Below are 69,358 nucleotides of genomic sequence, written 5' to 3' on the forward strand. Positions count from 1 at the left end.
CACTTGAAAGGTTGTTAAAGTTTTGAGCTACCGAATTCTTATTCCTGATTTTGAAGATCGACTCGTAACGACATATTTTGATCGACAACTCAGACAACTCAAATAATCTAATTTGTGAGATCTGTGACGACATTAGCGATGCTAGGGTCAACCTCATGAATCAACCCGTTTATATATAATTTGGTCATGGTTTTTGGGGGTTTGTTGTAGCATCATTTGACATCAGAAAATATTTGTAGGAAATGAAGCAAGCAAAGACAAAGGTGATGGTAATAGTGCCCCTCAAGGGTCTTTATATGTGCACAGAGAGAGGCCTGGAATGTGGGGAGTCGAGAATTAACTGATCAATTGGGAAAGCCACCACCACCAGGAATTATTTTTCACTGCTTTCCCAGTTTCCACTTTGCTTGGGGAAGCGTAACCAAGCTGCCAAAAGTAGTGGGTTTGTGGGCTTTCTCATCGAAGCCCACGCCTCACATGCATGCCCACTTGTCCACATCTCACATGCTTTCAGCTTTCTTTCTCTCTCTCTCTCCCCTCTAAGCATTGCTGTTAATTATTATTAGTGTTATTAATTGTAGCTTTGGGAGCCTTAATTTGGATGGAAAACTAGAGTTGGTTTCAGAATTAATATAAAAAATCATATAACATAAACCAGTACACTCCTGAGTCCTGACCTTAAAAATTGGGCCTGGGCCAGGCTCGGAATTTCATAATGTTTTGGGTTTTGGTTGCATGTTGAGAAAGAGTCCGGATCATCTTCCAGTCAGGGAAGTACTCTGTGTCTCTGTGTTCCCTCACGGCTTTACAACCACAAACTACAGTGAAGCCTATTGTTGTAAATATGTTTAAATCTTAATATTATTTTATATAAATATTTGTTTTAATCGTGTCTTTTATCCATGGTTTTATTTAGTCCACATCGGGTTGAGAGGATCTGATTATATGGTTTGTATATAATAAGGGCATATGTATTATTAATTTGTGCAACACAAACCGAACCTGAATCCTGTTGCGACCTTCCCATGATTATATAGATATATATTAATATTAAAAAATCTATATGACTTGGGACGTGGATCGTGGGCCTTGATCTTGAAGACCCATTTTGTCATGGACCCTATTTTGAAAAGCCCACTGCTGGGTGAAAATGTGGAGATATCATTAGAGAGGCACTCTCTTGTAGGGAGGTCAGTTGGATAGGTACCTTCATGAAGGGAGTTGAGTTGAAAGATACCCTCACAAAAAGAGGTGAACATACCCTTTCACCTACAACCTTTGGAGTTCTATCTAAACCTATTTTCGTGTTCATTCTTAACACTGAATTTTCTCATCGTCTTTCTCTCTTTCTCCCTATTGTTCTTCTGTCAAGTAGTGAATATAACATGATTACACCTTAAGTAATCTTTTTGGGGTGGAACCTTAAAGGATTTGATTGACTGATATTAGGGGTAAAGACACCATAGAACCTGTATTGCACAAATCAATGTGTCTAAATATCTTAAAGAAAATACATTTTGTACATTTCAACTCTGAAGAAGTATTATAAGAACAAGCGTTCAAGTGTATTTGCAGATTCCTCAACAACGTTTCAACACCCACAAAATAATAAATAATAAAAAATAAAAATATATTCTAATCATCTAATCTTGTGGGCCTCCTATAGTTTGTGATTGTAAAGCCGTTGGAGAAATGATCCTAACTAGTTGAGAAAGACTAGAAAACTTTTGAGTCTAGATCAGCAATCCTAACGTTGTGTTCTCCGGGCATTTCCCAACTATAGGATATAGGGGGGGCCACAAGATTCCACTGTGGGTCCCGTCTTTCTTAAATTTTTTATTTGTGGACCCTACCTAATTTTGTTGTTAAGAAGCGTAAGCTCCAGAAATAATGATCCGTATTCAAAACTTTCTGCTTTCCTTTTGGCAGTACTTTTACAGTTTTACTTACTTTCCGTCTTCTTTGTCTTTATTTATTTATTTTTTAAGAATCGCTCAGTTTGCATGTCGTTAGCAGCAGAAGTAGCAGAGAGTGTCCATAGATTCTGACTGCATGGACCCAGGTCCAAATAGCTGGTCCAAGCTACCAATGAGAACTGGATTTGGACCAGCCCAGAAGAGGCCCAATAAATTTAAGTTTCTTTGGGCCCTATCCTAGATGGGCTTCGGACATTTTATCTGTCTCTAATGGGCTTTTGCTTGGAAAGGGTACACCGTACACCTGTCCCGTTCATGGAAACAGATATCCGTTAAATGTCAATGCTGGCTTTACCCCTCAAGAAAACCTTATAAGAAGAGGATTTTTTACGTGTTGATTTTTTAGTGGATCACAAATTAATATTGGTCTCTTTAATGCAATATATCACTGTTAATCATCGTTAAATATTTTTTATTATATATTTATATTTATTTATTTTTAACCATATAATAAATGCTTAATGATCAATTATTTTTTTTAAAACATGTATTAACACAATGTATTAAATAATTTAAGGGGCACTTTGGTCATTTTAAGTTTAAAATTTGAATATGCTTAATGACGGTTAATGGTATTAATCTACTTGAAACTAAATGTAATATATTCCATTGAGGGGATCTAACATTAATTTATAGTCTAGTAAAGGGACCTACATGTAATAAATTCTATAAAAAATTTAATAATTGTGTTATAACTTATAATCCCCTCTTATATCTCATTTTAAAATACAATTAATTAATATAAGGATATTCTCAAGAAAGCAACTTGTGGATTTGTCTTCTCCAGATTCCCTCTTGAAATAATTAGATGTAGGTCCCACATTGTGCTTGCTTTTAGCAAAATGTGGTCCCTATTTAACGAAATCACTTCCCATATCGTGATTCGTAAATAAGGGTGTAAACTTTACCCCAAAAAAAAAAAAAAAAAAAACGTAGAAGTCAATATCGATAATTTAGTATAATATAAAAAATTGGTACCTAAAATCGAATATTTTTGAATCCGTATTTGCATATTGATACCATACCATTATAGTTTAATTACGAAAATGATACAGAAATGGTAGGAGTTTGGTATGAAAACTATACATGACACCTAATTCTAAGAGTGTCAATTGGTACGGTACCAACTTTGAATACCGAAAACCAAAACTGTACCGTATCGCACGATAAGATTTTGGTATTTGTAAAAACGGTTTGGAACGATTTCGGTATTGAATTGATACGGAAAATAGTTTAAACATGGTATCTAATACGGTACATTTTTTGTACAAACAAACCCATGCCATTTTTGTTATTAATTCATTAAGATCCTAATGAAATTGTGAGAAAAAAAATCAATAGAATTTTATATTAACAAAGACAAAGCAATTAAATCTAATTAATAAGGAAAGAAAAAAAAAAGTAAATCTAAGAAGAGAAGTGAATGACAAAACAAAAAACTGAAATAGGGAACTATGAATAGGGTAAATGTAAAATGTTTTCATTGTAAAATTACATTTATATCTCTTAATTTGGTATGGTACCAATTCAGTACGGTTTTGGTACATACCGACGGTATGAGTACCTAAAATTGGAACCGTACTAAAGAAATTTGGTTTCGGTACGCACCGTACCGATTTTGAAAGTGTGGTTTTAGACGGCGCGGTTCGGTACAATTAAACGGTTTCAATACGCTATTGACACCCTTACGCCTTACCTGACTCCAATGCCTTACAGTCCTCACCATATTGAAACAGAATTCCCGATAGAATTGCCATTGTCACTACTCTTACTTCTACGTTGATTGTACTTTGGCTGGGGGCGAATCTAATCCAAGAAAAAGTTACCGTATACAGTTCTCAAATCACTCCTCCTCTAACCTCAGGGGCTCGCAGGGCGCGGGGCGCGCCCCCAACGATAAAGATGACAACAACCACTTTTGGCTGCCAAGTTCTTCGTGCTTCTTTTTTGCCGCCTTCTCTTCGCTTCCACCGAAACTATCTTCTATTTCGGGCAATTTTTCTTCTCCGGCAATCATTGCACTTTCCAGGCTATCGATCAAGATTTGCTATTGCAAATGAACCTCGTAAGGGTTTTTTCAGGGGTGTTTCATTGGATTCTTTTTCCGCATGGAGAGGCAACAACCACTTTGGAAATCCATTAGATATCACATGGAGAGATAAAGGAAGGAGTACCAGGAAAGAATTTGGTGATTATGGCAAATATTTTGATTTAAATTTCGACTACTTTCGCTTATATTTCACTAGTTCGCCGCAAAATTGCTTTTTGGCGATATTTAGCAAATATTGTTTTTGCTACCCACCAAACCTAGCAAATTTCATCATTATTTCGAGCGAATTTCTTCGAAATGTTTTACCATGGCTAAAACATGTGGAAAACCCTAATTGGCTGTGTGGTTTCTATATTTTGATAGAAGAATACTTTATAATACCATCCTACCCTTATGAATTTAAAATTTAGACCTGTATCAATGGCTATATGTGTATTCTCAAATAATTTTTTTTGATAAAACTACAAATAATGAAAGTCAAGAAACATTTAAAGGTATTTTTTTTTTAACCTAATGTTATTCAACCCATGATAACTTGGCATGCGGAACATATCTATATTATACATAAGGCAAAAATATCATCTCTTTGAAGTGTGTTTGCTTAGAGACGTACCTATCGGTTAAGTTCTTGTGCACGTTTATGCGTAATTGGAATACGTTCACAAGAATCAGGTTATCAAATGCTTTTTTGTTGAATCTAAGGTTCTTTTTGGCCCCCCCTCACCCCCCCGCAAAAAGATCATCTCTTTGAAGTGTGTTTGCGGCGCCTACGGTTAAGTCTGTGCACGTTTAGCGTGGAATCGTTCACAAGAATCGGTTATCAAATGCTTTTTTGAACTAATGCACCCGAGCTCTTCAAAATGGGAGCTTTTGCCCCTGACCCCAAGTGAATTCTTTCCAATTTTGACCTTCTATATGGAAGCGTTGATCTTTTGCCAATTTGCTTTACTAGATAAGCATGCTCCAACAAGAGGATCTCAATCTCGGACAGGAGTTTAAAGGTGGAACCTGTGTCAAATTTATGATGGGGATTTATCCCCTAGGATATTAGATTTAAACTTGCCTAATGATCTGCAAAAATTATTGAGATTTTATACTATACTTAGACATCAAGATGTTTGGCCAAACACCTAAAAATAGAGTCTAAATCAAATCAAATTCAAATAAAAGCCAAAGCATATTGATTCATTACTATTTTGGAAAAGAGGCTCCAATTTGTTTCTTATCTTGAACCTATTCAACCAAAAAAATAAATAAATAAATAAAACGAATCAATTGATGATCCTAAATTCAAAAGCCTTGTTAATATTCTTAGTTTGTGTTTGGTAATAGTCTCATTGAACATTTTTATCGTCTTTTATTCTTAAAGAACAGAAGAACAAGCAATAGGTATTTGTTAAATTGACTTATTATGTTGTTCTTAAAGAATGGACCGAAAAAAGTGGCCTCAAGAACGAGTTTGAAGATCATATAAGGGGGATAAAAAAACTTGATTCAATGAATCAAAGGTCTCCAGAGACCACCTCCACCTTCACCCCTGCTTGCAAACTCTCTGTCTTTTGCTCTCCCACTTTGCACGATTTCTCAAATAGTAGCCTCGATTTGAAAAAAATAATTAAAATGAGCTTATCGAACGCCCATATTCAATCAAGGGACAATCTCCTAACAAAAAAACTAGTAGTTTTACACAAGAACTAATCTCACAATGAAAAACCTTAGAAAATACTTTTTGTCGGCAGTATGTTAATTTTTGTATCCACTTATTCAACTTATATGCTCTATAATTATGTGGGTGTTCCCTCTATGTCCAGGCAGGGCGTTTGTGCGTCCGACAATCAAATGTCTACTTTTAGTACCCAAGTTGATTGCTTGGTACCACATATAGGGCATCCAATGACCAGATGCACAGATGCATGCACTGCCTAGACATAAAAGATTTGGATCCAAACTAGCAACCCTAACTTCTTTACCTAAAAAGAGAAAAAGTAACCCTAACTTAAAATTTGAATTTTAACTCCTCATCTCCAGGGGCCAGATTTGTGAGGTCTACCACTGAAAAGGCAAAAATGAAAAAGGATATATGGGCAATATAGTAATTCAAAATTCGAGATATTATATTTTCTAAATTATAATTAAGTGATAATTTCTGTTCCTAATTAAAGCAGGTTTAAGTTACTCTCAAGTCTCAAAGCTATTCCAGGGAAACCAACTGCACGCCATCCTCCATGAAGATGTGGTCATGACTCAATTAACACAATTAGCGTCGTTGAATTCGTTTTCCAACCTTCACTGAACACTCTCTCGATCCAATTCAGGTCAGTCCAATCAAAATTTCTCTGGATTTTCATCTTTTTTTGCTCTGGGCACTCAAAAAAAATCCTTTTTTTGTTCCTGTAGATTTTTATTTTTATTTTGTTGGGATTATTCTGTTATGTGTGTTCCTCATAATTTTTTCGTGTGGAATCGTTAATGGATATCTTAATTTTTTTTTCCATGTAAATCTTTCTGTGTAGATGTTTTAATTTGTGAATTTCTTTAAACCGTTTCACGTCATCAGTTTGGTGTTTTCCCCCACCTTGTGAAGATTTTAGTAGCATTCTACTATTCTACTTTAGATTATGGATCATGGGTTTTTGCTAGAATCAGCTACGAGCTCCGTAAGTATCCTTTTGTTGCGCAGTCTCACGCTTTTTCCAAGTTTTGTTTTCGCATTTTTTAGTTACTTTCTCTTTTTTTTTCTTCTCCAGTTTCTTCTTGCTGTAATCAGTAGCCTGTGTTGTCTGTTCGGTTGCTTTTTCATTTTTATTTTTTACAATAAATGGAATTGATACGTGGGTTATTTTAAATCTTTTTAGAATCTTGTGGGTAGTTGGAGTTTTGGTTCATGGCTCCGACTTCAAGACCCTTTTGTTTTTGTCTTTCAATTCGAATTTTGTAATTGCTTTAGTTTGTTTGATCTCTTCGGTGTTGTGATTTCTCTAAACCTAAGGGGAATTTTTTATGCTGTACTGCGTGAACCCTTTTCTGTTTTTAAGTCCTTTTCAGAAGAGTAGTTTGTACAATTTTAATCGGTGAAGAGGATATAGCAGAGGTTCTCCTAAGCCCCAATTGGTTTCAAAGCTTTCTGTACCATTGCTGGTCTGAGATGAAATCCCTATGTCTGGCCATGAACTTAATTGTCTTAGACGGACCTTTTAATTCTGTGTACATTGTTGAATGAGTTTAGTTCTGACATGATGTTTATTCTTTTCTTTTGCTTGGACTGGGTTTGACAGGTGAAGTTTAGAGGTTTTTAGAGTAATGAAGTTCAGGAAAGGAGACACAGTGGAGTTGTTGAGAACAAAACTGGACCCATGTGGTTCTTGGTTTACTGGCAAAATAGTTGAAGTAAATGGAGATTGGTGTACTGTTATGTATGACTTGCTTCCAATTCATGAAGGAGAGCCGCTTGTTGAAATTGTACACAAGGATGATGTTAGGCCTCAACCTCCACATACAAGGAAAGAGAGATGGGTGAATGGTGATATAGCTGAAGTGTTTGACAATCATTCTTGGAGGTTTGGGAAGGTTGCAAAGGTGATGAATAATGATCGGTTTGTCATTAGACTGTTTGGGTCTATCCAGCTTAGAGAGTTTTGCAGGTCTGATCTTAGGGTTCGACAAGTTTGGCACAACAAGAAGTGGGTGAAAATTGGGAAGGTAAAAGATCCAAATTGCCTTTCTTGTTTTAGGAATTTCATTCCAGTACGTTTTTTTTTTGTTTTGTTTTGTTTTGTTTTCTTGAGTTTGTGATCTTTTCTATTAGGTCAAACTGCTTTGTTTTTATGCTATCTCATCTAAAGAAAATGTTATCTTCACAAGCATAAATTTCTCATTATGTGGCATTGGAGGCCAAACTTTACCTTATAAAAGAAAAGATATTGGACAAACATGATAAGAAAACTCCAATTCCTGTTCTTAATAATCTGTATGGTTTTCACCTTTCTTGAAAAAAAGTGAGTCTTCCAAGTAAAGTGTCTTCTTCAAAAGTCTGCTTTCAGATCTTCCAAACTTAACAGTTTGTTGTCAAGCTTTCTACATATCTTTTGGGTTTCTGTGCTTTCAACATAATATTCATAGGGAATCAGTGGATTTTCAGTCCTTATGGGTAAGCATTTTGTATGCGATGTTGTAATAATACATGTATTTGCAGGTTGTTGGAGACAAACAGATCAACAATGATGCTACAAAATATAGTTCGAAATATGCTCAGGGAATTTTAGTTTATGAGGAGCTGCAACAAGGTATCAAGACACTTGCCCCTGTGCAGATTGTAAAGCAAGAGCACAACTTGCATTTTAGATCGTCCCATCAAGGTGTTGTTACTAAAAGAGGTCACAAGAGAGGGAGAGCAACCACAAAAGAGGGAAGGCACGACAGGCTGCCCATGAGAACTGATCCTTTTCTTGAACAGGTAGATGTTTTTTCCCCAGAAGAAAATTTGGGTGAGAAATGCATAAAAAGGTTTTCTGATATGGATGTGCAAAACACAAAAACAAACAATTATTCCCTATGCTTGTCACGCACCCCTGTCCGTGGTGCAGAAGAAAGTAACGAATGCTCGGTTGCTAGTTGTAGTGGTAACAACGCTGGGGATTACAGTGTTCGAAATTCCCAAAAATCACGTAGGATTATTTGTGATAGTTATTTGGATGATGTTGGTTCATCATGTGACTCTAGGACCACAAGAAAATGTTCACCCTCCTGGACTGAAGATGAAGTAGAAGCTGACATCCATGAAATAGAGCTTAATGCATATAAATCAACTTTGCAGGCTTTGTATTCTTCAGGTCCTTTAAGTTGGGAGCAAGAATCACTCTTAACCAATCTTCGTCTCTCCCTTCACATTTCAAATGAGGAACATCTACTTTATCTGAGGCAACTCTTATCTACCCAGTTGCTTTGATCATATTGAATAATTCTATTTTCTGACCGAATCTAGAATTCAATTCATCCTAGAAGCTCACCCTTTTTACTTGGAAATGCTCCTGCTCTAGTTCTTAATTATGTTAAGCTACAGTGTAAAGCAGGATTTGCGTATCAGGCCTTGGTAGATTTCTCTCAATTGATTCTATGCATTAGTGCTTTCGCAGTTTCCTGCTCACCTATCAACATGTAGATTTGTAATTATTGCTCCAGTGACCAAATGTAGTTGTTGAAAAATTTCAGAAACTATTTATTTTGAGATCCATTTCTTATAACAAAGTTTTTAGTCCTATGAAGATAATGCTCCTTCAGTTCTTGAAGTAATTTTCAGGGCAACCTGATTGCCCATTGCTTGTTGCATCTCATTTAAATTTCTTCCATTTTCTTTGTATTATATATGTTTTTCCAATATGCTTGCAGTACTGAGCCTACACTTTCAGAGCCTCTGTTTCCATTGGTTTCTTCTATTCCCACAATAAAAAGTCATGTGCCAGCTTACTGTTTCCTGTTAAATGTAAAACGAATCTCCTTTCTTCTAGATTCTGCTTTCTCAATTTTTGTTGATATAGATGTGCTCAGTATGGTCTGATACTAAAGATCTTGTAGACTTATTGGAAGTTGTAAAGCAAATTGAGTATGGAGCTAGTAATGTGAGGCAGGATCTTTTAGATACATCTTTGGATGCAGCTCTTAAGCTTTGGGATCTGATCAACTCCTCAGATTTCCAGTAAACTTGAGAAGCCATTTTATGTCTATAGTGATGCAAATTCTAGATATTCAATATTTAACTTGCTTACATGGAAATGGGACTTCAACTCATGATGGAAGGGCTGGAAGCATTATGACTATTGATATATGATGGGGGCACTCTTGTTTCCACCCTTAAAAGTAAATTCTTCAACTACAATGACAACAATCAATCAGGATGGTTTGATTCAACCCCAACTCCATCATTTTATATGGTTATACTCAGTTCATGGTCTGTAAATAAGGGAAAATAAATAAACATGACTGCGTGCAGCTTTGAAATTTGATGGATCAACCATCTTCATATGATGTTAAATAAGGTTTATTTCAATGTTGTCCATGGCAATGAATACCAATAACATGAATTACTCCCTGCAGATGAGTATGAGATGAGGAAGTGAGAATGAATATTGTCTCTATATCTCAGAGACTGTGTATTGAGAATATACATATATAATGACAAAGGACATTACATAAGATTACAAGGGTATTCGAGGAATATCTCTAAGATGAGGTACCCATTACAGAAGTTTAGGTAGTATCAGTGGGCCAATGGCTATCACAGTTTTTCAACATTTTGGTGCCATTATTTGCCAATGTTGCCTGCATTAAGAATAATATTGTGTGATTCTGGAGTGTTTAAAATCTATGGAAGAATCAAACACCAAGCACAACAGCTAATGGTATCAGCAGTGCCTTTAGTCAGAGACCCCAATTGCACCCCATTTGCTTTCTGAAATTTGGACTTTGAGAGGTCTCCTGTCTCAGAATCTATCAATCAACCAACAAGAATAGAGCCCTCAGCTGGTTTGTTGCTAATGAAATCTAATTAAAATTATTCACATATACAGAAATAGGAATTACTCAAGCATATCAAAGCTCCTACTCAGTCTCTTTTATGAGATTTCCCCACTAAAATGGTTAATCCACGTTCACCTAATGCAAATTCTTCTAATTCCTCTTCCCTGTGAATAGAAGACCTAAAACCCATAACGTCTTTAAAGAATTCTTATGGGGAATTAACTGGGTTTTTCTGGGTTTCCATCAATTCATCAGAATTTGTAGTGAATTCCTGTTGAACTGTATCCGTTGCTCAGAGCTGGTTCTCAATTAAACTAATGTGGTACAGGTAAAAAGCTTCTATGACGTGGCTCCCACTCAGCAACTGCTTCATATATAGATGCTGCCGTGGCACCCAGTACGATTATTCTGTTCTCGCGTTCTTCGTTTTCATGGTCCTGAAGAATATCCTTCGATATTCGCAGTCGCGTTTACAGGGTTCCTGAAAATTACAGAGTTTATCTGGTTTCGTTTTCTTTGGAAATTATAAAACTGAGATAACCCACAATCTCTTTCGATCGCTCTTCCTGGGATCTCTGCTTTAAGGTGAGATAATGATCGAATCATTTACTCGAGAAGAAAAAAAAAAGAAAAAAAAAAATCATTTACTCTAGTTTGATTAGGTTTCCTAGTTGACTTATAACTTATTAAGTTGGTTCTTCAGTTTCCTAGTTGCTTTAGAACTTTCTTTTTATTGTTATCTAATATATGCTTCGTATTATATCAATAAATCAGAATTGAGAGTTGTTAGATCTGCAACTAGTATTTTGATTCAGATCTGCAAGTTGTGATTGATTTTTCAGATTTCAGGGTTTTCTGCAGCAGATTTAACTTTGGCCTCTAGCTTTGTCCTGAGATGGGTGGCTTCCTATCGAGATTTTGGTTCATGTTGTTTCCGGCGAAGGAATATAAGATAGTGGTTGTTGGATTAGATAACGCAGGAAAGACTACTACCCTTTATAAATTACATCTTGGAGAAGTTGTCACTACACATCCCACTGTTGGGGGTAATGTTGAAGAGCTCGTTTACAAGAACATTCGGTTTGAGGTGAGCTCTTGAATATTTCTTTGCTTGTTAATTCTTCCTTAATGGTTTGGGTATGGTTTTATATATATTTGTGGCTGTTACTGTAAGTGATCATATTATGAGTAGTGTTATGTGTTGCTGCTCTGCTTTCATTCGTTTTCAGCTTTTAAATTGATGTTTCACGATGGATTGAATGGCTCCACTCGTTTGTGTTCTGATGGATTTGAAAACTGTGGATGATTTGTTGTTGATATTTGTATTTACATCTCAATTGCAGAGCACAACCAGTGTGTGTTAGAGTTATCTTTTATCCATAGTTTTTGAATTTTGATTTTTGAAGTTCAACACACATAACAGATCTTATCTGTTAGTTTTCCTGTTTGAAAATCAAATTCAAAACTGATGACAACCTTCCAATTTTTTTGTGAGTTCGAATTGTTCCGAACTCCTATCTTGTAGCTGGTAAAAACATTAAAACATATCAAGAATCTGCATGTAACCCTTGAATCTTATAGAGATGTATAAATAAAACACCTGCCAGTCCAAAACGTGAAGAACTCTCCAAATTGGTAACAACTGTTTCACTGTGAACGGTGAACACCAACTTCTTTGATCATAAATTGCTCTTGGAGTAGGTGACCAGAGAAATACTTGCTCCTCTTGTTTTGCGTCCCAATTTGCCTTTATTGCTGCGTTTGAGGGTTTCACTGTTTGTGGCGTACACAGATCCAGGAACTTACCTGGTTTTGCGAGTTCAAATTTTTGCTATTCCTCATTAAATCTGTCATCGGTGTTCCTACCCAAGATCAGCTTCTTATTTGCGACTCTTTGATTTTATTCAACTTGGCTACTCTTTTGGTTGATCAGGTTTGGGATCTTGGTGGGCAAGAGAGGTTAAGAACATCATGGGCAACCTATTATCGAGGAACTCATGCAGTCATAGCAGTGATAGACAGCACAGACCGTGCAAGGATCAACATTATGAAGGATGAACTCTTTCGATTGCTGCAACATCAGGATCTTGAACATGCAGTCATTCTTGTCTTTGCAAACAAGCAAGATCTCAAGGATGCCATGTCTCCGGCGGAAATCACCGACAACCTTTCACTTCACAGTATCAAGAATCATGACTGGCACATCCAAGCTTCCTGTGCTGTTACAGGAGAAGGGTTATACGATGGTTTGGGATGGATAGCACAGCATGTGACTGGCAAGGATACGAGTTAAGGGCTGTGACTGAAGTACCTCAAAGCTTTTGTTTTGTTTTGTTTAGAACCCAGACGAAAATTTTCATGAATACATCAACAGCATGTAATTTCACTTTGATATCTTTAAAGCAAGTATAGGACTTCCATTTCTGAGACAAGTGTTTTTATCCAACATTTGATGCAGAACAAGAAACTGGTAACAAATGACTACAGAATTCAAAATGAGTATTCAGAGTATCCAGCATCTGCAACCGCAACCTCGCGATTCTTGTGGGCCTTCAAACCATCTATCCCAGGATGGATTGGTGGGGCCAGCAGTTCTGCAGAAAAACAGAATAAAGGAAAGTTCAACATGCAAACCCTGGATAAAAAAAACTTAGGTTAATTAAGCAGAGCATAAGCTGGTGGTTTTATTTACTCTGGCAATAGTGGATCCGGTCTACTTCCTACGTTGAGCAGCAATCTGGTAGAAACAAAATAAAATTCAGAATCCTATAAATGAATGAAGTAATGTTAATATAATTAACCCCAAAGCTATGATGAAGACAAAATAACATCTAGCAGAGTTGGCAATATTGGATTTTCTTATACTTACTCCTCGCATGCAGCTGATACTTTTTCTGTTTTCTCAAGCTCTTCTAGCTCTTGCTGCAAAAGCAATGCATAAAAGGTCACACCAAAAGTCATAATTACTCTTTTCAAAATAGGGCCAAGTAAAAGTAATCTAATGCAGCGCTTCACGAACATGTGGGTTTACAGTGTCTCTCTTTGTGGGAGGCAGCGGCCACGGGGGGGGGGCTATTTCTGGGGGCTACATGCTCAACAAAACAAGTAAATACATCAAGCCCTCACATTTAGATTATCCATAGAACCTACCAATCATTTATGTCTCAGAGAGAAGGGGGGCATCTCTGTTCCTTTGAGAAAAATGGAAATGATGACCTTCAACTTGAATACCATATTATTAGTTGAGGAAAGAATCTACAAATGCTCAACTAATGTATTCACATCAAGTTCATGGTCTAACAAAGATTACCAACAAACCGCTCGATAGAATGCTCATCACATCCACACATAAACAGGCACACACAGATTGATTTTGATGAGAGACAAAAGAGTGAATAAATAATCAGATTCATATACATTACCTACAAGCCCAACAAGCTTTTGCAGATTTTCAGAAAATCATATAGTGGCACTTTTGTCCAGGGAGTGTTTACAACGGGTCTTAAATTTTGGGCATCAGACCAGGACTTCAATATTTTCTAACTTATGTTTCCAGGTTGGCAGGCAACATTGGACTCTATGTTACTTGGTCTCTAATATTAGTTTAATGAGATGGAATTCGAGGGAAGTCCTAGTCTGCATACGGTTTATTGCTAGCTTTGTTTCACATTAATGAAAGAATTTTGCATCTCAAAAGCTTCCAGCCAAGTGGTAAGCATGGGCATGATGGGTGGATGCCAATACATTGGAAGTATAACTTAAGTAGGACTTTGAATTTGGCACGAGACTAACAGAAACAGAAAAGGTCAGAGAGGTCAAAGTCTGCTGTCGAATCACAAAATTTTACCAGACACAAAAAAGAGAGCCTGAGTCTAAAGTTGAATCAACATGTATCCAGGAGCAACAGACTTTATGCGGGAAGAGACTCATCCAAGAACTCTAAAGGAATTCTAGAATATGTAGTTAATAAGCAGCGAGTGAACCTTACATGGTAAACTCAAGCTCAGAAAAGATACGGAAGATAATTAAGTGAGTCCTCCCCTGCTACATAGAAAGCTTTGCAACTTTCTGTTAAGTCATCCCAAAAGACAAATTCATCCTTCTTTTAACCCCCAAAATGCCCCCAATGCTAACCTCGTAGAGGTAGGTGAAGGAATTTCCACTTCGCTTATCTTCTTTCTTTTCCGAAAACAAAACCTGCCTGCCATCTACACCCCGGACCCCCACCCCCTGGTGCCCCCACCCAAAAAAATGGCCAATGCCATCAATGATCAACTCCTGCCCCCTGCCCTCTGACCATTCACACTAAAAACTGAACATTGAAAAAACAGGAGGAAAAAAAAAAGTCTCATTCATCTCTCACCTCCCAAGGATGACGGTTGATGCTGTCCAATGCTGTACCCAAAGGCAAAGAAAAACAAATGCATTGCATATTCCGAAGCAGAGAACCTGGTTGCACAGTTCCCAATTTTACACTACTGCAAATCCCTTACAATTCCTTCATTCTGAGTGAGGGAACTGGTGTCTCTTTCTGAATTGAATACAGGTTAGACATCCCTCAAGCTCTTTCCTTAATCCCCAGTGGATTAGTTGGAAGACTAGGAGCTTAATCCAGGGAACCACTATATTTTTTGCCCCCGGCAACGGAGCTCATCCAAAACGGAGGAGCTGAATATGTTTATATTTTTCTGCATCTTCTCTTACAAAAAATAGAGAGGAATCAGAAAAATACTTTAGGAATAGATGAAGCTGCCTTGGTGGAGAAGGGATTCTCAGGGAAGGGGAGAAACAGAGAAAATGTCGAAAATCAATTAATTTCACACATATAGAGGAAATGGTCGTGCTTCTTAAGTTTTGACAGTGTTTCTTTTATCCGACTCTTTTTGACAAATCGGAAACTTGAAAGCTTTTGTAATCAGGGTCACAATAAAATGTGGTTTCTTGCTTCCGTAAGAAACCAACCAGACACTATAGTACAATTCCATTTTCTACCTGATTTCGACATATTTCAGCTATCATTCAGTAATTTAGCCCGAGCAAAAGATTAACATTCAAATTCAAGAACAAAAACCGGATTTTTGGTTGCAGATGAGAATTTCAACATTCAAATAGTAAAGTCGGGTTATCCTCAAATCTAAAAATTCCATAAACTTTGTGATGATAAAACATGACCAACCAAGAAAAAGAAAATTTTCTATTGTGTTGATATCTGAAAAAACAACCCAGCATTCACTATGCATAAATTGCATGCATGAGCACAAGATGATTTAACCAATGATATAAAAGATGAAGTCCATTGTTGTATGATTTTTGCTGATACTGTCTTAATGGATGAGACAAAAACAAAGACTAACACCAAGTTGGAGTTGCAGATTTTGGAATCAAGAGGTTACAATATAAGTAGAACAAATACAGAATATATGATGGGTATCTTTAATTGCACCACGACATTTAATGAGGTGGTCAATGTTAATGGATTTCACAAAGTGATTATTTTAGTCGAGGCTAAATCATAAATAAGAAGGTGAACGAAGATCATGCTGTAGAAGAAAAAAGTTTTGAGAATCAGTCACCATAGTAACTATAGATTGTCGACGAAAACATGGAGATCTTAATTTATACTTTTTAACATTCTTCATGACAGAACTCATTCTAGTGCCTGATTTTCCATTTCTAACTTCTATCTTCCCCATCATGAGGAAGATCCAACAAAAAGCAGCATTAGACCTGAAATTTTTTATGATTTCTAATCGAAAAACTTGTAAATGTGGTCAAGCTAACTCCATGCGGGATAAGAAAACAATATGTCATAGACATCTAAAGGAATAACCTAGGGTTATCAGATGGAAACACCAAAAAAAGATATAGTCCACCACAAAAAGGGGAATGAGGAGAAAAACACAGAGAGCCAGCACAGCTCCCCAAGCATCTCCGTCTGAAATGAGGAAAGGTAACCCCAATTGCATTAGAACAACGAAGTACTAAAGAAGCCACTTTTCCCTGGCAAGGCAACAGTCAAAACTGAGAAATCAACAATAAGGTCCCTCAAGTGTTTATATAAGCACCATTGCAAATCCCTTTTCCATCACCATCGGGATGAAACCAAGACATCCCAAGGAAATCCACTAGCCCTTCGAATTTGGCGTTAGCACATTACTTCAACTAAAAGGCCACTAGAAATGAAAAAAAAGCCGAAAAGGAGTCAACTCCGGAATTACTAGAAGGGAAAAGAAAGAAAAAAAAAGGTTCTTTTTCAGTACGGAATAAGCTCCATGAAATCGTCCTAAGCTACCTAAAGCTCTGGACGATTCGATCGATTCACCGAATCATCTAGTTCCTACTAGACTTACCAACTCTGAAATAAGTCAAAACCGTAAGCCGTGTAACATAGTTCACAACTTCACATCATCACTCGAAAGATGTAGATGGAATCAAGACAAGTCAATAAAAATTGGAACTTCACATAAACCACTAGGGCATGCACTCAGACATGCAAAATTAGATAATTTAGATTTTCTACAAAAAAACAGAAAGATCATCACAGAAGAAGAGAAATCAGAAAACGAACTCCAAAACTAACCTCCAAAAATCTAGTTTCTTGCTCAAGCCGCTTCAGTTCAGCAAGAATCCGATGCTTTCCTCGAGTATCAACTGCTGGCACTACAGGAACTTGACTATCCACAGACGAACCGGTTTCGGACTCCACCTCCTGCATCTCTACATGCAATTATAAAAACCCTAAAGAATTACAGACGAGAAACTTTATGATCGGGAATCCATTAAAGCCAAAGGAAGCAAAGATAATGAAACACTTGAAAGACGGTCATCGAGACCAGATTCTCTTGAAGGAATCGTACGTTCTGTGAAGCACAGACAGATCAGTAGCAAGAAAAGACAGAAATGGCAGATCAATCAGAAAAAGCTTCTTATTGGAGAGAGAGAGAGAGAGAGAGAGAGTTTGAAGTTTGCGGAGGGAACTGAGAAGTGAGAAAGGGAATAAGTAAAGTTTTTCCAAGAAAGCTGTTTTTCTTTTCCTAATATTCTATTTTTTTGCCCTTTTTGGACTTAAAAGGAAGAAAAAAATGACTTTTCTGAACACTTTCTGGAAGCTGTTTGTGAACTGAACTGTAAGATTTTGAGTTTTTCTAATTTTTTCTTTTCTTTTCTGGCGGCCACTTGGCGTTTCTTCTTTTTATTTACGAATTGTCATTGGATTCTGCATTGTTTCATTTTTTTTATTTTTCACCTTGCCGCTCATGACCTAACGGCATTGTTTAGAGTAAAATAATAGAATCTTTCCCTTTTGAGTTGTTTTTTTATTTTTTTTTATTTTTTTTATTTATTTTTGTGCACTTATCCCTTAAAAATTAATGGCAGATTACCCAATTTTATCAACTAGATCTCGTATAAGGAAAGAATATATCAATGACAACCCTGATACATTTGAATTAAAAAACCAATGCTCCGACTTATTTTTGTTTTTGTCTATTTGCAGTGATTTTTCTGGTAAAGACATTCTTTTATTTTCTTTTTCTTTGTCATCTTCTTCCCTTATGTAGGTGTAATATTGAAAATAGATAAGTACAACCAACTAAGATTATCAATGTTAGTAATAATGATCTGATTGATAAATTGGATAACTCAGAGTGTCACTTTAATATTACAGGGTAACTCAGGATGTGTCACTGAAAATTCTCCCTTTTATTTTTCTTCTCCTCTGTCCGTTCTTACGACTCCTTCCCATTTGATCCTTTCTACCCACCATCGTAGTCATCCCCACCAAAGCTACAAACAAGAAACTTGCATCCCAAAACCTTATGAATGCCAAGTGTTCAAGGTCTTCTAAGAGCTTCATCTCTGCAAGTAGCAATCTCACGCTCATGGACTCTAATCAACATTTTTAACCCCCAGTTCTGTGGAGGTAGACATGTCCAGGGTTTGCAGCCTTGCTTATCCTAAGCTGGAATGTTCAGGGTCTGAGCTGGCCTTTAACTTGAAGAAATCTTAAGGAATTTCCTAAAAGGTGATGTACTAGATATAATATTCCTAATGGAAACTTGTAGGAGAGAAGAAGATGGAAAAAGAGGCAATATCCTTTGTTTGATGGGTCAGCTCCATGTAAATCCCCAAGGCACAAGTAGGGGTATGTCAATTATGTAGAAGGAGCATATCACAGTGCAGATCCTTCATGCTGCTAATAGATTTGTTGTCATCAGTATCTTTGTCTCATATGAAGATCATTTTTTCTGCACTTTTACGTATGATGACCCTCTCAAACATCAAAGTTTTTTTTTTTTTTTTTTACCACTTCTCTTGGATACAATTGGCGATAGATGCAGAGAGGAAAGACCTTTCAGATTTGAGAGTGTTTGGTTCCGGCACCCACAAGGAAAGGATGTAGCAGTTCAAGCATGGCATAGGTCTTGCAGAGGGATTCCCAACTGATAAATTGATGCTGAAAATGGACATTGCACTTATAACTGCTCTAATACAATTCTTTGATTCGTTTTTTAGGTCAAACATACATAATTACTAAAGAACTATGGTCCTAGTCAAATTTAAGGCCCATTGAGGCTGGCCCAAGTGTTCCACAAAGGAGAATTATTATTATTATTAGAGATAATTACTGTTGCCCTATAGTTTGATTTTATTATTAATAAAATTCTGTTCTTTATGAAATTACTACTCCCCCTTCTTATAACAGTATTAAGTAGTCGTTAAGTTTGAATATGTAATGTCTAATTTGCCCTTCATTAAAATTAAGAAATCAAAAGACGATGCTATTCTATTTATAAAAACCACATTAAATGTCAATTTTACCATAAACTTCATTTATTTTGAATTAATGAAATAGGCAAAATCCAAATCCGATTTGATTTCCCACCTTCACTAAACTTCATTTATTTTGAATTAAAAAGAAATGAGCAAAATCCAAACCCAATTTGGTTTCCCACATTCACTAAACTTCATTTATTTTGAAAATATTTTAGGTGACATTCAGTTTTCAATTTAAGTTGAATTCGATTTTCCTTCATTTTCGGTTTCTATTTGAGTTTTATCCAATCATTCTTTATTTAATTGGTGGTTTTTTTTTTTTTTTTTTGAGAATAAAACGGATTATAGTTATTTTTTTCTCCACATTTAATTAAGGTACTACTATAACTTGACAAAAGGGTAAATAAGTAAAGAGATAAGTATAACGGTATTTTGGGATTTTTAAGAAAATATAAAGATGCAACATAATCAATAAACTAACGAAACTTAACGGTAGGGGGCAATAGTAATTATTGACAAAGTTAAAGGTTAGATTAATAATTTTGAAAAGTATATGAGACACAATGATAGTAAAATCAGTAATAGTAATTATCTTATATTATTATTATTTTTGTGGGTAACCAACACAAAGGATAATCAATGTCATTCAAATCAGAGAAGATGTAGACCAAAGTTAATTTAGAATGATTTTGATGGAGCTGAAGAAAGTCAAATTGTCACTCATTTGGTCAAAACAAGTTATTGTTTCATGTTTGAAATTCGACCGTTATGATTCTTTTGTTTGTTTTTCCAATGTGACAAATGGGTCTATAGAAATCATGGGCTCACTATTGCAATATACAAAGTAAGATAATAATAAATTGTGAGGTTTCCTCTTAGGCGCACCTCCAGCCAAAAAATCAACTTTTGCAGAAAGGTTTGTCCGATTGGTTTGTGCTTGATGGTACGGGGGAGAGCTTTTCCTTCTCTTCTTTCTTGTACCCATGGTTTTCTCTCTTCCTTGGGTTCTTTGGTTTTGTTTTTTTTTTTAAATAATTCTGATGACTTTATATATTTCTCTTTGCTGTTTGTGGCCTTGGTTTCTTTTTTTGGTTTTTCTCGCCGGTTGTGTTCGTTTTTTCTTCCTGCTGGTTTGTTCTTTGTCCTTGGTTTTTTGTTTTGGTTGTTGTTCGCTCGCTGGGCCTTTTTGGGGTTGGGGGCTCGGGTTCGGTTGGTTGTTGCTTTTTTCTTTCGTTTTCTTTTGGGTTTGCTTCTTCTTGGCCGCTTCTTTTAATGGTGTGTTCTTCTGTCCCCGGGCCGGCTCCCCGCTAATCTTGACCTTCTGGGTTCCTGTCTTGGCTGGGCTTTTCCTGGTCGCGGGTTCCGTTGTCCCGCTTTTGCCCTTCCCTATCCGCTTGCTTTTTGCGGGGCCCTTGGCTTTTTGTTTTCCTCTCCGTGGGGCCCGTTGCGGCCCGTTTGGTTCTCCTCCTGTCTTGTGCTTTGGCCCTCTCTGTGGCCCTGGCTTTGGTGTGCCTCTGGGTGTCTTCGTGACTTCGTCGGTGGCTGGGTCCCTTTATCGGTCCGGTCGCGCTGCAAATTGTTGAGTTGTGTTTGTCCTGGCATCCCCGTTCGGGCTTTCCGTTTTGTCTTGCGGGTAGTGGTTGCCTAGCTGCGGTTTTCCAAGGGTGTAGTCCGTCCCGGTGTGAGCTGTTTTCATTGCTCGTCTCCCTCTTGGTGGCCCGATTCGCGGGTTTTTGGCCATTTTTCGGTTTCTTTTGTTTGTCTTTTTTCTTTCTGCCCGGGGCCTTGCGCTTTCTGTGCTGCCCCTCTGGGGTTCATTTCTAGAAGAATTTTATTTATTGAACTATCATGTCTCGCGCTCCTCTTCTCCATTCTTTTGGTTCATGACTCTTTATGGTCATTGGGTCAAGGTCCCTTTTTATTATATCGTGGCCTTATATTTTCTTATAATGTTGTGAATTTGGACAGTGAAAAAGAAGAAGAAGCTAAATTTGTTAAACAAATTCGTTAGAAGGCAAAACTCAATATCGAGCGATGAACAGAGCAATAAACAAGCCAACAAGCTAGAGACGCCATAAGCTAGTTTTTTCAATAAGTCGCTTTAAGTGCTTCCACCCCATGGAACCAAAAAAACCATTCGAGGCCCACTGAGCCTTAGCTCAAATGTCCCACAAAAGAGCATTAATGTCCTCTTTTTTTTTTTTAACGAGCATTAATGTCATTTGCAAAGTTAATTTGCAAGGATTTTGGTGGACATGAATAATCAGGGATTTTGTAATCCTGCATTGGCAAATTTGACTTTTTCACTTCATTTGTGATCTGTAAAGTTTGCATGGATCTCGTTCATATAAATGACACGTGGATCAAAGCATTCAAACACGTGTTCACACAAGAGTAATCAAGAAACACACCCTGTTTCTATATCATGTATCTGTAAGCGATGTCACTAGCAGCAACAGAAGAGAAAGTGAAGATGATTATGGCGAAGAAAGTCTCCGCAAGGTGGGCGATGAGAGTATATCTTCATCCACCACGAAACATAAGAGACGCTATGTGGCAGTGGAACTCCTCCTCGCGTGACGGGAGCCTATCACCACCTCCATTGGGTTCTGATCCGACGGCTTATAGACTCCTAGAAATACAATCGCTGCCGGTATGTAATATACACCTACACGGCACTGTACAAGAGACGCCACCAGATGGGTCTGGGCCTGGGCCTGGGCCGGATTTCCCAGGCACACCAATTCCATCACCGCCTGCTCCAGATATGCCAGAGCCAGTGCCACCGCCACGGCCGACGCCTGATATTGTACCACCAAAGTCACCGGAAATTGCACCTCCACCGCCATCACCACCACCGCCACCGCATGACCTCCCTCCCACTGGGCCCTTTCGCTGCATCAAATTCGATTGACCTCTTGCGAAGATAGACGGTTCTGTGAGAATAGGATATGGGGTGTAATTGTAAATTTGTTAAATTAAGGGTATATTGGTAATTTAATCCCTCAATTAAAATTTATTATGGTCATTTAGTTACTGACGTTAATTTTTATTTTCTTGGATAGAATACCTAGAAAAAAAAAATCTGTGCACGACAGTGCTGTACCACAAGTTGACACGTGGAAAGTTCCTAATAAACGGTTCAGATTAGAATGTAGGGTTTTAAGTGAAATTGACTCATTTTATGACCCATTTTATGACCCGGTTCTAAATATGGATGTCCAATATTTATTTTCATTTTCACTCCCATCTCCACAATGTTCCTTCTCTTCCATCCCTCTCGCCCCATGGGCACTTGCAGAGGGAAGAACATTCCTGAGATTAATGCAAGCTATAAAGGCACCATAGCACTGATTTTGTCCCAGCTTGATTGGTATCCATGATTCATCGACAAAATTGAAGGTGTAATTACTAAATGTCTAGAGATGCTTGACTCAGAGACAGCATGTTCTGATTGGCAAGGAAATATAGCTTGGGTAATAAAAAATCTCTCTTCCTGCTTTGAAGGTCTATGACAATAATTACATCTCATAACAAAAGCTAGATCTCTCATCTCATTTGGTAATGCCACTTTCCCTGAAGACTAGCCCAACCAAATTGGGGGATGATAAATTAGTCAGGTCAGGAAGATAGGCAGCCACTTTCTAGGGCCTTATTCCACAATAGGGTCCTGTGACACTGCAACTTTGCTTCTCTAGTAAAATGAGTTAAATACCCATAAAGGAGAGGGGGAAGAATTTCCTCCATTAAACTGTTTTAGAAACAAAGCAAACATAAAAAACAAGTTAACTGCCAAAATCTCAATTTGCATAGTTCAGATTACATGAAGATATGTAATCTTCACAAACTGATATTTACAACAATCAAGAAGATAGGAAAACCTAAACAAGATTTTGAATGAAATGGAACTTCAACCCCAGATTTTGAACCAGAGATGATTACAAACGAAGGAAAAGAAGAAGATAGTAGCCTACCTGCAAATCGATTTTTCCAAACCCAGGAACACAGTAGTCTAGCTTTCTCCACCACGCCTCCTCTTCTACCTACAACTTTGCAAGTGCCCATGGGGCGAGAGAGACGGAAGAGAGAGAATATCGTTTTTATGGGAAGTGAAATTGGAAAAAAATATTGGGCATCCATATTTAGAACCGGGTCATCAAAGGGTTTTTTTTTTTTTTAAATGGGTCATAAGGTGGGTTAATTCAGTTAAAACTTTGCCTTCTGATCTGAACTGTTTATTAGGAACCTTCCACGTGTCAACTTGTGGTACCACACTGCTGTGTACAACATAGGATTTTTTTTCTTCAGAATACCCTTGTGACATTAATTTTGGGATCAATTTTGAGTGAAATTATCTTGTTGTAATTTAATTTAGATCGTCTTAAAATGTATTTTCCAAATTAATTTTTCATCTAGAATGCATTTTAACAGCAAATCTTCTTATTTTAGAATGCATTTCAGGCTTTAGAATCTATTCTGGGAACGCAATCCAAACATGGTCATCATCTCTCCACAAGCGGGACAGATGACACTTGTATGCCGTCGTATCCTCAAAAGCCAAGCCTGTGGTGCTTATTAGATCTCCAAGGAGAATGATGAGCTCTTCCTTGTCTCTCTTTGCCACTCTGTTTGTAGCTTTGGCATTTTCTTAGTCAATCATGTCTTTCACTCCTCTGTGTTTCGCTTAAGAGTGCTGAACATCTAAGGCCTCTTCTCATTAGGCCTTCAAATTTTCCAATTTTTCTCCTGGTTTCTCTCTGGAGGAACTGGTTGAAGTGTTGAGTTAAAACCCTCTGTTATGCAGCCAGATAACTGGCTCTTCAGTCCTCAGTTACTGGGTGAAGAAGAGTTTTCTGCTTAATTTTTGTGGGTTCAATTCCTTTGGTCATTCTATGGCGTCTGCAATGCTCAGCGGAGCTGAGAAGCTTACCTTAACCAGAGGTTTAACTCCATATGGGTTAGGCTTTCTGGGTTCAGATTTCAATGGGAAATCGGTCCCTAAAGTAGGATTGTTGTCTTACTCTAGGAGTTCCAGAGCTCAAACCCTAGCACCCAAATGCAGTTTATCGTCTGCAGGGCCAGCCAACCCGCCGAGATTCATACAACACAAAAAGGAGGCGTTTTGGTTCTACAGGTTCCTGTCCATAATCTATGATCACCTCATAAACCCTGGACACTGGACCGAGGATATGAGGGAAGAAGCCCTTGACCATGCTGATCTCCATGACCGGAACATGATAGTGTTGGATGTTGGAGGTGGAACTGGGTTCACTTCTTTGGGTATTATTAAGCGTGTGGATGCTAAAAATGTCAGAATTCTGGACCAATCTCCTCACCAGCTTGCCAAGGCTAAGCAGAAGGAGCCTTTGAAGGACTGCAAATTCTATGAAGGTGATGCTGAAGATCTTCCTTTCCCCACAGATTATGCTGATAGATATGTGTCCGCTGGAAGGTAATTTCTTTCCCTTCTTCCTGTCTATTCTGTCTCGATTTCAATTGGTGTTGTTTCTATCATTTAATTTACTTAATTGTTTGGATTCTTGGAAATTATGTTGTTGCAACCAAAGTAGCATTTGTTGGATTCTATGTGGGAATTCACTGTCTTTGGTTTAATGGGTTTCTTCAGAAATTCATTTTGGATTTGGATTATTACTTTCATGAACTCTATTTTTCCGATTTTAATATGTTAATATCAATTTCATGGTATATGTCAAAGTTATTCTTCTTCTCTTGTAATACAATCAGCTTGATTCTTATGGACATTGTCTTGTTTCAGTATCGAGTATTGGCCAGAACCACAGCGTGGTATCAGGGAAGCATATAGGGTATTGAAACTTGGTGGAAAGGCCTGTGTTATTGGACCTGTGTACCCAACATTTTGGTTATCTCGTTTTTTCGCAGATGTGTGGATGCTTTTTCCCAAGGAGGAAGAGTACATTGAGTGGTTCACAAATGCTGGGTTCAAAGATATTCAACTGAAAAGAATCGGTCCGAAATGGTACAGGGGAGTTCGTCGGCATGGGTTGATCATGGGATGTGCTGTAACAGGACGGAAGCCAGCATCAGGAGACTCACCTCTGCAGGTTTTCTGTTTTAATTTTCCAACCCCAAACAACCCCCCCCCCCCACTTTTCAATGCTGTATTAGCTGTAGTTGTATAGAGTAGAGACCACTGCTTTGAATCTTGTTTTCTGTTGCCTTTAGCTGTCCTTCCTGTATGAAGGTTCTAGTAACCTGAGTCCACAGCCCTTGTGGGGTGTCATTTCACATGTATATTCGAAAAATATACCCTAATTGTGTGTCACTTCAAAATGTTCTTACAATCCCTTTTATGTATCCCATCCTAGAAGGTGTAGTTAAAAGAAGATTTCATACCCTAAATACATCCACAGAGGTGTCATTTAGACAACCCCATAATCAGTTTTCTTTTGAAATCGTCTAAAAATCACAGTTTGAGCCTCCCTGCCTGTTGCCCTGTTCCTCAAACCATGGAATCTATAGTCTAGAAATGCAAACCCTTGTACCAGGAACAGGCAGAGACATAGAAAAGGTTGATTTACAGAGAGATCATACCGTTGTCAGAGCCTTTGAAGCTCTGTTGATTACACAATTGGCTCAATGGGGATGACTTGTAAAACAGGTCCTCATTTGGATGAGCCATGGTTGCAAGGTCAAATAGAGTCAGAGCACTTACTTCCTGGAACAAGTGTATCAGGCAAACCTGCAAACTGCAATTCCAAGATTGGGAATCTGATCGAGCCAAACCCAATTCTTAGAACCATGTTCTGCATGGCTTCTTGAATCCCCACCATTATCCTTCAGGATAACTTTACTAACTTACTACTATCCATTGTGTCTTAATCATCCATTTAGGTCAATCTTTAGCTTATAAGTGCCTCTTGGAAGTAGGAGAGAATAGCCATAACAATAGAAGGCTTGAAACCAAGTTCCATTTCAAACTTATTCTTTTTGTAGATAAAAGCTGTGGATGTACTGGATTGAAATTTGTATTGACTATGATGTTGATCCTTTTGTGTGAAATTAACTTTCAAGCCTAAGATGTATGAAGCTTGATAACAATAATCAGATGAGGAACAAGAATGGGTGATGGAAATTTGCCAAGGCTCTGTCATTATCTTCTCTAATTTGGGTGATGTTAAGACTTGTTTTTGTTTCTTTTGTGATATAAGTGATGAGAATTTGTGAATGCAGCTTGGGCCGAAGAAAGAAGATGTGAAGGAGCCTGTGAGTCCTTTAGTGTTCCTTGGGCGTTTGATTCTTGGTGCCATGGCTGCAACCTACTTTGTTCTGCTACCTATTTACATGTGGCTTAAGGATAAGATTGTACCCAAAGGTATGCCAATCTGAAAGAGAGTATTTTATGTGTGCCAAATCAAGAACAGATACTGTTCTATTATGCTCTGCTTAAATTTATAGCTTTGATAGTCAATCATAGAGTAGGTTGTATTTCTTCTGTGATACTCCACAGTGCCCTGTGTGATAGTGATAATCTCCTTGGTTTTACCCAGGGGCAAAATTGTCTTACTGCCAAGCAAGACCTTCTTCTTATTTTCCTTAAAACACTTACACTAGGGCACCATTTGTTTGTTGGATCTAAAATGGGCCGGGAAAAAAGGGGTGGGAAAAGTTTGAAAAACAATTTTTTTCATTAAATCTTAAAGTGTGATTTGTTTGATTCACTGGAGTGAGAAAGTGGCAGAAAAGCTTGTCTGTTGATGTGGCATGCTAACTTTTCTACTTCGTATGCTAACTTTTCCACTTTGTCCCTTTTTAAAATTTCACTGAATTGGTTGGATTTTGTGAAAATATGTGAAGAACAATAAAGTGAGACTTACATTTAAATTTTTTTTACAAAATACATTATTTTCTTTTCTTGTTCCCCCACCCATTATATATATATATATAGGTTTCACGTGTTCATTTTTTCTACCCTTTTTTCTCACCTTATCTTTGCAAACAAACGGTGTCTAGGTGAGATTTTTACGTGTAGGTCCCTTTATTGGACCATAAACTAATGTTGGGTCCCATTAATGTAATATATTATGTTTAGCTTCTAATTAGACTAACATCATTAGTCGTCGTTAAGTGTATTTAAATTTCAAACCTGAATGGATCAAAGTATCCTCACATTATTTAATACAATTATTCTTTCACTATTTACAATATATATATTTTTAAAACTATATACTAATTAACGCTTAATTACCAAAATATTCCCTTTGTGCAGATCTTTTTTTTCTTCTAATGCCAATGTTTCAATATATTATTATTTTACTTTTTTAGTTAATATTATTTTCCTCCAATGGCTTTAGGTTAAAATGGTGAATATATTGAAACATTGGCATTAGAAAGAAAATAAGATATGCAAATGGGGGTATTTTGGTCAGTAAGCATTCATTAATATATAGATTAAAAAAATATATTGTGAATAGTGAAATGATAATTGCAAGATTTAAAGTATCGGTATCGAGTATCGTATCGGTAAGGTGATTTTCAGAGATGTATCGTCCTGTATTGAGTATTGTATCACTCTGACTAATATACTTTAATGTAATTTAATAGAGAGACATATCGAGATGTATCGTATCGGTTGGGTCAAATATGGATATCTAATGGCTAGTATTGTGGGATACTCTAAACCTTAGATAATTGTATTAAATAATTTGCGGGATATTTTGGTCCTTCTAAGTTTAAAATTTGAATACACTTAACAGCGATTAACGGTGTCACTTTGGTCAATTAGGTATTTCTGGTCTTAACTCTTCGAAAGGTATCAAAGCTCAAGTGTACTGGGGTGGGAAAAAAAAATGTGGGCCCCATGTGTAGTGGGGTGAGCGAGAAAGAAAGGAAAGGAAAAGAAAATGTGGAAAAATATTAATTGTGGGTCTTATATTATTTTTTTCATATTTTTTTCATAAAGTCTCACATATTTTGTGGGGTTTTGAAAAGGCTTGGGTGAAAAATTAGATTGTCACCTCACCAGACAAATTCTCTAATTTTTTTTTCTCCCTAAGCAATCAAACAAATGTATATTTTTACGATTTAAAAGAAAAGTAACAAAAGATTTATTTTTTTCAAGAATTACCCCATCTTTATTCCTGTATATAAGCATAGCTGTACACATGTGCTCTCCTTACATCCACCACGAAATGTAAAATAAGGGTGGAGTGGCCGTGGGGCCCACTATAGAGTCGCGGACGTGTGTTTGATTTCGCGTGTCATAATTGGGTCAGTATGACGATATGATAAAGACGGATTGTGATTGAGAGTTGAGATGGACCGTGACCCAGCCAGCCGATCCAAATCGAAATCCAGAAATGGTCGGTGCCGGAAACCAAACCCGAACCCGAACCCGTAGATCATTTTGGATAATTCGACAGAGTTGCTGGTGTGTACGTGTGACTTTTGCGTGTTGGATTGGCACGTGGGGGGTGATGTTGTCCGTGTGTCTCGTTCTCATGGGTTCGTTCATACGTACCACGTGGTGCATGGTCATAGGGTGAGTCTTTTCTCCGCCCAAATCGGGGTGAGTCAAACAACCGCGTAAGCTTTAGATGCGTGGGCGTGGGCGTGGGAGTGAGATAAAAATCTGTGATTAAACTGTATTTTCTGTCGCTTTAAGGTAGAGAGATTAGTATTAATTTGCAGATGCGCGTTACCTCATTCACACATATTTGGTTGTGTGACATGTGTTCAATCTATATATATATATATATATATATATATATATTTATTTATTTATATTTATTTATGACTTAAATATAGTTGAATGACTGTATAAATATATTTTACTATTAAATTTATTGAACTAAATCTGAACTGTTCATAATAGACGATAAATATATAATTTTACCGAATTTAATAGAAGGATTTTTAGGGCCACTCAGCCAAACAATTTACATGTTTGTGCAGCCACCACCTTCTCTTTATTTATTTATTTTTATGGGTTTTCCTCTTAGCGCTGCTTTTTGCTAATTTCGCTTATATTTCTAAATAGATCACCTATGTGATTGATCATCTAGATAGGATGCCCTAGTCAATTGCGATCATAATTATTTGACCGATCCTCACTCCTGGGCAGCTAGGCTTGTAGATTTTGTTTCGTATCGAAATCTGACTTTGATGCTTGAATAAAAATGCTCTTGAAAATGTTATTTATTTCCTTCTTTATGATATATTTTGTCATTTTTGTAGGTGTTATGTTTAAGGTTAACAACTAATATACTCTTATTATAAGTAAAATAAAAATTAATAAAGTAGATGGAATAAATTGGGACTTGGTGAGATGGGTACCTCAGTTATGTTATGGAAAAATTGAAATCAATTAGTCTAAAAACACAACCACACGTACTCACATTTTATTACAAAACCGTTTCGTGCAAGTTTTCTCCTATGAGTCTTCCAAAAAAAAAAAAACCTTTGGGTCTATGAATAAATTAAACAAATATAATCTTATGATTTTGAGGAATGGATGGTTGAGATCGCGATCTGGACCGTTCGCAGCACAACACTACAGTGAAGTGGGACTCACACGATGATAAGGGATGAGTTTCAAAATTTTCCTTGTGATTTTTCTAATAATTTCTAGTCAGCCAAACATCTGGCATTTTACCTTGAGCCATGGAAAATGAAAACTGTAGAGAAGTGGAAGGTGAAAGGTCAACTAGTTAAGCGAAGGGACACATTTTCCCATGTCTTCCCTATTCTCTTTGAATGCTCTTGTCTGCAAAACATCCAACCCAAACAGCCTGTCTCTCTCTGACTTTGCCTTCTCCATTGAATTTTGAGAGAGAGAGAGAGAGAGAAAATGGAACTCCGAACTCGTCATATCGTCCTGGTCTGGTCCACGGTCTACTGGTCTGGGTGGACCGGACCAAACGCGTATCTGACATCATGAAATCAAGAGATGTCAATATGGACTTCCTGCCCAGTTCCCACGGTCCATCAACCCACCCATTGGTTGATCCGACCGTCCAACTCCTCTGTGGGCCCACCCACTCCAATCAAAGCAGACCCTTCGTTTTGGAATCACGCGGGTTCGTTCGTGACTGCCAACTCATCTGCCACGTGTCAGAGTCGGCATTTGCTTCTCAACATTACATGTAAGGGCCACGTCTAGAAAAAGTCGGAAATTTGAAAATACGAAAGAAATTTCGCGTTTTCGTAAGGTGTGTTTGACTGTTTATTGCTTTTTTTAATTTCTTTAATTTTAATTACTTAAGTGGAAATTTCAAAAGAAATTGTTTCTGAGATATTTACAACTCTGCCACTCAGATTCCTACATAAACCCACCGAAGGTTGGGATTTGGAAGCAACGAGCCTTCAACAGTTTCTAAGGATTTTCGCAGTTTCCTTCTGGGTTCCTTTCTCTTTCTCTCCGTGTTTAACTTGAACATCAACTCATCCATGGCTGACATTCTTACAGAGGAACAGATCATCGAGTTCCAAGAAGCCTTTAGACTGTTTGATAAGGATGGAGATGGTGGGTTCTTCTTCTTCTTCTTCTCTTCTGAGTTCAAGTTTTCATCTTATTTCTTGCTTTTAACAAGTTGTGGGTTGTGGGTTTTTTTTTTTGTAGGTTGTATCACCATAGAAGAATTGGCAACAGTGATTAAATCACTAGATCAAAACCCAACTGAAGAAGAGCTTCATGATATGATACGTGATGTCGATGTAGATGGAAATGGAACTATAGAGTTTACAGAGTTTTTGAGTCTCATGGCCAGAAAAATGAAGGTTGGTTTTCATGTTAATATAAAGAAACAGAGGAAGAGCTCAAGGAATCCATTATTGCTGACTTGTATTCTTGATTTTTTTTTCTACAGGAGACAGATGCAGAGGAGGAGCTTAAAGAAGCCTTCAAAGTATTTGACAAGGATCAGAACGGCTATATTTCTGCTACTGAGGTGGGTTTGTAGCCATTTTTCTGATCTACCTTGTTTTATTGTAGTTTCTTTCTATGGTTTTTCCTTTAATGGGTTTGTTTCTTGTTGTTCATCAGTTGAGGCATGTTATGATCAATCTTGGGGAGAAACTGACAGACGAAGAAGTACAACAGATGATTAAAGAGGCTGATTTGGATGGTGATGGTCAGGTTAACTATGAGGAATTTGTTAAGATGATGATGTCTGTCTAAAGCACTAATTCCATTACAGAGGAAGAAAGAAAAAAGAAGAAGAATAACCCTATTCAGATTCATTCATTTTATTCCCCTGCATATATTAGTTATCAGAGAACCATTTCTTTCTATGTTCTTCAGCTACTTAGAAGTGAAAACCCACCAAACAGACAAATAGTGATTAGTGAGGGGACAGGAACTCATCTGTTTCAGAGAACCCATTTGAAGTTTCATGTTTGAATAGACAAGACTGGAACTTAGCTGTCTCACTCTGTAATTTGTGTAATGTATTATTTCAATCTCCAGTTTCAGAGGAAGGTGGGGGATGGGTGCTTTCTTTTATTATTATAAATGTATATTTTTTTTCTTTTTAAAGAATCAATGTATCTGGCCTTTAATTTAGACTAGTAAAATTGATGTAATTCTTAATTTTATGGACAATATTGAGTTGACACTGGATCTTTGATGCAGCAAACTTGGATTTGATTGGATGTTGTCTTTTCTTATTTTTAGAATTTTTTTTTAAATTCCAAACTTGTTTTTATGTTTGTGAACAAAAAATACTTTGATTGAGAGGGCAGCTAACTTGATTCATGAAACAACAACAAAAAAATGTATAAATGCTTCGCATGGTTTGACAAGATCCTCTATGTGAAATCAAAGAATAAGATTACAATGGTTCATTTTCACATCTCAAACATCTTAATTACTAGATAATTTATGAAAATTACCCGGATAACCCTAAAAACAAGGTAAAGGCAACCAAAAGAATGCCTTGAAAGAAGCTAACAAAGAGCTCTCAAGATCTTGGATAACAACAATGTGCGTGTTCCATGGAGTATCTACAGGAGGTTTTTCGGGCAAAAAGGAAAATTTGGAGCTTACATCATTATAATAGATGACTTTCCAAACTTGATCTACAAATCGAGATTTGGTGGATGATATATAGAAGTTCAGCTCCATCCAAATTTGTGAGATGCAGTTTCCAGCTTGGTAATAGTGTCAACGATTGAAGAACCTCCAAAGGTGGAGCCAACCCACGACACTCAATGTCCAGGGGTTGAGGGGTTCTAAATTTAGGCCAAATAGAGAAGAAGACACGAAACCCTTTGCGGTGAGGGGAAGGACAAGTAAAGATAAGATGAGGGGTGGTCTCATCATTGGTGTAATAGATGCAAGATAGAGTGACAAGATAGAGTGACAAGATGGAGCAGTAGATAAGGAAGGCTAAGGCTGGGAGGCACCATGATGGGAGATATGGTTTTAACTTTTAACCAAGCGAGCTTAGTCTAAGGGACTAGGTGAGACGAGTTGTAGATATGATTCCAAGTAAAAGTAATAGACAAGAAAAAAAATCTCTGGAGGGAGCCAGAGGAGTTTTTCTTGAGGGCCAAGCAAGAGAAGGGACAGTATAAAGGAGAAACTGCGTAAGTTCAAGTTCTGAAAGAAGTTTTTTTTTTTTTTTTTGGGATTGTGGGGGGACCAAGCCTTAGAATTAAAGAAATGGGAGAGAGGGCAGAGCTTGGGAATGCATATTTGTATTAGGTGTGTAGAATATTTTCATATTCCATCTTGAATTCAAAGATTTTAAGCTATAGTTATATATCTTATTTATATGTTGAAATAAATTTAATTACAAATATATTTAAGTGAAACTATAGTGATAGGTTAATTTTCAGTTAAAATTATTTTTTGACACCAAAAGAAATTCTCAGTCAAAACCCAAACAATCAACAAGTGAAAAGTGTTAAACATGATGACAATGAATTAATGATCAAGAGAGATCAATCAATTTAATTTTCTTAGAACATAATTTTAAGAAAAGGAAAAATTAAATTTTTAGAAATGAAAAGATGGCCCAATTATTCGTTCACCACCTCCAATATTTATAAACTTAAGGGTATTTCTATTTTCTTTCTTAAATCATATTTTCCCACCTTTTTGTGAGATCAGCGAAACCCAATCACATTCAAGGGGTTCTAGTCTGAATTGGATCATCAAAGTTGAAGCTTGGCTTATTTTCTGGCTTGATTCATTCGATAATCGAACACAGAAGTGAAATCATCCAATGCCAAGCGATGGGTTTTCCAAGCTCGAGATGAGGTACCCATTTGACAACACTTCTGTTTCATAATTTTCCTATTTTAAGGAATTCTTCGGGTCCTATCTTCACATTCTCTTATTGCGTGTCACGTAGAACGTTCAGGTATTCACAATCTAAGAATTTTCATTTGAATGATCTCGACAGTTGAATAGTCTAAGCTAAACAACTCGTTGACCACTGAGCTATTTGCCAAGAACCTACGGTTTCTGGGATACGAAGATCTGGACTGTTCAAATGACCAATTGATGCATCTCCCACCAGAAAAGGAAAAAAAAGCACTTTGAATTTGTCAGTTTGGACTTTCTAGAACTATGGAATGCTTGATCAATTACGACCTGGATCTTTACTTGTCCAACTACATTACAATAATGCTTTATTCTTTTCGCATTATTCTTTTCAGGTTGAAGTGTGATCTGGGTAGGCATTTTCGGAAGAACCTAAGCATTTTTTGGTGAAGAATCTTTTTAGGGTTTTTGATTGAGTTTCAGGAACTCTATCGACGTGTTCTATCTTTATTTTATAATTTGGATATTAAACTGTGAATGTTGCATGTTTGCTCTAGTGGTTCGGGAATTTGTTTTGTTAAGTTGCGCAGTATCTGCTTTAAAGCTTCCTCATGTTTGCCTATTGATACTAAGAACTTGCCCTGTTCCGTCTTTCCTTAATCTGAACTCAAAGCTTTCTTTTTTCTGATTCTCTTATTCATGTTTTCTGCTGTATATATTACATTGTCACTTATCATGCATAACTATGATCACTTAACTTGAGTTCCATGGAGGAAGGTGGCTGAGAGAAAATCTGAATGAAAAGCTAGTCTGTCAAACCATGACAAATGCAGGTGAAATCTAACAGGAAATTTAACTCACAATTCAAACAAAAGCCTCTGATATAAATAATCTCATACTGCCCACGATTGGCAATGAACCAGCTAATAACACAGACTCCATATTTTGTTCCACTACACTTGTCCCAAGCCAACGATGAATAATACAACAAATTACAGACCAAAATTCCCATTTTAAATGAAAATGAAAAAGAACATGGCTGATCACACTCACGAAGATAGATTTCTCTCTTTTTCTATCTAATGTACAAATCCACAACTTTTTTTCTCATCACATCCAGATATAAAACCACTGAGAAAAGGAACGAAAAAAGATTAAAATTAAAATATGAAACCAGAGAGGCTTTCGAAATCACCTATGAACGACCTATGCAGTTGCAGAAGAGAGAATACTTAGGCTTGCGCTTGTCTGTCACTTTGGCTGAAGTAGCAGTATTTTTTGCTGGATTCTTTGCTTCATGATGCTTATTCTTCTTTTCTGTCTCTTTCTCATTCTTCTCTCCCTCTTTGAAGAAGCCCAGAAGAGGAACTAAGTTCTCTGTACTGGTTCTTCCCAATGCAATGACATGCTTTTCTGCTGACATCTCTTCATATGGTAATTGATCCCTTCCAGATTTTTCTTTACCTCCTGTAAGTGCTGGTGGTTCAGTTCTTGCTTCTGCATTTTCGATATCATCATCAACTGCATTTGCCAAGGTTTCAGAACCATAGCTTTGAAGTTGAGAGACATCATCTTTTGTGGCCCTTTCTTGACGTAGTAATGGGCTTTGATCAGATTCATCTAGCCTTTCTTCAATTGGGAGTTCAAAATCAAAGCTTGGAGGTTTGCTAACTTCAATATGGAAATTGACATCTTCTGGATTCAAATCATCAGTCAACCTTTTAGTATTTGAGAGAGTTTCAGACCCACAACTTAGGAGTACAGGAACTTTATCTTTTGCATGCAGCTGCTCACCTAACTGGATTTCTAAGGTGTTGAACTCTTCGCCTTTTGCTGTTTTCCCTGGAGACGGTAGTGGGGTCTCATTGGATATCTCAAACCTTGAATTAGATGAGAACTTAGAATCAAGGTCAGGCAGCTTGTTAACCTCGGTATAGACCTCAACTTCTGGAATGAAGCCAGTTTCCTTGGTATCAGGAACAAAATTTGTAAATGCTAAAACTTGATCTTTTGCACAAAACCTGTTTTCTGACTGGGTTTCTAGGGCTTCACTTTCTTGCCTTGGGAAGTAAAATTCAAGGCTGAACTTTTCTCTAATATCAACCTTGCCTTTGTTGTTGTCTTGATTCATTTCATTGACAGAGTTATTGTTTTCTTCCGTCACAATATTGAAGTTTGGTTCATGATCATACATGTGGTTGGTTAAATTACATGTTGACTGAGCGCCATCAGTAGACATACCAGATGGCGTAAGTGCCACAGCACCGAATTCCTGGTTGCTTGATTTGTCTAGGCCCTGATGCTGTGAGAGGTCTTTCCAAGACATCACATTCTCCAAAGATACCTTAGATTCTACAGATGAGTTTGTGAAATCAAAGTTGGAAGTTGAACTAACATCAACCTCATCAGAACTGTTTTGATCCGATTCTATGGTTGACCCACTTCTAGAATCTACAGTATCAGTTTCTATTACTCTGTCCTGTTTGGGAACTTGCGACTTGTCTAGAGGAACTGGGTCTGACTGGAAGAAACTTCTCTTCTGGTAGAGGCAAACATGTTGAGAGTTTCCCCTCTTCATGGTTGCTATCATTGAGGACTGATTCTGTCAGAAGACTCAGAACTATGTCCACAACAACCATCTTGGTTTCTTCTTCCAACTCTTTACAGGATATTCCTGAAACCAACTTTTGGTTGCCATCCTGCATCTTGAGCTTGAACAGAGGAACATTTTCATTATCTATTTGGAGACTACTATGGGTCATGGGTTTGCATGAACCACATGGTTCATTTTCTACTCTCTCTATTTTGTGAGCAGAGCCTATTCTCACAAATTCACTTTGACAAATATTCATCTCATTTGCATTTGGTTCTTCCATCATTCCTTCAGAAAGCGAAGTGGTGTTAGAATCATACCTCTTCTGTTTGCCTTCTGATACATTCTCTACCATGGTTCCGTTGGTGGTCGGAACTACATATTCTGGTGCAGGAACTTCTATTTGGCAAGAGTACGGTGATTTGGTCAAGGCAACAATGTCAAATTGTGAGACTCCAGAATCCCTGCTATCATTCCAAGGAGAATTCGATAAGGGGAGTTCTGGCTCCTCACTTCCTCCAATTTCAGCTTCAGTTCCATCAATGGTTTTCCCAACTTTAATTGCATTTATGGTTTCAGACATCACCCCATTGATATTGATAATGTCTACTTTCTCCTTGTCTTGGGATTCCATGTCATCCTTTGGCATATTTTCCTCCATCTTTTCTGTTCTTGTGTAGGAATGAGGTAAATTACTCTCATCCTCTAGCTCTAGTCCTTTCTCCTCAGCATCTTGAGGACTGGTTGATCCGATAGTGTCCCAGCTGCTTCCCGGAAATTTACTACCAGCTTCCATAAATAGTTTGGTGTGAGCTTCAGTGGACTCGTGTGGATCAGACTTCCGAGTCTCTAGTACTCGAGAATTGGGTTCACCTCCGGATTCGTTATCAAGAGATGAAGTCCTTTCCTCTTCGCATTCTGTTACAGTTCAACTAATCAATTCCAATATTTAAGGTATCCTAACATGTTTATATTCTTCTTCATGATAACAATTTCTGTTTTCTAGGAAAAGATAAAACTAATTAGAGAGCCTTCTCACTATATTCATAATCTGAGGAATCAAAATTTTGTGTCTAGTAGTTGGAATTAAATGTGAACTTGTTAAATACTAACCTCCCACAATTGATGCATGTCTCTGGACCTCATTTTTATTTGTTCTGGATGCATTGTCTTCAGAAGCTGAGCCCGTATGCCCATTAACACCCACAATTTCTGATGAATCAGCATGAGATGTTGTGGACTTATGTTGATCGGGAACAGTTCCTGATTCCAGAAATTGGGGGTTAGGGACAAAGGATTTTGGATCCAGTAATGCATTCCTCATTTCTTCTCCTTCTGCCACAATTCTAAACTAATTAATACAAAATTACAAATATATGAAGGATAACTTTTTATCTGTCTTGTCTGTTTTATATATGAAAACATAATTATATTGTACATAGGAATAGAATTATAAACAGAAACTGCAAGTCTGACAAGGTCCCATACAATATTTCCAACTTTTGGGAATTGAAATTCAGTTATATTTGAAAGTAACCTAACCAATACCAACCTCCTCCAAGTGATGCCTGATCCTTAGTGTGGTTCTCATCTTTTCTCCATTTCTCCTCAGAAGGTGAATCCTTAGTCTTCTGAGATTCAGTTGCTGAAACTGAAAACTTGGTGTGGACTATGTTGGATTCATTTTGATTAAAATTTCTGGTTTCCAAATCCGTGTCCAGAGACAAAGTCCTTGCCTCTCCTTCCTCTGTTGCAATGCTTAACTAGTTAGTATGAACACACACACACACACACACACACACACACACACATATATATATCTGTATAATGTGATGTTCTTATATGGCGTATTTATGCAACCTAAAGATCTTGGAAACAGATGCATTTGGAGGCTAATGCAGCTATTCAGTGAGAAAATTTTAAAAAGTATTGTGGAATATAAATTCATTTTGTTGCCTCAATATATGCTTCCCAAATAAACCAGCTAGTACCGACCTTTTCCACTTGATGCATGTTTCTGAATTTGGTTGTCCCTTGTACTGGGAAAGTTCTCCTTAGAAGGTGAATCTATTTGCTGATGAAAGTCTCCACCATCAATAGATGAAACTGACTGCATTCTATCATCTATGCCAGTGTGGTTCTCTAAACCAATTAGAGCTTTTAAAGATCCCACAGGACCCTGAGTATCAGTTTTCTGTTGCTCTGGAAGGGAACAAACCAACAAACTAAAATAAACTGTATGAATGGACAAGATTATATAAGTAGATTGACAGTCAGACTAGATGCTTTAAGTATTCTTATTAAGGTACATGGAAATTACGTGCTTGATTGATATGTTATGAAACACTTAAAGAAGTTACTAACCTCCTCCATTGATCGTTTGTGTAGGATCACCTGTTTCGGATGAGTCCCCAGAAGAAATCTGTTGGTTTGCATCTTCTATCCCATCTGCATTACTTGAAGCGGCTGATACTTCCACAGATTCTTTTGAAGCGTCAAGTTTGGTACTATCTTGCTCTATGATAAAACAGAAACCAGTTTAAGACACAAGAAAGATAATATTTTCTCTGAACTCAAGTGAGAAGGTTGGGGACATTCTAGCATACCTTGAATTCCAGTTACATTCTGGTTGCCCATCTCATTGCCCATGTCACCAATCAAACAGTGCAATCTCAGTAAGGCTGGAACTGAGATGGTGAAATAATATGTATCAATGGGTCCTTAAACTCAAACATATGAGGATATAAACTCCATTTCATCATAATTGTGTTCACTTTCAAAGACCTATATAACATTTCCAGACAGCCTAGGTTTGTTCTGAATGCCAGACTTTTGATTAAAAGTAGTTTATTAATCCCTTAAAGAATAAGCCTCAATTATCAGTCAGAAAAAAGTGACTGAAAAGCAGCAAAAGAGAAGAAGAAAAGCTCAAATTGCTTTTGGAAGATACTCTAAAAGACATTTCCAGCACTGATGACAATGCTGCCTATTAGGTATCAGTTATAGTCCCACCAAATCCTTTCTTATATGGTCTCTATTTTGATTCCTGTATGGTTATTAAGAGAGCACTAGTAGATAGTTAAACATGGATGAGATTTCCTAAATCGAGACAACACCACTTCCACACATCATCTTGAATTAGGTAGTATAACAACATCAAACAACATGACTAGTGGCTACAGTATGATAGTATGAAACTGGTTACTTAGAGCTATTTTTTTCCCCAAGATATCTATCTGGAAAAGCAATTCCAGATGCATTATTGCATTGGCAAAACAACACAGCTAGCAGGTTCTAACCTCATCATGGTTCTTCATTTGATTTGTTGTCTGCCAACCCTCCTGTTTGCTTAAAAGCAGACTCAATGGCCCCTACTCATCTTTGGGAAGATAAAGGAATCTGGTAATCCATCAAACGCTATTCTTAAGAAACTAACCATTGGAATGATTATGTCACTCTGCATCTTCTTGGATCAAACTTTCTTTCTATATATTTAAGGGGGAAGAAGAAGATGGATCATTAAACACCTACCTACTTGTTTCTGTAAAGTTTCTTTAGTTGGGTTCTCCATTACAAAATCTAGTTCAGAGACCTGTTTATGATGTATGAATCACCCTTAAATAGTACTTTTCCGTATGGGGTACTTCTAGTCAAAAAAGAACCCTAAACATCAATTTGGTAGGGTGGCCCTTAATCATTAAGAACATGTGCTATATAACTTTCCTATAATTATATTCTTATCTCAATGAATTATAAGTAATTTGTTAAAGTTGCAATCACATGTAAGTGAAGATTGCCGTTTTCCAATTCAAATTCTATAATTAAAGTTCTCTTCTTACCCATGTTCTTCTCTCAAGGAATTCTATAACTGTAATACAAATCTTTTGGTCTGTCCATACTTTTTCCTTTTAAGTAGTGTAAGAATATTGCACCAAATAAGACCATGACAATTAAGATGATTCTGAAAGATTTTAGTGTTTGGTGCAGATTTTAAGACTCTTTGGCTCATGCAAATGAAGATAAAAATATTTCTCTGTCGTTTAAGAATTTTCCACATTTCATCTTTTTTCATCTTTACCCCTTTATTTATTTTTTATTTGTGGAATTGCTCTTTGTTGGTTAGCCTTTTCATATTATGAATTTGCCTGTATTATATTCTAATTGCAAATCATCATCTTCCAGACTTCCACCTGCAGCTTGATGAGAAACAGAAGAGTAAGTCCTTGGAGGAAAGCAAGAAGGTGGATATGCCTATAATACTTTTCTTCCTTATAAAACTAGAAGATTGCAATTTAATGGTTCCTTCATTTACCTAGAACAAGTAATTTGCAGTTTGATAGTACTTCATTTTCCTGGTATATCTGATGGATTATAATAATTTTATGTGAAAGAGTGACTCAGAAAACATTTTCCTGTATAATAAGTTCTGGATGTACATTGATGCTTTTGTGCTTTTCCTCTTTTCTCCACACTAGGGCAAATAGGGTTATTGATTAGTTGTTGATGGTGTTGTGGCAGCTGTGCTTCTCCCCTTTTCCTTTTTCAAAGTTTAAGATTTTTAAGAACAGATAATATCATTATGGCTCAAGAACCTTAAGTAACACATCTTAGTTGCCCAGTAAATTGAGAGTATCTTGCACACCATGAACTCAATACAACAATCTGAGGCAACCCATAGCTTATATACATTGAAAGCAAGACAACAACTATGTTACAGTGAATGAGTTTTTCACTTCATTGAGCAAACAAAAAAAATAATAATAATGATACACATGATCCTCAGAAATCAAGGCAAGCATCATAAGATACCCAACCCTCTCTACCACGCCCTTGAATGCTTTATTTGAAGGCTGAACAGAGGTTGCAATGGTTGTAGCTACGAACAGCACACACATTTGGGACAAGGTTTGTCCCATATCTATCTACCAGATGATTTTACAAAGCTAGGAGTTCTAAGCTGGAACAGCTTCAAGGACTTTCCCGTTCTCTGATGAAACCAAGCTGTCGTAGTAATCGACCAAAACCTTCCATCCGCCAGGACACATGAAACCGTCAGGTGGGTTCTCCCCGTTCTTTGCAAGTGTTCGCATCTGTAAATTCAGTTGGCATAAATCAGCAACATGTTTAACCAGGGTTCCTTCTACAAATGTGAAGATGCAGTTCAGTCCAGACTCTGGACTTTCCCAATCAATGGTTGGTTAGAGAGGTAGTTTTATTACATATCCAAACCCCTTGCCCTATGGAAAATTCCCCCTCCTAAAACCAAAGGGACATTATTCAGGGCTGTTGAGGAGAAACCTAACCTTGAGCCAGATTAGACTCTATCTAAATCAATGGGCAAGGTGGAAAAAGAGTTAAATGCCTTGCCAGTATATCATATTTCCCAATAACAGTAAAAGGATCCTTACTGATGCAGAAGTTTTAGAAGCCTGAACAGTTACCTTAGTGCCTGAAATGAAGACAAAATCTTGTGCCCTCGATGGATCAAAGAAAGCCATTTTCCCCTGAGTCTTATCATAGGCAGCTACCTGTAGATTTTTTTTCTTTTCTAATTAGCATAGGATGATCATTTCAAATTAAAGTATCATATCAAGATTAGCTGTTAATAAGAACTTGATATTAGGAACTAGTGTGTCAAGCATACCCTGAATGGAAGGATGTTTAGACGCTCAAGTCCAGGAGCCATACTAAGCACCTTCTTCCCATGATCAGCATCGTACAGGTCCCTCTTCTCGACAGGGTGACCCATACCAGCTGGATCCCTACCCACAATGTAGTAGTTAGCACCTGCATTTATGCGGGCTTTGGCATGCCATTGCACCTCAGTTGGACCTGCATAATGCATGGGAGAAGGGAAAATTGAAACCACTGTTGTCTCTGGATCCAAGACACCATCTTCAAGCACCTGAGAGAGAAAAAAGAAACATTCACAATGAAGCAGAAGTAATATTGATCTTCAATGTTGTTGTTTTCTACAAAACAAGTTCATATACAGGATGGTATATCAGATCAAAAGAAAGATATAAGAGACCTTCTCATGTTGCTTCATTCTCCAGCTAAGTGGCACATCATCTGCCTTTGTGAAACCTCCCAATGGATGAAGCAACAATACAGGGTTCTTGTAACCCTTCTCTAGAAGCCGACGGCGAGTATCAGTCATCAGTAGTGCATGGCCATTGTGAACAGGGTTCCTCAGCTGGAAAGCAAACACTGCATCAGCATTGCGCCTCGTGAATTCCTCACGGAGCTCCGAAGGGGACAAGCGAAACCGATCAAGACCATCATTGTATTTAACTGGTTGTATGACCTCCAAGTCACCTCCGATAAGCCAGTTTCCAGCATTAGTTATAGCCTGTTCAACGTATGGCAATCCAGGGGCAGTGGTTCCCCATGTTCTGGCTATTCTCTCTTCTTTAGGGTGTTTGTAGATTTCAATACTGAAAAATTATGAAAGTAGACCAGATCATCAGTAATCATTAAGTAGGTAAATTAGTAGAGCAAATTGATATACCAACTAGTCAAACCCCATATTGTAATGCATCACAGTAGCTAAATGGTTGCAGTAATTTTCAAAATTAATTAGTTCACCACAGTAATAGCATCTCGGTTCAGTTTCTGTAAAAGACTACCATCTGTTATCCACTTTTCAAATTCGTTTCATCTACCCAAATCTCATGCTGCGGATTCTGGGTCTTTTCAAAGGTTTCCTACCACAAAATGCTATACTAATGCTTGAACGTTTGGTGTTGAATAATTCATCTGTTAAGGATTTGTCAGCTCCATAAAAACTTTAGTTTTAATAATCTTTCACTGTATAGAGGCAATTAATTCAATCTACCAAATTAGCTTTCATGGTCGAAGGCAGAACAGAAAGTAATAACCCAACACCTTCAGATATCAGCTCATCAAAATGCATTATTTTTCCTGAATTAGACAAAACCCTTGTGAGATGAGGAAAAATGAACTTACTTGCTCAAGATGGCAACCGGGTTGTCGTCGGAGTCGAAGAGAGCGACCTTCGTGGATTCACCAATATGATGCTTCTGCGAGTCGTCGATGTCGAGGACGATGGGCAACGACATGTTGGTGAAGGAACCATCCTCGAGTCGAAGACAATTGAAATGAAGAGTTTGGAGGAACTCAGATTCTCTCATGAATCCACGAAGAGGACTAGCCCACCCTTCACTGAGAACATGAACCCACTCAAGATCGATCTTTGACAGCTCGATTCTGGGAATCGACATCGCTTCCTTCTTCTTCTCGTTCCTCTGAGACTCTTTAACGAAGAGCTCAACAAGCTTCCCTCCATCCGGCTCGATTAAACCACAGGAAACACGAAGCCGCTGGAGATTCTTCTTGCTCTGGGAGCTAGAACGAAGAGCAAAGGGTGATTTGAGACTGGTACTCAACTGGGTTCTACGAATTTGAGGGTATGAGCGAAATGGGTCTGAAGATTGTACGAATTGAACAGCCATGGACGCCATTAGAGATGAAACCTGAAGCTAGTTTTGCTTTCTTCTTGCCTGAATTGCCCTCTCCTTTCCCTATACCAGCTTGGGAATAACAAGGGTATTTAGGGAAAATTAAAATATCATAAACTAGAGAGAACGTGGAGAAAAGAGAATGGTTGAGATGAGATTCTGTGATATGGTTTTGAAGGCTATAAATAGTGTGGATGTTGTGAAATGAGAGGATGAACCTGGACTGTATTTGGTTCAGGTGTTTCTTCCTTCTTTCCTTCTTTCCTTCCTTCCTTCCTTCCTTCTCTCTTATCTGAATTTCGAATATTCAAAGTTGGAGGCGATTTTCAAGTGATGCCATGGAGAATGCCATTAAATATCACAGTTTTGGACCTTCAAGGAAATAATAACCACCCATGAGAAGATTTCTTTTCTACCCTTTTAAAATGGATTGAGGTTCACAATTTCAACAATGATTTCGTCTTCTCCAATTAAGTGGGGTCGGCTATATCAACTTTTGTCTCGCAATGCATTTATTTTCTTTTCAAGTTATATTAGGTCTGTCTTTTCATGTACGAGCATTTACAGATTTCTATTGAATGTGATCGTGCCATCTTAATTGACTTTCTTGAAGCTTATCGTTTATCGAAGTTACTCTAAGTTGATCATTCATTACCTTATCTTTATTAGTTTTGTTACTCATCCATCTTAGCATCTTCTCTTTTGCTGTACTGAACAGGGGCGGACATATGAAGGGGCTGGGGGATTTTTGAAATTTTATGCATATTCCCATAATTCCTTTAATTTTTTCAGTTTTTCTCTTCTTGACGTGTGAAATGTCACTATTTGGCCCCCCCCAAATTGTGAACAATTTTTAAAAGTAAAATGATGGGTATAAATGTCATTCCTAATAAAAAAAACTAATTCATGAATCCCTATTTATTCTCCCCTCTTCTCTTTCTTTTTTTCTTCCTATTTATTTTCTTATAAAAGCATGGGTTAAAGGAATTTTTGAAAAAAAAATCTTATTAGATATTCAAAAATCAAAATGTTATTTCTAATTAAAAACTAACTCTTCAATGCCTATTTATTCTCCTACCTCCCCTCTCCTCTATCCTCTTTTTTTTTCTATAAGCGTGGCTTAAGAAAATTTGAAAAAAAAATCTACCCATAATTAAGTATCTTTCTCAATTTATTTATTGTTTTTCTTTTTCTCTTTTCTTTTTTTGTTATTCTTTTTATTTGATTTTATATTCTATGTTTCTTTATTTCTTCTGCAATTTTTTGTTATTTGATTTTGTATTGTGAATAAAATGTCTATAGTTAATAGGTAACTAACTACCATTGATTTGCATCTCTTACCTAAGGGCCTATTTGGTTACGACGATTTCAAAATCAAGATCAAATTAAGACCAAATCTTTAGAGCGGGAAAAACGGGCGTTTGGTGGTTCCAAATATTTTGATAAGTCAGTTTAAGCGGGGGCCCCCCCTCCTTCCGTGGTCGCCGTCCCCGGCATTGGCCGTCTCCCCGCCCAAAAATTTTTGGTTTACATCTCTTACCAAAGAAATTTTTGGTTTGCATCTAACTTTTTAAGATTGATTTCATGTGTATATTTTTTTTATATTGTTGTTTTAATTTTACCTATATTTGTCCCAAAAAAAAATTTATTCATAATTTATCTTCTTTTTTTTTTCAAATATGTGTGGGCCCCACAAAATATATGTGGGTCTATTATTTAATTTAATAAAAAATTTAGAGGTGGGACCCCAAATGGGAAGGTTATCTGGCATTCATTCTTCGCCCCCCCCCCCACTATTGCATCTTGGGTCCGCCACTGGTACTGAACTTATCAATATGATGCTTGTTAATATTCAAACACCTTACAAGTTACAGCATAACACTTTAATTGGTCGTATGACAACTTGACAACCCTATGGAATTTTCCTTTAGCATTATACTAGTAAATTGTATTCGATAATTTTGTTGGTAAGATTTTATTTTTTATTTTTTAGGTATGATGAAATTTGATCTTTTTGTTGGCAAGATCTTTTGTTTTGGTAGGATGGAAAATTGATCATTTTGTTGGTAAGATTTGTTTGTCTTTGTATGATGGAAAATTAGATTGTAGAGTTCCTGGGGAGGGGGTTGTCAATTTCTAGTTGAAATTTCGATACTAACCCTCCCCCCCAAAACCCCTCATATTGAATCTTGGCTCCACCCTGTTCATGTCTTTTTTCTTTCTTAATTAGAACTAATAAACATAGTCACACACATAAATATTTAAGGTGAGTCATCAAGTGCATCTAATCTCAAAAAAAGTGGATTCAGATCCTCTGTGTGCAAGAATGTGGTGCGTTCAGTCCATCGTCGGATAGTGTTCATGCAAGAATGTGGTGCGTTCAGTCCAAATTTGGTGTCTGCCGGTCTGAAAGCTTAAAATTTTATGAGAATACTTTTTCCTATGACCATTAAAAAAATAACAAATTTATGAAAAAAAGTAGGATCATGACCCCTGGCCCCAATGGTGAGACCTGTATAAATACAAAGTATCCTCATGGTACCTGCAGCATTTTAATATTGTTCATCTGGGTGATTATAAAAAATGTGACTTTTTAATTGAAAAAAAAAATTAAATCGGTCTAATACAGCCGGCTTTCCAGGTAGGTTCGATCTAGTTTATTATGATCAAAAGTGATAGCCACTTTTCTAGTCGAAAAAGATGTTTCAAAAATAAAAAAGCACTGGTATTATATTTAAATTATAAGTTAAAGTAGCTTTCTGATGATGTAGTCAAGGTACATTTCGGATCAGTTTCTTGTTGAGGAACGCTTTGTTCTCCTGACACTTTTTTAAATTACACACGTTATGTGAAGTCCACGAGAGACCCACTAGAGTATCATCTTTGATTTATTTTATTATATTCAGACATGGGCCCAGTATGTGTAATGAAAAGACATAAAGTTGATCTTGACTCATCAAAGTGCGAGTAACGCGTTGCAAATAAGTTTACAACTTTAACCGAAACTTTAGTCCCATATCAAGCAAAAATGAGCTGATTATCTTGTTTATATATAGTAAGGATCTGTATAATATATTTTTGGGATTAAGAATCGAATCCTGTGCGATGCGAACTAAGCCTGAACTTGTGGTGACCCAGCCATGATTATATAGCTATATATTAATTAATATTAATAATTCTATATGACTTAGGAGTTAGGACTCTGGCTTAGTTGATCATTCCTTATTAGTTTTGTTACTCATCCATCTTAGCATTTTTTCTTTTGCTACACTGAGCTCATGACAACCCTGTGGAATTTTCCTTTAGCATTATACTAGTAAATTGTATTTGATCATTTTGTCGGTAAGACATTTTTTTTTAGGTATGATGAAATTTGATCTTTTTGTCGGCAATATCTTTTGTTTTGGTATGATGGAAAATTGATATTTTTGTTGACAAGACGTGTGTCCTAGTATAATGGAAAATAAGATTACAGATCAATGCACAAGTAGCCTCTGGGGGGAGGGGGTTGTCAATTTCCAGTTGAAATATCAGTACTAACGCCCCCACCCTGACCCGACCAAAAAAAAAAAAAAAAACCCTCATATTGAATCCTGGCTCCTCCTTTATTGTGTCCTTCGACGATAAAAGAAAACTTAATCCCCTCAAATCTAATCACTAATACGTGTCATCCTAGCTCCACATATAGCCGTTCTTGCTAAAATCAATAACTTAAATTATTAATATAAACATGTATTTAAAACCGATGGTTTTGAATAAAGAAAACCATGTGGCATCATCTAATGAATAAAAGAACTAGATTCACCACACCCTTAGATGCAGAAGATCTATTTTATAAAAAATTATATTAATGAGGAAAAAAATGCATTTAAAACGTTGTCATTTTGCCTTTATTATGCATTAGAATCTATTAAGAAATCTATATTATATTTATATGATTATTATTAAAAAAAAATGACTAACTTATCAAATGCATCTAACCACTTTTGCTAAAATTATAACAATAATAAAAAAATAAAAAATAGTTTAGAAGCTGAATAAAATTTTGTTTGTTGGAAAATTTTCTCATCAAATCACATGATGAGACCTATATACCCAATTTGGTATCTACCGGTCTGAAAGTAAAATTTAAAAATTTATAAGAATATTTTTTCCTATGGAGACAGTGACCATAAAAAAAATAAAAAAATAAAAATCCTAATTCCCTTCCTATGAAATCTGGCAAAGCCACCAAGCTTGACTGCAACATTTTAATATTGTTTATCCAGTTGAACACAGATGTCTTTCTGGGTAGATTCAGTCTAATTATTTTATTATGATTTGAACCCATGGTGACTTTTTCCTGTTCAAAAAGATGTTTGAAAAAGAAAAATGGCTCTTCTTATATTAAATTATATGTTATGGTTATTTCTTGATGAAATAGCCATGGTAGGCGTAAGATGGCTCAAGTAAACCTCAATTTCAAAAAGAAAAAAAAAAACCCTCAATTTCAAAAAGAAAAAAAAAAAAAATTTTACGTTTGTCTCACTTAAGTTGAGTCAAAGCTTGTGTCGCCTTCTTTGAGTGGGAGGTAGAGGGAGACTGGTAAGTTAGGTGATTTCTAGCCAGGAGAAGGTGGGAGTAGTGGTAGCTGGTAGGGGGAAGAGGTGTGGTTTTCAATAGTAATGATAAGTTCCGACAAATTATAGGAAGAAGAAGATAAATAAATAGGATACCCTTCAATCTACTAAGGGTTGGATAGAAGATGAGAAACAAGATTTTAACAACACACTAATTTTTTTTTTTTTTTTTTGGGTTTGCCAATCCCGGTTTATAAACCGGTGGTGTGCGACGCAGGACCTGCGTCGCACACCTGGCTGTGGTGGGTGAGTCTCCCAGCGGGGATTTTTTGCATCCACAAGGATTCAATACCTGAACCTTGTTTAAGCGAACCAAGCTGCTAACATTTTTACCCTCATAAGAATATAAATAAATTGTTTTAAAAAATAAAGTAAATTAAAACATAAAGATAGTTAACAAATAAATATTTTACAAAATAATTTTTAGGTTGAATTAATGTTTTTTATTAAAAAATCTTACAAACCAACATTAAAGGGAGAGAGAAAAGAAAAAGAATATGATGTCAACCGTAGAAGGTCAGATGCAAATCCAATGAATCATGGTGATTGGTTTTTTATTTATTTTTACAATGGTAGTGGATTACTTTACAAATTCTAAATATTTAATTCATAATATAAAAAAATTAAAAAAAGAGACCAATGGAGGATTAGTGGAATCATTGAGAACCACTGATATGTTGGGTTCAACCTTTGCCGGCGGCATATGTAATATCACTATCCAATTTCCCTATGTATAATTTAAGCCATAAGTTGTAGGTTAGACATAATTTAAGCCACTTAAATTAGGTCAAAACTCTAGAAAGTATCAAATAATCTATTTTAAAAACCCGATCATAAATATCAATTTTTGGAAAATTTTCTCGTCAAATGGTGAGAGCTATGGGCAGAATTAATGTTTTAACATTTTGGGCTAAATAATGAAAGTCTGGACCATCTCCCAATCAGGAAAGCACTTTTAAATGTTTTTTCATCAAAAATTGTATAAACTCATGTGGGACCCACTAAAGATTCTCCATTTGAATTATTATATTATCATGTTTAGACATAACTCCACATATTAAAAATATAAGTAATTATTAATAATTTTTAAAAAAGTGAAAGCACTGGTCTTTTGCCAACTGAGCCCTCCCTCAGGATTTTAATAATTTTTAAAAAAGTGAAAGCGCTGGTCTTTTGCCAACTGAGCCCTCCCTCAGGATTTTAATAATTATAAAAAAAGTAAAAGCGCTGGTCTTTTGCCATCTGAGCCCTCCTCAGGATTTTAATAATTATAAAAAAAGTAAAAGCGCTGGTCTTTTGCCATCTGAGCCCTCCCTCAAGGTTGCAACTAAACTTTTAAAAGTGGGGCCCTAACGTAGCTCCGCCGCCGGTCAGACCTGTATAAACACAAACTATCCTCATGGTGCCTGCTGGTCAAAAAAAAGTAAAATATTTGAAAATTTTATAAGAATATATATATTTTTTTCCATATGGTAGTGATCATCAAAATAATTTCCTAGTCCCCTTCCTATGAATCCTGGAAATGCCGTCATGCCTGACTGCAGCATTTTAATACTGTTTATTTGGGTGCGTATCAAAAATGTGATTTTTTTAATTGAAAGAAAAACTAAAAATAAAAAAATAGAGGATTAAATCAGAGTCTAATGCAGCCCTCTTCCCGGGTAGGTTCACACCTTGACTTTAGTTGCTTTCTTGTGAACCAGTTTCTTGTTGAGGAGTAATGTATTCTTTTGATACTTTTTGTCTATGTGAGATCCATTAGAATCTCGTCTTTGAATTATTTTATTATATTCAGGCATGAGTCCGATACAATGTGTGATGAAACGACGAGAAGTTGATCATGACTCGTCAAAGTGCGTGTAAGTGTTGGAAATATGTTTAAAACTTTATATTTATTATTTATTATTTTTATTTATATATATATATTAATCATGTCTTTTATCTTATGGTTTCTATAATAGAAATTGTAGTTCTACATCGGGTATAAAAGAGTTGATTATCTCGTTTATATATAGTAAAGACCTATGTAATGTATATTTGGGATTAAGGATCGAACTATATGCGATGCGAACTAAGCCTGAACTTGGTGTGACCCAGCTATGGTTATATAGCTATATATTAATAATTCTATATGACTTGAGGAATTGGGTCATAGGCCTTGATCCAGAGGCCCATTTTGTCATGGGCCCTGATCTGGAAAGCCCACTACTGGGTGGAAGTGTGGAGATGCCCATTAGGAAAGTTAGCTGAATAAGTACCCTCACAAAAGGAGGTGACCTTACCCTTTCACCTATAGCATTTGGGGCTCTATATAAACTCATTTTCAAACTCATTTTTAATATTAATTTTCTCCTCCTCTTCTCTCCCTGTTATTATTCTGTTAAGCAATGAACATAATTTGATTACATCTTAAGTAACCTTTTTGGGGTGCAATCTTAAAAGTTTGGACTGACTGATCTTGAGGTGAAGACACATTTGGTACCCGTATTGCACAAATCGGGGTGTCTAAATACCTTAAAGAAAATACCCCTGGTACGTTTTAGCTTTGACGAAGTGTCGTGATTACAACAACCTTTCAAGTGTTCGTGCAGATTCCTCAATAGCAAGTTGTCTTGGGCAAAACTCAATTTCATAACATGAAAGGCGGATTGCAATGGCACCCCAAAACAAAGTCATAATGTATTGACACCCCATTTTATGTTTATAAACCGGGATTGACAAACCATTAAAAAAAAAAAAAAACCTCTTATGTATTTTAAAACTTGTCTACTAAGTGATTTTAAAGTTTTTTGAACACTCGAAGAAGATGATACACCAAGAAAAGAAATAGAGGGAAAAAACGATAAAAATCTTCAACAATAAATTTTTTGATTTCTTTTCTTGAGTTACTATTATGGTTCGTTTTGGTTAGAGTTCCAATGAAATCAAACCACACATAATTTTTCTACTCTCTCCTGTTTCCAGAAAAAAATATTGTTTCCCACATGATTGCTTTTGGTTTAAGTTTCTCCTTCCCAATTCTCAATCTCTTTGGTTGAATGTCGAATTGAAGAACATATAAGTTTTGAATTTTTATCAGCCCAATGATCTCAAAATTGAAACCTTACAAAACTTGCCTTTCACGTTTAATTCTGTCAAGTTTTTATTACTTTCAAATTTACTTTTACAATTTTACCCTTTCTTGGTAAATTTATTTGAAATCCTAAATAATATTTTGTAAGAATTTTTTTTATGTGAACCCTTTTGTTTTCATTGGAAACCTTAGAAAGTGTTCTTCATACTTCACACCTTTAGCGAAGGTACATAGTCCATAGATTGATAAAAATGATAAATTTTAATTGGAGAAAATTTTTGATCATTTAATCTAGGTTAACATAGTAACATTAAAAAAATATTATTTAGGATTTCGAATGAATACTAAAAATATTACTAAAGATTTTATATGAATTTATTAAGTGAGGATAAAAAATTAAATTCATATTTACATTTAAAAGAAAACTGACAGTGTGAAGTGTGGAGGGGGCTTTGTAAGATATTGATTATGAGAGAGGTGTGGAGTATTAGAAATGGAGGATGCTCATGGTAATTTTTTCAATAAATTTATCAAATGACGGTAAAATTGTAAAGTTGCAATGAAAACTAACGAAAACCTAACGGTGTTAAATGTGGAGGGGCACTTTGTAAGACTTAATTTTGAGGAGGGTGGTTAAATTTTCAATGGAAATGGAGGGGACCTCATGTAAAAAATTATTTAGTTTTTTCATTATTTTTAGTGATTGAATCCCAAGAGAATTCATTAAAAATCCCTCAAACATAGTAGCAACGCCCTCGGTACATTAAGGTCTCTATGGATTGAGCTGTCAATCCTACGCATTTAATGCACATGACAATCCTACAACCGTTGGATTATCGAAACATGATCAAAATTTCAACCACTCGTTACATCTCTTAGTTTAAAAAGATCTAATACGTGCATGCCAAATGAGCCATTAAAGTAGATATATTTTTTTTTTTTCCAATGAACTGATTAAATCTGAAGAACTTGAATTTTTTAACTCAGAAGTTCTTCAGATATATTTATTCAATATTTATTCATGGCTAGCTAGCTAGTTCATGCAGGACACGAGGTACAATCGCAAGATGTGGGAATGAAGACACATCCGGTAGGTGGGCATACTTGGGTATAGTTGCAACACTTTATGACACAGTTTGTCGAGCTCCCTTTTGGGCAGCATTTGCATTTCTCACACTTGTGTGACGGCTCTACTTGTCCACCTTGTGCTTCGTTGTAATAGGTCTGGTATTGCATCGCTTCGACAGGTACAAGTAATTCTTCTTCTGATAATCAACCCAAATTTAACAGAAACATGAATTATGAATAGAAAATATATAAAAGAACATTCAAGGCATATATATAATATATACAACCGAGAGATTGTTTTAGTTACCTGACGTAGTTTTAGTGCCGTTAGTAGTAAAGACTTGAGCAACCACTATAAGAAACCAAGCAACAACTATCACTCTCGTTGCATCCATTGTCGCAGAGGATTGAATGGGTTTGTATGTGCTTCGTGGTTTTGTTGATGGAAGAAGCTCAAGAATGTTATCATATTTATAGAAGAATATGTATGTTCAAAAAGTCAAAACGATAGTTTTAAATGGAAATTAAAATCAATTTAATATTCAAAATATTCTCTTTTATGAATTTGGATCTTCAACCAACATGTATTTATTCTAAGTTTAAGATTTCAAATCTCTGGATTCATGAATCTGAGAATTATACCCGTTTGGTTGTAAAAATCTCTAGATTCATGAAATCTAGAGATTCACATTTTTACACTAAAAACGTGAATCTGTAGATTTATGGGTAAAGGGTGAAATCCAGAGATTTCAAAAAAGCTATACATTTGCACATTTACAAACATTACGTCGATCAAATAGTTTTTTAGGATGAATCCACAGATTTCATTCCACAACCAAACATCTAATTTTATAAATTATAATTCCATAGATTTGAAATCTTTAGATATTTGAAATCTCCAGACTCATGTAACTAAACAGGCCCTTAACCACTCTTATGAATGAAGCTTTTAATTCAGTTTTTCTTCCCTTTTTTTTATTCCCTTTCTTGAATTACTTCTATTTTTTTGCCATAAATTGAGGAGTTTTTTATGGATCAATCATCCACATATGAAGCGGAAAGTCTCTCCTTCATTGAGTCTTGAGAAAATTCTCTTTGTATCATCTACACAAATGAGTTATGCTTGTATTATTTTTGGTCATACATAGCCCTCTTGATGCCTCAACTCCCCAAACGCCTAAGTGTTGTATTTTTTCTATGTTAATCCAAACTTGACCAAACCATATGCAAGATCATTTTTCATATCGTTCCTAGATTAGAAATTGAGTCTGGATCATCTTCTCATGGGGAAAACACATACTACTTCCTTGACATTTCTTTGCCACATAACACGGGCAGGGTTCACATATGAAACTGATAAAACTATGGGGAGTTGATGGGTCGCATTGGGTTAAGCTAGCCTTGAACCCTACTCTAGAGACTGAAATTGAAATCCAAGCCTTTCCCAAACCAATCAAAGTTTAAAAATCCCCAACCCTAACCAAGACCCTGACAAGATCGTCCCAACCTGGCCCACTTTGATTAACCCTGATAGGGGGGGTGGGGTCGACCGAACCGACCCTCCCCTTTATTTGGGGATAAAACCCTCTCTGCCCTTGTGCCCCTAAGGTGCGGGGTTAGGGTGCAAGATTTGGTGAATATATATATATATATATATATATATATATATATATGCATATCTAGAAAAATCATGCATGATTATTGATTTGGAAACGTGAGATTTTGTGGAAATACATGATTACTTATTTGGAAATGTGAGATTCATGGAAATATATTTAGAAATTTACCATTGATTGCTCTTATTAAGGAAATATGTTTTTAGTATTTACTCTTGATTGCTCATATTAAGGAAAGCATACATTGATTGCTCCTATTAGTGGCTACCATTGGTTGCTTCTATTAAGGAAAGCATTTTGGAAATATATATATTTTTAGTATCTACCATTGATTGATCCTATTAAGAAAGTACACTTGATTATTGATTTGGTAATGTGAGACTTGTGGAAATATATTTATATATTTAGGGCTAATGGGATATTGAGACTATTACTTACCAAAATAAAAGGGATGTTTGATTGTAATTTACCGAAACAAGTTCTGAAAGAAGATGGGTGAAAGGGAGGAGAATCTCTTCACCCACTTAAGGTTGAATATGTGATGAGACATGCATAAAGGTAGTTTAGTAAATTAATTAGGAACTAAAACTATTAGTGTGAGCCACTAGTAGTAAAAGGGTGAGCCACTAGTAAGAACTCAAAGAAAACAAATGTAATGGTTGAGGAGTCTAAGGTTAGATAATTTAAATTTTTTCATGGGCTTTTAGACCTAGCCCATCTTGCCTTTGTGGTTTCTATCCTACTCTCAAAGCAGATACTATATGTGGATGGCAAATGGGCCTAGAGATCCATTTGTAATTGTTTTCGACTTAGGCTTTTAAGCTTTTATGGAACAATGAAACTCAAATGTTTTTTAATAATTGACTGTTAAAATCTGAAAAACTATTATTTGAATATTTATTATTTATTCATGGCTAGCTAAGCCAGTTTCTTCATCCTGGCAGGAGTTACAATAGCAAGATGTGGGGGGTTTCATGACACATCCGACAGAACGGCATTCCATGGTGTAGAGGCAACACATTAGCCTACATTTTGTTTTGTTGTTCATCTGGCAACATTTGCATTTCCCACACTTATGTGCTTGCTGCCGTGTTTGTCCGTCTTGTCCTTCATTGTAGTAGATCTTGCGTTGCATCGTTTCAACAGGTACAAACAATTCTCCTTCTCCTAATAAACCCAAATTTAATAGAATCATGAATTATGAATAGAAGAATATTGAACATAAAAACGACCGAGATTGTTTTTGTTACCTGAAGTAGCATTAGTATCATTAGAGGTGTTGACTTGGGCAACCAATAGAAGAAGCAAAGCTATAGTTACTATTCTTGTTGCATCCATTGTTGCAGAGGATTGAATGGACCTGTATGTGATTTTTGGCCTTCTTGATGGGAGAAGCTCAAGAATGCTTTCGTATTTATAGTAGAATACTAGCACAAAAGCTTACACCTAAAAGTAGCAAACAATGTGATAATGAAAAGGAAATAACTGAATTAAGTCAGAGCACCACTCATTCATTCCTCACTTTAACTAAAACCAATGACTCGAGCACATTTCATGGAGCTCTAACAATAATTGATTTGTTTTGAGTTTTCTTTGTTAGTTTTCGTTTCCCTTTTTCTTTCTGGAGTAAAGATTTCTCATCATCAGTAACACCTAACTAACAAAACAATAAGTCATAAACTAATAGTTTCTTTTGAGATCTGAATCACAAGGAAGAATTTATTTACATAGCAAAAATTTTTCGTAGAAAATAAAACAATCAATTGATGAAGAGTATGAAAAAAGGATACAGTTTCACCGTCAATAGTTACTCAATTGGTAATAACCAACACCTCTTAGTGAAAATATAAACTAAAGCATAATTATTACCTTAATTGTTATATTACCCTAATAGTGTCAAGCAACTTGATTTACCCTAACCTTAATCCTAATTTTATTTTTGAAGGGTTAATTAAATAATTTAAAACACACTATTTAGTATCTACAATTGATTGCTCCTAGCCTCCTAGGAAAAAGTTATTTGATTGGAAAAAGAAAAAAAATGATAAAAAGTATAGCGTGAGGTTTATGGAATGCAAGATCTATGAAAATTTATGGAGATATTTAGGGAAAACATGCATGATTATTGATTTGGAAATGTGAGATTTGTGGAAATACATGATTATATATTTGAGAATGTGAGATTTGTGGAAATATATTTATAAATTTACCATTGATTAGGGAAATATGTTTTTAGTATTTACAATTGAATATTCGTATTACGGAAAGCCTTTACAGTTTAAATTTTTTCACTGTCTTTGAGAATTTAAAATTTTTCACTGTCTTTGAGACCTAGCCCATCTTGCCTTCACTGTTTCAATATTAACTCTTGAAGTAGATATAATATGTGGATAGCAAATAGACCTTTCAAGTAGATTCATCTGTAATAATTTTTGGACATTTTCACTTATACAGTACAATGAGACTCAAAAGTTTATTCTAATTATCTGAAAAATATTAATTTGAACTCAAAGTTTTTCAAGTATTTTATTATTTATTTATTATTTATTCATTGGTAGTTAGCTAAATACTTCATGTAGGACAAGATTTACAATTGCAAGATGTGGGCTTAAATTCACATCTTTTTAGACAAGTGATGGTATAAATGCAACACGTTTGAACACACGATCTATTGTTCTTATTGCAACATGTACATTTTGCACACCTCTGTGTTACTGACTGTTGTCCATCTTGGCTTTCATTGAAGAAGATCTCACGTTGCATCGTTTCGACGGGTACAAACAGTTCTCCTTCTGCTAATTAACCCAGATTTAATGGAAACATGAATTATGAATAAAAATTGTACAAAGAATATTTAAAGAATGCATTATATATTCTTATATATATTTTTATACAAGCGAGCGAGATTGTCTTTGTTACCTGAAGTAGCATTAGTACCATTAGAGGGGTTGACTTGGGCGACCAATAGAAGAATAAAAGCTATAGTTACTATTCTTGTTGCATCCATTGTTGCAGAGGACTGAATGATCTTATATGTGATTTGTGGCTTTATTGATGGGAGAAGCTCAATAATACTTTCATATTTATAGTAGAGTAGTAGTGTAAAAACTTACACCTAAAATTAGCAAAGAATGTGATAATGAAATGGAATAACTGAACTAAGTCAGAACACCATTCATTCTAAAACCAATGACTCGAGTACATAAAAACATATCATGGAGCTCTAACAATAATTGGTTTGTTTTTAGTTTTTTTTGTCAGTTTTTGTTTCTCTTTTTTATTTATGGAATAAATATTTTTCCTTATTAGTTACACCTAACTAATAAAACAAGAAGTCATAAACTAACAGTTTTTCTTTTAAGATCCGAATCACAAGAAAGAATGTAATTACATGGCAATTTTTTTTTTTTTGTAGACAATAAAACAATCAATTGAACAAAAGTATGAAAAAGGGATATAGTTCTGTCAAATGGTTGCTAAATCAGTAATATCAACACCTCTTATTGAAAAATATATATTATAGCATAATTATTATCTTAATTGTTCTGCTTTTTGAAAATTTTAATCTAGTCTTAGACTTTATCTGTAATTATATATTGATGTTCCTACGGTTAAAGTACGTTAATTAAGTGATAACATGACATCTTTGATTTATTCGAAAACCTCAAAATAATCTTGAGGTATTATATTGCTTAGTTATACTTTATATTATGTTACGTTACTATCCTTATTAATTAGGGAAAAACTTAATATTAAAATGTTAAATTGTTTTCTTCTTTTTTCAAAATTAAAAAAAATAAAGATAAAGAGTTTTTTTCTTTTTTTTTCTCTTGTTAAAATAAAGGTCTTTCTTCATCTTCCTCTTAACTATCAACTTTAGGTAGTTTCTACTTCCGATAAGTTTCATCTCATTAATATTTGACTTTTCACAATAAAAATGTCAAGAATGAAAATATTAAATTCGTATTGCTTTTTCTTTTCTTTTTCTCCCTAAATGATAATAATATTTTTATTCAACTTCCTAATTCTTAAAAGACCAAACAAATATTAAACATCCGACTTAGTAGCCACTTAACACCGTTAACAACGAGAGAGACAATAATAGTTTCATAAAGAATAGGTCCCGTTAGTAATTGAACTATAGTATACGGAGGCAACAAAAATTTTCCCCAAAAATACGTAGTTTCGCATTCAGTGATTTTTATAATTTAAATGTATTACTAAATTTTAGGGGGGAAAAAGAGGAGAGAGAGAAAGAAAGAAAAAAAAAAAAAAACTTGCATGATCCTTCAATATACAAGAATTTAATTCATGGATTAACAACCGTCCTAGTGTCGGATAAAAAGAAAAATCTACTAGAATCTCAGTTTTATTGAATGGGAGACTAGTTTGATTCTTTGGAGTTGAGAAAGGGCTTCGGCAAGGGGACCCTTTATCTCCTCTTCTTTTTCTTCTTACAGAAGAGGTACTATGCAGGGGCATTCATTCTTTGATAGCTGCTTGTAGATTGAGAGCTTTGCCAGGTCTCAGGGGAGTAGAAGTTCCTTCCGTACTGATATTTTTATTTTTTCAAATGCTTTTTTTATGTTATGTTAAAGCTTTGAAAAATTTCTTATCGAAGTATAAAGAATATTCGGGTCAACATATTAGTTTGGAGAAGGGCAGTGGCGGAGCCACGTTGGGACCGGAGGGGGCCATGCCCCCCCCCCGGAATTTTTGAAATTGGAAATATCCGTATTTTTTTCCTTATTTCTCTATCTTTAAATGTGAAATACCACTATTTGGCCCCCTCCAAAAATTAAAAATAAAAATTTAAGATAAAGATGATGGGTACAAATGTCATTCATAATCTGTATCTAATGGTTATCATTCAATCCCTAGTTTTGAGGAATAAAAGGTTAAATTCTAATTAAAAACTAACTCACGATCCATGAATTTCTCCTTATATATTCTCTCCTATTTTCATTTCTATTTATTCTCTCATGGATTTCCTCTCTTTTTTTTTTTCCTCACACGTCTCACAAAATATTGAAGTAGTTAGCAAACTTAGGAATTTTCCTAAATCTTCTCCACATCAGGTATTCATTATCTCTTTCTCAAATTATTCATTTCTCTCTCTCACACTCAAAAATTTTCTATTAATTTACCTAATTTTCAATGTAGACTCTACATTTAAATATAATAATATATTATGAGATTGGACCTATAGTGGGTCCCACATTGGCCCACATATATTGGGCCCCCCTCCATGTTCAATCCTGGCTCCGCCCCTGGAGAAGGGTAAGCTTTTTCGGACGTGTGCCTCCTAGTCGGAAACAAAAAATTGTGGACATTAAATATCCCAATTGCTCTCTTTCCTACTTGATATCTGGGGATATATATTTTTATTATATCATTTTAGACAAAATTAAGAATCGGCTACAAGGGTGGTGTGGAAAGTTGTTATCTTTGGCGGTAGAGTGGAGTTGGTACGTTCGATTGTTTCTAGCATGCCAATTCATAATTTTTCGGTGTTTTGGTGGCCTGTCTAGCTCTATTATTTCTCAAGCAGGCTTGGATGCGTAATTTCATTTGGACAGGGGAGTATAGAGGCTGGTGAGTCTTGGGCAACATGTACTTCAAAATGTGACGGGGTTTGGGTATTCGAAGATTAAGAGATGTCAATTTTGCTTGCTTATGCAAGTTGGCTTGGACAATTAAACATAAACACTCGGGTTTTGCTCATTTTTAAAGGGGAATATGGTGGACAAAGGGGAAATTTAAAGATTTATGTGGGGTCATCTTTGATGTTGGGATTGTGGAAGGTTTGGGGTTTTGTTCAAGCTAATGAACGGTGGTCATTGGAGATGGTCGAGAATATAAATTTCGGTTTGACGAGATGGTTGGGGAATTTTACCATTGCGACTATGTTGGTATTCCTCTAGATTTAGAGGGTCATTTGAAATTGTCGTTGGGCAAAACTAGTGTACATTTGCAAAATGTGACGGTGGTTTGGGTATTCGAAGATTAAGAGATGTCAATTTTGCTTGCTTATGCAAGTTGGCTTGGACAATTAAACATAAACACTCTGGTTTTGCTCATTTTTTAAAGGGGAATATGGTGGACAAAATGGGAAATTTAAAGATTTATGGGCAGCAGTCATCTTTGATTTTGGGATTGTGGAAGGTTTGGGGTTTTGTTCAAGCTAATGAACGGTGGTCAGTTGGAGATGGTCAGAATATAAATTTCTGGTTTGATGAGATGGTTGGGGAATTTTACCATTGCAGACTATGTTGGTATTCCTCTAGATTTAGAGGGTCATTTGAAATTGACTGCTGCAGATTGTTTACAACAAGGGGAGTGGAGATTTTCGTCAGTGGACAATGCCAAATTTCAAGAGGTAATTTATCTTATTATGTTATATCTTGTTCCTTGTGCTGGTTTTGTTGATGTTTGTCATTGGCAAGGTTCGGTGGGGGGAGAGTTTAGTTTTCGATCGGCATGGGATCTCTATTGTACAAAATGAGAACAACTGGAATGGGCTAAAAGTATTTGGAAGACTTCTTTGCAGCCTAGACAACAAGTTTCCTGTTGGAGAGTTTTTCATGATAGGCTACCTGTTGATGCCTTGTTGACTCGGAAAGGGATTATGCTAGCCTCTCGTTGTAATCTATGTGGTAAAGCTTCAGAGGACATAAGACATCTCTTTCTTCACTGCTCATTTTCACGTGGATGTGGAGAAGCTTTTGCAACAAAGTTTGGTTATAGTTGGACAGTAAAATATTCGATTGTAGAGTCGTTCAAGGCTTGGAAACACCAGGCTTCACAGTCTCCTTTATAGACTGCTTGGATTAATGGATGTTGTTTGCTTTTACACTTTCTTTGGATGGTTTGCAGTCAAATCCGGTTTGAAAATTTAAATTTCAGGACTGATGAGGTGGTGAGTTTAATTTTTTCAGACTGAGTACAGTTTGGCTTTAAAATGGATGGAAGAAAAGTAACTCCTACCATTTTTTTGAATGCAAGAAGACTGGGCCTTCACTTCTCTGTCTTTAGTGCTGCTCCTCCACAAGAAATTTTTTGGTGTTCTCCTACTGTAGGTTGGGTAAAACTAAATATTGATGGATCTTCTTTAGGCAATCCAGGAAGGTCTGGCGGTGGAGGAGTATTTCGAAATGAAGTTACTGCAGTGGTTTTCAATTCCAGTATTTTTTTATATGTTAAAACCAACTTTGAGGCTGAATTGGAAACTTTCATTCACGGATTACGTTGGGCAAGACATTTACAAATTAAAAAGCTTTGGGTAGAAAGTAATTCAAAAGCTGTGGTGACTTTAATACAGTGCTGTGGTAGATTGGAAGATTTCACATTGCTATCGTGAAACTAATACAGTGGCAGATTTTTTGGTAAATTCGGCAACTAGGACAGAAACTTCGGATATTAACATTCCTTGGTATAATAATGAGATTTTACCAATTTTCAACCCCTTTTTGTTTTTTAAACATTTCTGCTTCGTAATTTTGATGCGTACAAAGCAGGGGGTGGGGATATTAATATTCCTCAGCGAGAGTCGAACCTACGACCTCTTCACTAAGAGGTGTTATTTCAACCACTAGAATAGCTCTGTGTTTGCAACTCTGATGTGTACTTTATATATAAATTTATTCATTACTAGTAAAAGTGTCATGTGCAAATGCACGAGGTATTTATCAATCACCTTGTATTGGCCATGGAAGTTGAATGGTCTATGCATAAATTTTAATTGACCATTATAGACATCATTTATTACTAATACAAATGTCTAATTGATTGAATACAAAAGGGTATTAGAGAGTCCAGATCCGGATTCCTTATTTATTCAAGTTTAAGTCTTCGAATTTTTCATTTTATAGTTAAGTTTTTTGAGTCACTTTTATGAGGCTTTTATTTCAGTTTTTCTTCCTTTTATTTATTTACTTATTTAATTATTTCTCTTCTTCGTCCATAAATTGGAGATTCTTTTTATGTACCAAGCATCAAGAGATGAAGTGTAAAGCCTCTCCTTGAGTCTTGCAAAAATTCTCCTCGTATCATCTATACAAATGGAGTTATACTTGTGTATGATATGAAAAATTATTTCAAAAGAATTATCTTTGGTCATACATAGCCCAATTGATGTCTCAATTCTCCAAACAATTAAGTACTGTGTTTTTTTTTTTTTTTTTGTTAACCCGAACTTGACCTAACCATATACAATATTATTTTTCATATCGAGTCTGGATCACCTATTGTACTGCTCCCCAGACGTTTCTTCACCACATGACACGGGTAGGGTTCACATATGAAACTGATAAAACTAGGGGGAGTCAATGGGCCGGGTTGTGTGGGCTAGCCCCGAACCTTAACCCTACTCTAGAAACTGAAATTGAAACCCATACCTCTCAACCCTGTCAAAATTTAAAAATCCCCAACCCTAACCCGACCATGACAGGATCGTCCCAACCCAGCCCGCCTTGATTAATCCTGATAGGGGGGGGGGGGGGTAGGTCGAATTGGCCGTGATTAGTTTGATAGGGTCGGGTGACCATGATTTACCCTATCCCTAACCCTAATTTTTATTTTTGAAAAGTTAATTTAATAATTTAAAACACACTCTCTAGTATCTACCATTGATTGCTCCTAGGAAAAAGTTACTTAGATTGGAAAAAAATATAAAAATGATAAAAAGTATAGCATGAGATTAAGCAAATGCAAGATTTGTGGAAATATATTTGCATATTTAGGAAACGCATGCATGATTATTGATTTTGAAATGTGAGATTTGTGGATACATGATTATTTATTTGGAAATGTGAGATTCGTGAAAATATATTTAGAAATTTACCATTGATTGCTCTTATTAAGGAAATATGTTTTTAGTATCTACTATTGATTGCTCCTATTAAGGAAAGCTTTCTGGAAATATATTTTTAATATCCACCATTGATTGCACCTATTTAGTATTTACCATTGATGCTCCTATTAAGGAAAGCATTTTGGAAATATATATTTTTAGTATCTACCATTGATTGCTCCTATTAAGTATTTACCATTGATGCTCCTATTAAGGAAAGCATTTTGGAAATATATATTTTTAGTATCTACCATTGATTGCTCCTATTAAGGAAGCATAATTGATTATTGATTTGGTAATGTGAGATTTGTGGAAATATATTTAGATATTTAGGGTTAATGGGATACTGAAATTGTTACTTATCAAAAAAGAAGGGATGTTCGGTTGTAACTTACCGAAACAAGTTATGGAAGAAAATGGGGGTGGTGGTGGGTGGTGGTTTCCGGCAGGCAATGGGAAGGAAGAATATGGGTGAAGGGAGAAAAATCTCTTCACCCACTTAGGGTTGAGTATGAAATGAGAGACAAGGGTAGTTGTTTTTGCGGTTTCTATCTAACTCTTGAAGCAGATATTATATGTGGATGGCAAATGGGCTTATAGATCCATTTGTAATTGTTTTCGACATAGGCTTTTAAGCTTCTAGGTACAATGAGACTCAAATGTTTTTTAATAATTGATTGATAAAATCTGAATTTTTTTTTTTAGTATTTATTTATGGCTACTAAGGTAGTTACTTCATCCATGACAGGAGTTACAATAGCAAGATCTAGGGGGTTTGACGACACATACAGGAGGATGACATTCCAAGGGGTAGAGGCAACACATTTGCCTACATTTTGTTTTGTCGTTCTCTAGGCAACATGTGCATTTCCCACACTTATGTGTTTGTTGCTGTGTTTGTCCATCTTGTACTTCATTGTAGTAAATTTGGCGTTGCATCATTTTAACAGGTACAAACAATTCTCCTTCTGCTAATAAACCTAAATTTAGTAGAATCATGAATTATGAATAGAAGAATATTGAACATAAAAGCGAGTGAGATTGTCTTTGTTACCTGAAGTAGCATTAGTACCATTAGAGGTGTTGACTTCGGCAATCAATAGAATAAGCAAAGCTACAATTACTATTCTTGTTGCATCCATTGTTGCAGATGACTGAATGGATTTGTATGTGATTTTGTGGCCTTCTTGACGGGAGAAGCATTCTTATGGGAGAAGCTCAAGAATGCTTTCGTATTTATAGTAGAGTATATGTATTTGAAATCTAAAAGATCAAACTGATAGTTTTAAATGAAAACTGAAAGCTATTTAATATTCCAAATATGCTTGTTTATGAATCCGGATCCGGCCTTATTTATTCAAGTTTAAATCTTCTAATTTTTCATTTTACACTTCATTTTTTTGGGTCACTTTTATGAGGCTTTTAATTCAGCTTTTCTTCCTCATATTTATTCTACTTATTTAACTATTTCTCTTCTTTGACTATAAATTGTTAAATTGTTATTAAGTGTAAAGTCTCTTATTTTATATTATATTACATCACTATCCTTATTAATTATGGAAAACTTAATGTTAAAGTGTTAAATTGTTTTCTTCTCTTTTCAAAATACATAAAAAAGAAAAGAAAAAGAATTGTCTTTTTTTCTTTCTCTTGTAATAAAAATCTTTCTTTCATTTTTCTCTTGACTATCAATTTTAGGAAGTTCCTACTTCTAATAAGTTCATCTCATTAAAATTTGGCTTTTCACAATAAAAATGACAATAATGCAAAAATAAAATTCGTATTGCATTTTCTTTTCTTTTTTTCCCTAAATGATGATAATATTATTATTCGACTTCCTAATTCTGAAAAGACAAAACAAATATTAAGAATCTGACCCAATAACCATTTAACATCGTTAACAATGAGAGAGACAATAATAGTTTCATAAAGAATATGTCCCTTTAGTAATTGAACTATAATATAGGGAGCCAACAAATTTTTTTCCCAAAAATATACAAAAATTGTAGAGGATGTGAACCTGTGTTGGACTTTCATATTGATATACTTAATGTAACAACAACAACAAAAATCCTCATGGGTGTGTAACATTTCCTTAAAATAATTTGAGGTCCAAAACCATGATATTCATCGGTTTTCTAGATGGGACCACTTGAAAATCGCCACCAACTTTGAAAATTCAGATATCATTTAAGAATTCATTATTTCCAAGCTGCCAGCCCATGCTGAAATTAATAACTGAAAAGCATGTTTGGTTATTTTCCCATTTGTGAATCGAGATGCATTCATGTAACCAAACGGGCCATAAAGAAGTCTACAATTGCGATTAAATTTTCCATGGGCTTTCAGACCAAGCCCATCTTGCCATCACTATTTCAGTCTAGCATTTGAAGTTGGAATAATATGTGGACGGAAAATGGGCCCTTCAAGTAGATCCATTTTTAATTGTTTTGGACTTGGGCTTTTACACTTTTACAGTACAATGAGAGCCTTTATTCCAATTAACTGATAAAATCTGAAAAACTTTAATTTGAACTCGAAATCTTTCAAATATTTTATTTATTTATTTATTCATGGGTAATTTAGAGTTAGCTAGTTCCTTCATGCAACAAGAGTTACAATTACAAGATGTGTGGGTAGAGACACATATAAGATGATATATATAAAGAATATTTAAGGAATGCATAACATATACTTATCTATATTTATATATAAGGGGCAAGATCGTCTTTGTTACCTGAAGTAGTACTAGTACATTAGTTTTGGCGACCAAAGAAGCAAAGCTAGAGCTACTACTCTTGGTGCATCCATTGTTGCAGATGATTGAATGGGTCTATATGTGATTTATAGCTTTGTTGATGGCAGAAGCACAAGAATGCTTTGGTATTTATAGTAGAATATGCAAGGTCAGACATTTCGCTGAAATTTCGGGGGGTTCAACTCCTCTCCAGGGAGAATATTTTCCAGAGTGTGCTCAGTGAACCATTATATTTTGCCATGGGTAATATTCTCATCTAAGGGTGATGGTAAAAAACCTATTTCTGATAATAATTAAAACCCATTTTCTGTCAAAACTGGGTGTGCTCCTCTGTTCAAACCTAATAGATAAGGATTTGGATCTTCTCCCTTTCTTTCCATCTTCCTCTGCTTTATCGACTTCGATTGAACCCAATTAAATCCATATGCCTTCTTTCTTTACTGTCTTCTTCATCTTCGCTCAACAATCTAAGTGTGAATCCAAACTTGACTAAATCATATACAGGATCATTCATATCGTTCTTGGGTTAAAAATCTAGTATGGATAATCATTTGATGCTTCTTCACTACACAATAAAGGTGAGACTCAAACTCTTTCTTTTACCAATTAGAACCATTAAACATGGTCAATATATAAATATTTACAATTAGGTCATCCAGTGCATGTAACCTCCCTTTTTTTTTTCCTTTGTTTTTTTTTTAGTGGAAAAAAAGAAAAAGTTCTATTACAGAATGCAGTATAGTGTATCTAGGAAATGTATATATGATTATTCATTACAAAAGTGATTAGCTTACCACATGCATCTAACCTCTTCCATCCAAAAAGATGTTTGGAAAACAAGAAACACTCATATTATATCTAAATTATATATTAAAGTTACCCCTTGAGGATGTTGTAGTCGAGGTAGACCGTGGCTCTGTCGAGTAGAGGGGGCCCTTGACATTTTTTTACAAAACATATTATGTCGGCCTATATGAAATTCATTGGAGTCCTATCTCTAAATTATTTTATTATATTCAGACATGGGCCACACATAATATGTGTACAATTAATGATATTCAAAAGTTTATTTCTAATTAATTGATAATATCTGAAAAACATTAATTTAAACTTGAAGTCTTTCAAGTATTTTATTATTTATTCATGGGTACTTAGGTAGTTACCTCATGGAGGACAAGAGTTACAATTGCAAGATGAGGGAATAGTGACACATTTGTTAGGTAGGCAATCGATGGTATAATTGCAACACATTTCGGCACATGAGCTATTGTTCTTATTGCAACATGTACATTTTCCACACTTTTGCATTAGCTTCATTTGTCCACCTTGTCCTTCATTGTAGTAGAGTTCACGTTGCATCGTTTCAATGGGTACAAACAGTTCTCCTTCTGCTAATTAACCCAGATTTAACAGAAGTATGAATTATGAATAGATAATGTATAAAAAATATATTTAAAGAATGCATTATATATGCTTATCGATATTTTTATACAAGCGAGCGAGATTGCCTTTGTTACCTGAAGTAGTATTAGTACCATTAGCAATGTTGACTTGGACGACCAATAGAAGAAGTAAAGCTACAGCTACTACTCTTGTTGTATCCATTGTTGCAGAGGATTGAATGGGTTTGTATGTGATTTGTGGCTTTGTTGATGGAAAAGCTCAAGAATGCTTTCATATTTATAGTAGAATATGTGTACTTGAAATTGATAGTTTTAAATGAAAATTAAAAGTAATTTAATATTAAAAAATATGCTTGTTTATGAGTCTGGATCCTCCACCGAAATGCTTGCTTATGAATCTGGATCCTCTACCCAAAATTTGGGTAGAGGATCCAAACTCCTTGTTTATTCAAGTTTAAATCTTCTAAATTTTCATTCAATGATTCAGTTTTTTGAATCACTTTTATGAAGATTTTAACTTGGATTTTATTGTTTGTATTTATAACTATTTCTCTTCTTTGACTATCAATTTGAGAGTTTTTTTATGTACCACGCATCAAGAGATGAAGTGTAAAGTTCTTTCCTTCATCCAATCTCAAGAAAATTTTGTGTATCATCTACATAAATGAGTTATGCTTGTGTATGTTCTTCAATAAACAACGGTTTCAGTAAAAAAAAAAAAGTTTTTTTTTTTTCAACAGAATTATCTTCGGTCATACAAAGCCCACTTGATGCCCAACCCCCAAAAGACCAAGTGTGAAACCAAACTTGATCAAACCATATACAAGATCATTCATATTGTTTTGGGTTAGAAATTGAGTCTGCATTACATTCTAACACTTCTTCACCACATAACAAGGGTGAGACCCAAATTGACATTGATAAATTAATTTTAGATTAGACCCCAGTGAGTCTCACATGGGCCCCACCCCTATTATATGGTGGGGAAAGCGTAAAGGGATTAGTGAAGCAATATCTGCTCACCTGACGGAAAAGTGATCCGGATTCTCAAAAATCGGAACGCAAATGGGACCTCAAGACAATTTTATTTGGTTCTACTGTAGGCTGGTTGGAAACTGTTGAAATCTATCACATTCTATCTGAAACCCTAGATGGATCATTCACTTTGGTACATACATGGTTACTTCGCTTACTTGAATTGGCTTTAGAAATTATTTGGATCAGAACAATTCATTTGGTTGATCATTGATGCATAGGATCTCTGGGCAAATTATAAATTTAAACATGTTATTTACAATATCAATAATATCTATGACACTTTGATCCTTCTACAAAAAAAATAAAGGAAAAAAATGACACATTGATCGCAACTGCAAAGGCAAGTGCAAACAGCAACAACAAGAAAAGCTACAAATGATCAAACCAAATAATCATAAAACTGGATCTAACGCCATGACATGGAAATTGGAATGAGATCCGACAATGACGAGCGGCGCAGCTCATTATTAGCTTAGAATCCATTGATTCTGCAGGAAGAGGTTAAAAGAGCATGAAGAGATTAACTCATTTACCTCTTTAATGGCTAATGATTCTCTTCTTTGAATGCCAAGTAACCCCATTATTACTTTTTAGTGTTGGGTCTTAATCTATCTTCTCTCTTTTCTCTCTGGGTGGTGATGGTGTCTTTCTGCAAGTATCCACTCATCACTCACCACTTCGGTCAAATCTTATCAAAGACCCACTTTTCTTTTCTTCTCTTTAGGTGATGATCTCGATATTAATCCAGTAAAAGTGGGTGTGGTGGAGCCATGCAACTGGGTCGTTCTCCTTCCACTTTTGCAGTCTTTTCAAGACAAATCATGGCCTCTCATACATTTTGAATTACATGATTGAGCTTTGAATGCTCCAGTAATTCAAGATTTCAATCCTATCTCCATCACCCACCAAACTTTGATTGAAACGTTTTTATTTGGTCCCATTCCTTTTGTTCAACACAAATGAGATCATAGGAATAAGCACAGCAACCTAGCCTGTTAGCTAGCTAGAGCTTATCATCTGAAAAAAAAAAAAGGACATTAAAGTTGTTGTTCTTGTTTGTGTTGTAAAGTGGAATAAACATCTTTTTACTATTTGGTTTATCGCTGCTGACACCATGAATTTAATCGTGTAGCTGGAACCCTCTCTCTCTTTCTCGTGGTGGGCTTGCCTTCTGTTACATTTTTGCATGTGGTGGGGTTGGTCATTGTTGCCATTGAAATTTAACAATCTACACACCACATGTTTGTTGAATTGTCCCAACTCAAAACTTAGTTTATTAGGTGGCAAAACCCACTC

The 69,358-nt window shown here is 35.9% G+C and overlaps 7 protein-coding genes and 1 long non-coding RNA gene across 16 annotated transcripts; 5 read left to right on the plus strand and 3 right to left on the minus strand.

The window, feature by feature from the left end:
- The first annotated feature begins 6,203 nt into the window (after positions 1–6,203).
- On the plus strand, positions 6,204–10,933 carry LOC149003357 (uncharacterized). 4 transcript variants are annotated; one of them, XM_089136811.1, is made up of 4 exons: positions 6,204–6,341; positions 7,302–7,725; positions 8,219–8,479; positions 10,868–10,933. In XM_089136811.1, exons 2-4 carry the CDS (start codon positions 7,327–7,329, stop codon positions 10,916–10,918), a joined length of 711 nt encoding a protein of 236 aa, XP_088992937.1. In that variant the 5' UTR covers positions 6,204–6,341; positions 7,302–7,326; the 3' UTR covers positions 10,919–10,933. The 4 variants fall into 4 exon arrangements, with proteins under 4 accessions (XP_088992937.1, XP_088992934.1, XP_088992935.1 ...); XM_089136808.1 differs by lacking the exon at positions 10,868–10,933 and having other exon boundaries at positions 8,219–10,861; XM_089136809.1 differs by lacking the exons at positions 6,204–6,341; positions 10,868–10,933 and adding an exon at positions 6,348–6,683 and having other exon boundaries at positions 8,219–10,861.
- A 21-nt stretch (positions 10,934–10,954) lies between these two features.
- On the plus strand, positions 10,955–13,009 carry LOC149003358 (uncharacterized). Of its 2 annotated transcripts, none has more exons than XM_089136814.1 (3): positions 10,955–11,124; positions 11,382–11,626; positions 12,473–13,009. In XM_089136814.1, exons 2-3 carry the CDS (start codon positions 11,435–11,437, stop codon positions 12,830–12,832), a joined length of 552 nt encoding a protein of 183 aa, XP_088992940.1. In that variant the 5' UTR covers positions 10,955–11,124; positions 11,382–11,434; the 3' UTR covers positions 12,833–13,009. The 2 variants fall into 2 exon arrangements, with proteins under 2 accessions (XP_088992940.1, XP_088992938.1); XM_089136812.1 differs by having other exon boundaries at positions 11,389–11,626.
- A 33-nt stretch (positions 13,010–13,042) lies between these two features.
- AGG2 (G-protein gamma subunit 2) lies at positions 13,043–17,507 on the minus strand. Its single transcript, XM_089136815.1, has 4 exons — positions 17,120–17,507; positions 13,409–13,461; positions 13,232–13,276; positions 13,043–13,133 (listed from the first exon to the last, which is right to left on the minus strand). The coding sequence occupies exons 1-4, from the start codon at positions 17,252–17,254 to the stop codon at positions 13,043–13,045; spliced, it is 324 nt and encodes a 107-aa protein (XP_088992941.1). The 5' UTR covers positions 17,255–17,507.
- A 6,374-nt stretch (positions 17,508–23,881) lies between these two features.
- LOC149003360 (2-methyl-6-phytyl-1,4-hydroquinone methyltransferase, chloroplastic-like) lies at positions 23,882–26,859 on the plus strand. The gene is made up of 3 exons (XM_089137996.1): positions 23,882–24,766; positions 25,091–25,397; positions 26,527–26,859. Exons 1-3 carry the CDS (start codon positions 24,207–24,209, stop codon positions 26,680–26,682), a joined length of 1,023 nt encoding a protein of 340 aa, XP_088994122.1. The 5' UTR covers positions 23,882–24,206; the 3' UTR covers positions 26,683–26,859.
- A 3,802-nt stretch (positions 26,860–30,661) lies between these two features.
- Positions 30,662–32,379, plus strand: LOC149003361 (calmodulin-like). 2 transcript variants are annotated; one of them, XM_089136357.1, is made up of 4 exons: positions 30,662–30,817; positions 30,914–31,071; positions 31,161–31,241; positions 31,337–31,932. In XM_089136357.1, exons 1-4 carry the CDS (start codon positions 30,742–30,744, stop codon positions 31,469–31,471), a joined length of 450 nt encoding a protein of 149 aa, XP_088992483.1. In that variant the 5' UTR covers positions 30,662–30,741; the 3' UTR covers positions 31,472–31,932. The 2 variants fall into 2 exon arrangements, with proteins under 2 accessions (XP_088992483.1, XP_088992482.1); XM_089136356.1 differs by having other exon boundaries at positions 30,662–31,071; positions 31,337–32,379.
- Positions 32,380–33,411: 1,032 nt separating this feature from the next.
- Positions 33,412–40,578, plus strand: LOC149003362 (uncharacterized). Of its 3 annotated transcripts, none has more exons than XR_016170134.1 (3): positions 33,412–33,556; positions 38,544–38,659; positions 40,338–40,578. It is a non-coding gene; the product is annotated as an uncharacterized LOC149003362 (long non-coding RNA). The 3 variants fall into 3 exon arrangements; XR_016170133.1 differs by having other exon boundaries at positions 38,544–38,740; positions 40,338–40,381; XR_016170135.1 differs by lacking the exon at positions 33,412–33,556 and adding an exon at positions 33,706–33,974 and having other exon boundaries at positions 38,544–38,740; positions 40,338–40,381.
- Positions 36,011–38,898, minus strand: LOC149003363 (uncharacterized). 2 transcript variants are annotated; one of them, XM_089136354.1, is made up of 6 exons: positions 38,762–38,898; positions 38,520–38,672; positions 38,151–38,357; positions 37,708–37,902; positions 37,269–37,418; positions 36,011–37,073 (listed from the first exon to the last, which is right to left on the minus strand). In XM_089136354.1, exons 1-6 carry the CDS (start codon positions 38,802–38,804, stop codon positions 36,022–36,024), a joined length of 1,800 nt encoding a protein of 599 aa, XP_088992480.1. In that variant the 5' UTR covers positions 38,805–38,898; the 3' UTR covers positions 36,011–36,021. The 2 variants fall into 2 exon arrangements, with proteins under 2 accessions (XP_088992480.1, XP_088992479.1); XM_089136353.1 differs by having other exon boundaries at positions 37,269–37,490.
- A 127-nt stretch (positions 40,579–40,705) lies between the features above and the next one.
- On the minus strand, positions 40,706–43,966 carry APS1 (ATP sulfurylase 1). Its single transcript, XM_089136355.1, has 5 exons — positions 43,125–43,966; positions 42,187–42,592; positions 41,800–42,060; positions 41,597–41,683; positions 40,706–41,245 (listed from the first exon to the last, which is right to left on the minus strand). The coding sequence occupies exons 1-5, from the start codon at positions 43,637–43,639 to the stop codon at positions 41,108–41,110; spliced, it is 1,407 nt and encodes a 468-aa protein (XP_088992481.1). The 5' UTR covers positions 43,640–43,966; the 3' UTR covers positions 40,706–41,107.
- Between the last annotated feature and the right edge of the window lie 25,392 nt (positions 43,967–69,358).

The sequence above is a fragment of the Hakea prostrata genome, chromosome 10 (genome assembly GCF_041222555.1).
Source record: "Hakea prostrata isolate BN-2017 chromosome 10, UWA_Hpros_2, whole genome shotgun sequence".
Classification (NCBI taxonomy): Eukaryota; Viridiplantae; Streptophyta; class Magnoliopsida; order Proteales; family Proteaceae; genus Hakea; species Hakea prostrata.

Excerpts from the sequence above, each read along its gene's own strand:
- LOC149003363 (XM_089136353.1), bottom strand. The coding sequence starts at position 38,804 with ATGGGCAATGAGATGGGCAACCAGAATGTAACTGGAATTCAAG. Across the intron at positions 38,673-38,761 it reads GAATGTAACTGGAATTCAAG|AGCAAGATAGTACCAAACTT; the intron begins GTATGCTAGAAT and ends GTTTTATCATAG. Across the intron at positions 37,074-37,268 it reads ACATGCATCAATTGTGGGAG|AATGCGAAGAGGAAAGGACT; the intron begins GTTAGTATTTAA and ends GAACTGTAACAG.
- LOC149003361 (XM_089136356.1), top strand. The coding sequence starts at position 30,742 with ATGGCTGACATTCTTACAGAGGAACAGATCATCGAGTTCCAAGAAGCC. Across the intron at positions 31,072-31,160 it reads TCATGGCCAGAAAAATGAAG|GAGACAGATGCAGAGGAGGA; the intron begins GTTGGTTTTCAT and ends TTTTTTCTACAG. Across the intron at positions 31,242-31,336 it reads GCTATATTTCTGCTACTGAG|TTGAGGCATGTTATGATCAA; the intron begins GTGGGTTTGTAG and ends GTTGTTCATCAG.
- LOC149003360 (XM_089137996.1), top strand. The coding sequence starts at position 24,207 with ATGGCGTCTGCAATGCTCAGCGGAGCTGAGAAGCTTACCTTAACCAGA. Across the intron at positions 24,767-25,090 it reads AGATATGTGTCCGCTGGAAG|TATCGAGTATTGGCCAGAAC; the intron begins GTAATTTCTTTC and ends GTCTTGTTTCAG. Across the intron at positions 25,398-26,526 it reads CAGGAGACTCACCTCTGCAG|CTTGGGCCGAAGAAAGAAGA; the intron begins GTTTTCTGTTTT and ends TTGTGAATGCAG.
- LOC149003357 (XM_089136808.1), top strand. The coding sequence starts at position 7,327 with ATGAAGTTCAGGAAAGGAGACACAGTGGAGTTGTTGAGAACAAAACTG. Across the intron at positions 7,726-8,218 it reads AGTGGGTGAAAATTGGGAAG|GTTGTTGGAGACAAACAGAT; the intron begins GTAAAAGATCCA and ends ATGTATTTGCAG.
- AGG2 (XM_089136815.1), bottom strand. The coding sequence starts at position 17,254 with ATGCAGGAGGTGGAGTCCGAAACCGGTTCGTCTGTGGATAGTCAAGTT. Across the intron at positions 13,462-17,119 it reads AAGAAACTAGATTTTTGGAG|CAAGAGCTAGAAGAGCTTGA; the intron begins GTTAGTTTTGGA and ends TTGCTTTTGCAG. Across the intron at positions 13,134-13,231 it reads CCGGATCCACTATTGCCAGA|AACTGCTGGCCCCACCAATC; the intron begins GTAAATAAAACC and ends GTTTTTCTGCAG.
- APS1 (XM_089136355.1), bottom strand. The coding sequence starts at position 43,639 with ATGGCGTCCATGGCTGTTCAATTCGTACAATCTTCAGACCCATTTCGC. Across the intron at positions 41,684-41,799 it reads TAAACATCCTTCCATTCAGG|GTAGCTGCCTATGATAAGAC; the intron begins GTATGCTTGACA and ends AAAAATCTACAG. Across the intron at positions 41,246-41,596 it reads TCTTCATTTCAGGCACTAAG|ATGCGAACACTTGCAAAGAA; the intron begins GTAACTGTTCAG and ends CTGAATTTACAG.
- LOC149003358 (XM_089136814.1), top strand. The coding sequence starts at position 11,435 with ATGGGTGGCTTCCTATCGAGATTTTGGTTCATGTTGTTTCCGGCGAAG. Across the intron at positions 11,627-12,472 it reads ACAAGAACATTCGGTTTGAG|GTTTGGGATCTTGGTGGGCA; the intron begins GTGAGCTCTTGA and ends TTGGTTGATCAG.